Source organism: Lepus europaeus, chromosome 6 (assembly GCF_033115175.1).
Source record: "Lepus europaeus isolate LE1 chromosome 6, mLepTim1.pri, whole genome shotgun sequence".
Classification (NCBI taxonomy): domain Eukaryota; kingdom Metazoa; phylum Chordata; class Mammalia; order Lagomorpha; family Leporidae; genus Lepus; species Lepus europaeus.
This window is the reverse complement of record NC_084832.1, coordinates 92,131,160-92,203,248: the sequence shown is the minus strand read 5'-3', so window position 1 is coordinate 92,203,248 and position 72,089 is coordinate 92,131,160. Positions and strand designations below refer to the sequence as shown.

The window sequence follows — 72,089 nt, the reverse complement described above, 5'->3', positions numbered from 1 at the left end:
CAGGAAACAGTAGCCATTAAAAAGGAAGGAAACTTGGGGTGAGTGCCGTGGCTCACTTGGTTAATTCTCCACCTGTGGTGCTGGCATCCCATACAGGCGCCGGGTTCTAATCCCGGTTGCTCCTCTTCCAGTCCAGCTCTCTGCTGTGGCCCGGGAGGGCAGTGGAGGATGGCCCGAGTATTTGGGCCCCTGCACCTACATGGGAGACCAGGAGGGGGTGTCTGGCATCTAGCTCCTAGCTTCAGATCAGCGCAGCCGGCTGTAGCGGCCATTTGGGGAGTAAACCAATGAAAGGAAGACCTGTCTCTCTCTCTCACTGTCTAGAACTCTACCTGTCAAAAAAAAAAAAAAAAAAAAGGAAGGAAACTTAAAAATTTTTGCAAACTATTTCTCAAAATCTCACCAGTCTATTTTTTTTTAAATAGGAGTTGGCAAGTTGTTACTAAGATTTATGTGGAAACTCAGAAGATCTAGATATATCCAAAGCAGTGTTAGAAAAGAGAAATGACGAGGCGGCACTGTGGTGCAGCAGGTAAAGCCTCTGCCCAAGGGGCCGGCATCCCATATGGGTGCCCAGTTCAAGTCCCAGCTGCTCTTAGTCCGATTCAGCTCTCTTCTATGGCCTGGGAAAGCAACGAAGATGGCCCAAGAGCTTGGGCACCTGTACGGATGTGGAAGACCCAGAAGAAGCTCTTGGCTCCTGGCTTCAGATGGGCCCAGCCCTGGCCATTTGGGGAGTGAATCAACAGATGGAAGACTTTTTTTTTTTTTTTTTTTGTATCTCTCCCTCTCTGTTTGAAACTCTGCCTCTCAAATAAATAAAATTTTTTTCTATATAAAAGAAGTTATTTCTTAAAATTTTACCACATGTCTACCTTGTAATCCACCTTATTGGGTATTTACTCAAGAGAAAAAAACAAACATCTACAAAAAGCCTTGTATAAAAATGTTTGAACAAGCTTTATTTATAGTAGCTCCAAACTGGAGACAGGATAGGTGTCCATTAGGAGGACCAGGGATAAACCGTGGCCTATCCATACAGGGCACAGTTGTTAAACAGAGCAGCATGAATGAATCCCCCAACTCTATGTAAGGCATCTTACACAAAACAGCATGTATTTTATGATTCCAATTTATGAAGTTGCACAGTTGGGTAACAGGCAAAACAAATACATGATGGGAAAAAGATCAGACAACAAATTGGAAGTGAGGTCTAAAGACTTGATCTGTTTTAGGTTAACATTTTCGGCAAGAACACCTCCCAGGTGAATCTGTATCTGTGATGTGCTGTCACAACAAGCGCCCCTAAGGTCAGGTTGTTCTCATTGCTTCTTACGTTCATTTTTATCGGCTTTATTGGAGTCTAATTGCATTCCATGCACTTCACCTGCTTAAAATGTTCAGGGCTAGGTATCCGCAGGGTTGTGCAATCACCACCATCCTTGGTCCCACTGTTACTGAGGCTACCTTTGATCGCCTGGGTAAGGTGGTGACCATCAGATAAGGGAGGCATTTTAACTTCACAAAAGATCCATTGATCTCTAGGAGCCAAGCCTTGCACAGGGCCCTACAGCTAGCAAGGACACAGGATGGGGAGTTTAAGAGGTTGCACCTGACTACTGAGAACACAATCCCAGTGGTTTATGGGGATAGAAGTCAGGTCCCAGGGAGAAAGTGAATGTTGGGGGAGTGGAACTCTCACTGAGCAGAAACTTATAAAGTCCTAAAAAATGTCAGGGAAGCAAGTTCCAGGGTGGTGTCTGGGTGTCGAGGAGCAGAGTGAGTCCCTTGCAGTGCTGAACAGAGCTCTGGGCAGCCCTGAGCCCTTTCCTTTTTTTTTTTTTTTTTTAAAGATTTATTTTATTTATTTGAAAGACTTACAGAGAGAGGTAGAGAAAGAGAGAGGTCTTCTATCCACTGGTTCACTCCCCAGATGGCTGCAACAGCCAGAGCTGCACCGATCAGAAAGCCAGGAACCAGGAGCTTCTTCTGGGTCTCCCATGTAGGTGCAGGGGCCCAAGGGCTTGGGCCATCTTCTGCTGCTTTCCCAGGCCATAGCAGAGAGCTGAATGGGAAGAGGAGCAGCCGGGACTAGAACCAGTGCCCATATGGGATGCTGGCACTTCAGGCCAGGGCTTTAACCTGCTGTGCCACAGTGCCGGCCCCTAGAGCCCTTTCCTCTGTCCTCCATGCACCGTACCTGTATTCCTGCTCTCTTGTCTCCACCTGCTCACTTTCCCAGTTCCTCGGGCTGTAAGTCCCGTGTTTGCTCAAAACAGCTCGGTACATCAGCTCAGGAAGTGCAGCTCAGCTGAGATGGGAGGGGAGGAAACCAGTGTTAGCTGGGTATCAACTGGATGTCAGGTCCTGGCATGAGTACCTGAAGGACCCTTATGGGGGAGAGGGACGGGAAGCTGGGCCTGGGCAGATATCAGGGGCTTCTTAAGAGGTTAGATGTTCCCCAGGGTCCAGCGGGCACGTTCTCTGGGAAGGAAAAGTCTATCCCCTTTAGAGAACCTCTAGGCATGCCCAGAGCAGAGCTGCCACTCCCCTTCGGAGAGTCTCAGTACTCTCCTCAGCATTCTCTTCAGCTGGTTCCCTCAGCACTCTCCTCAGTATTCTCCTCAGCTGGTTCCCTCAGCACTCTCCTCAGCATTCTCCGGTATGCTAATTGTTCCTCCGAACCGGCCAATCCCATATGCTAATTTGTTGACTATATAACCTGTGTGAAACTGCCGCTCAGGGCTCCTCACCGCCTTAGGTGGGGGCCCGTTTGCGCAAACGTACAATAAATACCTCATGCTTTTTGCATCAACTGGTCTGGAGTCTGGATTTTTGGGCGTCCTCTCGAGCAAGTGGGCATCTCTACAACTGAGAGGTCCAACATACCCAGGTTATCTTGTTGACCACCCGGTGGGGGGGGGGGGTCAGTATTTTATAGAACAAACAAGTCTGTGGAGATTAAGTAATTTACTCAAAGTCACATCGCAGGGATTTTGTGTACACGAGAATTAAGTCTAAATACTTAATTTTTAGTTTTGAGGAAGATGTCAAGGTTCCCCTAGTTGTCCCACACCTTCAGTACCCGCGATTCTGGGACCTCCCAGAGGTCCTTAGTTCTCAAACCCGCCCTCTTCCTCCCAGTCATGGAGCCCTCTTTGGTCTGTTTGCTTATTGAGCCAGGTGGACCATCTCTGCCCACCTGGGTTCTGCACTGGGATAATGACCACTGAAGTGGAAAGGCCATCCATTTTGTAATCCATGGGAATGGCGCCCTCTGCTGGTGCAAGGTACACAAGTTAGGCCCCTGTATGTGATGACTCAACTGGGATTTATTTCTTCCTTTTGTATTTCCTCTTTTCGATTTTTAGCTTTACTTATTTTTAAAAAATGTTTATTTACTTTATCTGAAATGCAAAGATAGAGAGAGAGAATCAGAGATACAGAAAATGCCCCCATCTGCTCATGCACTTTTTTTTTTTTAAGATTTATTTATTTATTTGAAAGGCAGAGTTACAGAAAGGCAGAGTTGGAGAGAGCAAGAGAGAGAGAGGTCTTCCATGCACTAGTTCACTCCCTAAATGGCTGCAATGGCCAGAGCTGCACCAATCTGAAAGCAGGTGCCAGAAGCTTCTTCTGTGTCTCCCACATGGGTGCAGGGATCCAAGGACTTGGACCATCTTCTATTGCTTTCCCAGGCCATAGCAGAGAGCTGGATTGGAAGTGGAGCAGCTTGGATTCAAACTGGCACCCATATGGGATGCTGGCTCTGCAGGTCAGCTTTACCTGCTATGCCACAGTGCCGGCCACTGGTGTATTCTTCAAATGCCCACAAACAACTGGGGCTGTGCCAGGCCAAAGTCAGGAGCCAGAAACTCAAATCTGGATCTCCTATGTGGGTGGTAGGTGTCCAGCCATTTGAACCATCATCTGTTGCCTCCTAGGGTGCACATTAGCAGGAAGCTAGAATTCGCAGCAGAGTTGGAACTAAAACCCAGGCATTCCGATATGGGATGAAGGTATTTATTCATTTATTGAAGGCATTTACAATCACTGCAACAAATGCCTGCTTCTTTCCCCCTTTTAAAATGGAACCACAGGTGGGCGTTGTGGCATAGTAGGTGAAGCTTCTACTTGCGATGACCACATCCCGATTCTAGCCCTGGCTCCTCTGCTGCATATCCAGCTTCCTGCTAATGCATCTTGGGAAATAGTGAATGATGGCTCAAATGCTTGGGTCCCTTCCACCCATATGGGAGATGCAGATGGAATTTCAGGCCCCTGTCTCTAGTTTTTCTCTTGCTCTGCCTTGCAAGCCGATGAAAGTAAGCAAGTAAACATTTGTTTATTTATTAAATATTTATTTATTTTTAATTTATGATAGAGAGAGAAAATCTTCTGTCCGTTGGTTCACTTCCCAAATGACTACAGTACCCAGGGCTGGCCAGGCTGAAGCCAGGAGTCTGGAACTGCCTCTGAGTCTCCCATTTGAGTGGCAGGGAACCAACCACTTAGACTATCTTCTGCTGCTTTCCTAGGTGCATTAGCAAGGAGCAGGATTGGAAGTGGAGCAGCCAGGACTCAAAACAGCACTCATATGGGATGCCGGCATAATCCACTCCACAACAATGTTGGCCCCAGCAAATAAACATTTAAAAAGGTACAAAACCAGTAAACAAGAAAGGGATAGGATAATTGAGGGTCTTCAAAAACATTCATGGGAAATGCATATTCTGAAATATCCAATTCCATATTTCCACAAATTTATAAAGTACCCTTCTACATGAGATCAAGGTTGTGGCCAGAGTGACTAGATCTGGCTACCTGGTACATCCTTGCTCCTTACCTAAGCACACCTGAAATTCATTATTCTCAGACATCTGCCCCGATTGAGGAGCCTCCCAGGCCAGGGTTCCCCAGAAACACAGGCCTGCTGCCTTTTATGTTGTTCGTGGGCTCACACGCACCAGGAGGCCAGCATGCAAGACCCTTCTATTTTGTACAAATCTTAGGGAGTATTTATGCACTTGTCAGTGCGAGCAGGGGCCAAGCCAGTTCCAGCTTGATGTAGGTCGCCTTTCAGTTCTCAAGACAGATTGGATGCATGATGCACTCTCCCTCGAAGCCTCTGCTTTCCCTGTGCTGTGAAGGCCACATGGCCTGCCTTATATCTGTCTCACAGTTTCCTTGTAGGGCTCCCCGAGTGTTATTTTCCCTATTCCCATACAGTTCCTTGAGTTTATCTGGTCAACCCTCATGGAGTGGAGCTTACGAATTCAGGCTCTGTGGAAGTCACTGCCTGCTTCAGGACACTGTCACAGCGAGATAGTCACCCAGAGGCGCAGGGGCCCAGGGTGCTCAGGGTGACTGGGCTCTGCCCTACTCATGGGTTCTCCAGGGCAGTGTTTGTTGGCGGCTTCCAAGGCAGTGCTTTCTGCTTCCCTTGCAGAACTTTTCTCCTTGGGTTGCGGTTTGTATTGTCCCTGGATATCTCTGCCACCTACTCAGTGTTGTCTGGATTCTCTGAGATTGCCTGACTCAGTCTGGCCCCTCATCCCTGCATCCGCTAGTATCAGACACAAGTTTTGCTTGAGGCAAAGAGACCTGGTATAACATCGATTTCAAAGAAGAGAAGCAGTTTTCTCTTTACATAAAGCTTTGGTTAGTATAGGGGCTCAGCTTTGTGAAGCCATGTGTGGGCCAAGCTCTCCCTACCTGGTTAGTCCAGTGTTCCTGAGGATAGCATTTCAGCCAGTGGGAAGGGGAGAGGGAAGGGGAGGGAGAGCCCCATCCATCGCAGTGTGTAGCCTGGGAGGTGCGAGACATCGCTGCTACTTGTTTCCCCTGGACTGGGACTCTGGCAGGACTGGAGGCTGGGCAAACAGGCACGTCAGATCTTGGACTGTGAACCTCCAGATCTGTGAGTCCAAGTAAACCTCCTGGTATGGTAACATACAACTTGCCAACAAAGAGCCCGATCTCAGCATGTGCCAGCTGACAAACCCAGACGGGCTGCACAGGGACCAGCCTGCCTCCCACGTTTTGCAATTGTTCACTTCCAGCCTCTGCTGAGCCTCCTTGCCCCTGCCTGTTGTCTCACTCTGCCTTTAAGGCCCTAGTCCCCGCTGTACAGATAAGAGCAGAGTGTAGTCCCCACTGAGCCCGTCTCCCTGTCTTAGCAGAGTGTTGCTGGTGAAGCTCTGCCCGCGTCTCTTTAACTGGTGTCTGGCTTGTTTGTCTTTGACCCCTCTCACCATCACTCACTTGGTGAGGTTGGATTTCAAATTTCCCCAATCTGTCCAGAGGGGAGGAGACATTGAGGTTATGGGATATTTATAGTCTAGAGTCCCTTATTCCCTCCAGGGGGCGCTGATCCTGTGTCACAGACTCCATAATCACTGCTGCTGGAGAATTGAAAATGAATCATGATGTGATAGGAAGGGGAGAGGGAGCGGGAGGGGGGAGGGTTGTGGGTGGGAGGAAAGTTTTGGGAGGGGGAAGCCATTGTAACCCATAAGCTGTACTTTGGAAATTTATATTCATTAACTAAAAGTTTAATTAAGAAATACTGTTTTGGGGGCCAGTGCTGTGGCATAGTGAGTAATGCCACTGCCTGGGACACCAGCATCGATGCTGGTTCAAGTCCCAGCTGCTCCACTTCCAATCCAGCTCCCCGCTAATGGCCTGGGAAAAGCAGTAGATGGCCCAAATGCTTAGGCCCCTGCCACTCACGTGAGAGACCCGGAAGAAGCCCCTGGCTCCTAGCTTCCACCTGGCCAACCCTGGCCACTGCGGCCATCTGGGGAGTGAACCAGTAGAGGGAAGATACCTCTCTCTCTCTCTCTCTCTCTCTCTCTCCCCCTCTCTCCCTCTCTCTCTGTAACTCTTTCAAATAAATAAATAAATAAATCTTTTAAAAAAGAGAAATGTTATTTTCTTTTAAAAATTATTGATTTCAGAGGCAGAGACAGACATACAGACAGAGACAGAGATTTTCTATCTGCTGGTTTGGTTTACTCTGAAAATGCTTGCAATTACTGGGGCTGCGCCAGGGCTGGATCCGGGAGCCAGGAACTCAATCCAGGTCTCCCATATGGGTGTCAGGGACCAAGCTATCACCTGTTGTCTTCCAAAGTCTGCATTAGCAGGAAGCTGGAGTCAGAATCCAGAGCATGGGTGGGAAACCTTTTTTCTGCCAAGGACCATTTGGATATTTATAACATCATTCACGGGCCATACAAAATTATCAACTTAAAAATTAGCCTGTTATAGATTTATTAAGTTTCAGGTGCTGCTTGTGGTTGCCTTGGTAGGGCCAAAGGATCTCATGGGCTGGGCTTTTCCCATTCCTGATCTAGAGCCAGGTATTAAACCCAGATGCTCTGATATGGGACATGGCCTACAACTTAACCACTGGGCCAAATGCCAATTCCAGCCTCTGATTCTTTCTTCCTTGAGGAACTGGTCCTAGGGAATTCCCCATAAGGCAGTAGGCCTGAACTGAGGGGAGGACTTGGTGTAGGAGACATTGGTGTACATGAGCCCTGAGTCACTGGCTTATGTAACGTCCTTGGTCCTTGTGTCTCCTTGAGCTCAGATTCTTATACAAATCTCCCCCTGATGACAGATGCTGTGCTGCACACCCAACCTTACAAATAACATGAGGTAACGTAATGTTCATGATGGGATGCTCAGCCACCTTACACCTATGATTCCATGTGTAATCTCTACCAAGAGCTGGTAGCAATCTGGAAGGTGTTTCTCAAAAGAAGAATTGTTACCTGAGGAAGGAGGCATACCTGTATTAAAAATCTGCGAGGCCTGAGCTGTATTATCCTATTGGTTTCTGTCAGAGGCCCTAAACACACTATTATTTTACACAAATACTCAAAAAATTGGGCTGGTGTTGTGGTGTAGTGAGTTACGCCACTGCCTGTGACACCGGAATCCCATCTGGGTGCTGGTTCAAGTTCCAGCTACTCCACTTCTGATCCAGCTCCCTGCTAATGCCCTGGGAAAAGCAGTGGGAGATGCCCTAAATACTTTTGCCCCTGCACCCACGTGGGAGACTCATATGAAGCTCTTGACTCCTGGCTTTGGATTGGTCCAGCTCTGGCCTTTGAGGCCTTTTGGGAAGTGAATCAGCAGATGGAAAATCTCTCTCTTAGTCTCTTCTCTTTCTCTGTAACTCTGTCTTTCAAGTAAATAAGTCTTTAAAAAAGAACCTGCTGAGTAATAAAGTCAGTGAAAACCAACTCATATTGCAGCCTGGGCTTGCTACAGAACTTTCCTTTGCTCTGATCCTTACTCAGAACTGTCAGCCCATGGGTGACTTCTAGTTTCTTCCAAAATACAAAGAAGACCACCAAGCACTGAACCTCTTTGTTGTAGTAAGTTAGCAGGCATCATGTGACTGCTCTCTGAGGCATCTCAGTAAGTGATGAGTTGGCATCATTTGAATTTATCAGCTGACTTTTTTTTTTTATAAAAAAAGATCTATTTTATTGACTTGAGAGGCAGAGTTACAGATAGAGAGAGGGAGAGACAGAGAGAGAGAGGTCTTCCATCTGCTGGTTCACTCCCCAAATGGCCTCAATGGTTGGAGTTGGGCCAATCTGAAGCCAGGAGCCAGGAGCTTCCTCTGGGTCTCCCACGTGGGTAAAGGGGCCCAGGCTCTTGGACTATCTTCTGATACTTTCCCAGACCATCAGTAAAGAGCTGGATTGGAAGAGGAGCAGTGGGGACATGAATTGGCACTCATATGGGATGTCAGCACCGCAGGTGGAGGCCTAAGTTACTATGCCAAGTGCTGGCCCCACACCTGACTTCATAAAAGGGAAAAGTGCATAAATGCAGGCCTGTGTCATGATAAAAATGAGGGACATAATGACAGCTTCAAAAGGAATCATGTAGCTGTGCAGTTGCCATGCAATAAAGCAGAAAGCCTGCATTCCTGCTGAAGAGACATACATCATTTCCGTGTCTTGGGTAGGAGAGAATTTAGCAAGAGACTGACAGGGATCAATCAGCACAGTATGCAGATGTAGACACTTGTAGGAATGAGCATGTGAGGGCCTTCTCAGTAGCACAGTGTTCTCATGGGGGAGGAACTTGTTGACTACAACACACTTAAGGAAGCGTGGTGACCTAACCAGCTGGGACACAATGCCAGCCCCTCCAAGTTCTTGTCTTGGCCCGAGGGAAGCATTCAAAGTAGGCATGGATAGAAGTGCAGGAAGGAGAGCAAGGTTTACAATGAGGAAAGAACAGTGTCTGTGTCTACCAAAGTTCGGGTCATCGCTTTATAGGGTATGGGGTGGTGCCCTAATTGAATATACAAATGGGGTGGAGTTTGGGTGGGGCTTCAGTGCAAGTGGTGATCTCTAGGAAGGTGTCCTGGTGTTTTCATGTGGACCTCAGCATACATATGGTCATCATGGTGTTTGGTGCATGAGGGGGAATGAGGCTCAGGTGCATGATGGGGAAGTGGGGGTGCCAGGCCTGCAGCCATGTTGAATCAGACAGAAGGGGCTGGGGTTTGAGTGGTGGGGGAGTTCCACCAAAGAGTCCACTGGCAGTCTCTCAGCTCCTTGTCTCTCACTGGCTCCCTGCCTGGTCCCCATCATCACACAGATTTCTATGAAAAGATGGGTGGTAATTTTTTGGGATGCAGAACATGTTTTAATCAGAAGCTTCTGTGTAGTTCTTTCTTCCCAGCAGGAAGAATAAATGAATCTGGGAACCAAGTGATAGAAATAGCAGCGATTTCACTGCCATCATTCCCAATGATGCCCAGGGCATTTTTGGTTTCTCACTCTTCAGGGCCGGATGTTCTTTCCTCAAGGGGGTGGCTCTTATTTGCCATAGGACAAAGAAAATGTTCCATTGAATTACAGCGACAACCTTAGCATTTTGGATCTCTTGCACTCAGGGCCTACTAGGTTAATGGAAGAACTATTATTTTGACAGGTTTAGTTGACTATAATTAGCAGGAGGTAAGGATGGTTTACCTAATGAGGTCAGGGTAACATATTTATGGGACCCAGGGGATCCACTAGGCATCGCCTATTCTCCCTTACCCCACCACTGCTGAATGAACTCTTGATGGCAACCCAACCTGAAAAATTACAATTTCCAAAGGCTGATATTCCACAAGAATTTATCTATGTGCCACATCATCAGATAATCCATCAAGACCAGTAACTCTCAGATCTCTTACAGGGAGTATATTAATTAATGGCAAAGATACTGCTCTTCCAGATCCACCCCATTTTGGGATGAGGCCACATTTCCTGTGGATTGTTCAATTTCTTAATGACTGAGCAAGGCAGGAGTACTGAGCAGGACCATCACAAGATGCAAAACTGTTTTAATAGGCAGTCTTGGCTGAAGGACTCATTAGTATGGCTAAAACTTTCTTCCTTCCTCTCTCTTCTCTCTCTCTCTCTCTCTCTTTCTTTCTTTGAAAGGCAGAGTTACAGAGAAGCAGAGGCAGAGAGAAGGAGAGATATGTCTTCCATCCGCTGGTTCATTCCCCAAATGGCCACAACGACTGGAGCTGAGCCAATCTGAAGCCAGGAGCCAGGAGCCAGGAGCTTCCTCCAGGTCTTCCACGTGGGTGCAGAGGCCCAAGCACTTTGGTCATCTTCTGCTGCTTTCCCAGGCCATAGCAGAGAGTTGGATTGGAAGTGGAGCCGAGAGACTCGAATAGGTGCCCATAGGGATGCCTGTACTGCAGGCGGTGGCTTTACCTGCTATGCCACAGAGCCTGACTCTAAAGCTTTCTTAAGAAAGAGCATTGCATTGCATCCACTGATAGGTCTGGAATAATTGGCTGTTGTTCTTTTGCTCTGCACTAGGCTGCAAAAGAAAAATCCCTGTGGTTTGTCTTAGTGGCAGCTCAGATTTAATTAGGAATTATATTTATAGAAAAAAATATTACTGCAGTTTAAAAACCTTTTCTTTCACTCAATAAATCTCTTACCTATGTAATCACACATCGACAGTTACTTTTTGAACAAAGAGTACTAGCACACAAGACTTTCCCCAATCTCCCAAACTTTGCTTAACTATAAGAAAGAGTAACAGAGAGATAACACAGAGGGATAGCAATGGTAGGAAAAAAAAAGGCACTAAAGGCTAGCACTGTGGCACAGCAGGTTAAAGCCTTGGCCTGAAGCGCCAGCATCCCACATGGGCACCGGTTCAAGTCCTGGCTGCTCCTCTTCTGATCCAGCTCTCTGCTATGGCCTGGGATAGCAGTGTAAGATGGTCCAAGTCTTTGGGCCCCTGTACCCACATGGGAGACCTGGAAGAAGCTCCTGGTTCCTGGCTTTGGATCGGCTCAGCTCCGGCCGTTGCAGCCAATTGGGGAATGAACCTGTGGATGGAAGACCTCTCTCTGACTCTACCTCTCTCTGTAACTCCGTCTTTCAAATAAATAAAATAAATCTTTTTTTTTTTATTTTTTTCTTTCTTTTTTATTTAATGAATATAAATTTCCAAAGTACAGCTTATGGATTACAAAGGCTTCCTCCCCCACAACTTCCACCCCCCCCCCCCGCAACCCTCCCCTTTCCCACTCGCTCTCCCCTTCCATTCCCATCAAGATTCATTTTCAATTCTCTTTATATACAGAAAATCAGTTTAGTATATATAAAGAATAAATCTTTTTTAAAAAAGCCATTCAGATAGCAGGTATACCCGCCGATGTTACTGAATTGTATAGTTTTGGGACTTACACAGTTCTAGAGTCAAGGCCAGGTGAGCGATGGTTTTCTCAACTCAGCACACCATGAGTTATGAGGTCTTTACCTTATTAATTACCTAATTAAGTCATATCTTAAAGCTATATTTCTAGGTCCCATTCTCTTATGGAGCTACCACTAATCAATTATTACTTCCTAATAGATAACACATTAGGCAAGAAACAATGTTGACAGTGAGGTAGCTAGGTCAGGACATAGTAATGTAAGGATTGCCAAAGTTGATGGTGCAGATACCTTGAGTTAGGATGAATCAATAATTTGGCATCTCTGAGGCTAGAGAAACAACCTGTGAACACCTCCCTGCCAGGCCTACTGTGTGTTGTTGCTTTTATCAGCACCACTTCTTATGTGATTATTTTTGCCACTTTATGGCTTCCCATATTTTCTAATCTGCTTTATTTCTTGGTTGATTTAATGTCATCAAATTAAATAACTTTCACCCAAAAGTCTGTCTTTAAACTGGTTTACTTTTTAAAAAAATTTTTCACCTTAGGCACTTGTTTTGAATTCTGAAGATATTTCATATTTCAACCCTTCTCCCACCAGAGCTATCTGTTGGGGTCTGACTTTCTGACTCTAAGCCTTATTGGAGGTAGTTGTTCACCTGCTCTACTGCAGATCTGCCATCCTGTGACATTCTCTTTCCCTGAGGCAACTATTATATATTTTGGATTCTATATGTTTCATTCCTTTGGTTTAGTATCTCATTTATGAAACACATTCTGTAGAATATCATAAGATTATGGGGGCAGATTTTGTGAGTCCTTAAATGGCCAAGTTAATGAATAGCTGAATACTAGTTTGAAAATCTTTTCCACTACAAATTTCAAGTATTTCATTAATATCTTATTATTCAAGATATTTCATTATTTTTTTAAAAGAGTTATTTATTTGAAAGACAGAATGAAAGATCTTCCATGCGCTAGTTCACTCCCCAAATGGCTGCAATAGCCAGAGCTGAGGCAATCCAAAGCCAGGAGCCAGGAGCTTCTTCCGGGTCTCTTATATGGATGCAGGGGCCCAAGCACTTGGGTCATCTTCCACTGCTCTCCCAGGTGCATCAGCAGGGAGCTGGATCAGAAGTGGAGCAGCCAGAACTTGAACTGGGGCCCATATGGGATGCTGATGTGGCAGGAGGTGGCTTAATCCACTATGCCACGATACCAGCCTCATTGCTATTGTTGTTGTTTTATTTTTTTAATTTTCAGGATTTATTTTATTTGCTTGAAAGGCACAGTTATAGAAAGAGAAAGAGCTCCTCATCTGCTGGTTCACTCCCCAAATAGCTGTAACTTCCCAGCTGGCTGATCCAAAACCAGGAGCCAGGAGCCAGAAGCTTCTTCTAGGTCTTTCACACAAGGGCAGGGGCCCAACCACTTGGGCCATTCTCTGCTGCTTTCCCAGTTGCATTAGTATGGAGCTGGATTGGAAGTGGAGCATCTGGTGCCCATGTGAGATGCTGGCACTGGAGTCAACAGCTATACCTGCTATGCCACAGTGCTCATCCCTCTATCATTTTAACAAAAAAGAAATTTAGGTAATTTTCTTTCCTTTGATATTTAATTTTTTCTTGATATTTAATTTTAATAATGTAATATTTAGTTTTTTTATAATATGACAAATAATTTGAAGATGAGCATTTCAGCAATTTTATCATTTTGTCTTGATGATATTATCCACATTGATTACTTATTTAAGATTAACTGCTGTATTGTAGTCATTAGATAGAATTTGTCAGTTATTTTACTGTATCATATATGCAGATATATACATAGATTTAATATAAATAAGATAACCAACAATTTAGGGAACATTAGAAAATTTAAACTTAACGTTTCCTTTCATATCACTTTAAAGTCGTTTCTAAATAAAAATAGGTATGTTAAGTCCCAAGTTAATTGAAACACTTCCCTTGGGGCCGGTGCTGTGGTGTGGTGGGTAAAGCTGCCGTCTGCAGTGCCAGCATCCCATATGGACATCAGTTCAAGTCCCAGCTGATCCACTTCTGATCCAGCTCTTTGCTACGGCCTGGAAAAAGCAGTAGAAGATGGCCCAAGTCCTTGGGCCCCTGAACTTGCCTGGGAGACCCGGAAGCTGCTCCTGACTCCTGGCTTTGGATTGGCGCAGCTCTGGCCGTTGTGTCCATCTGGGGAGTGAATTAGCGGCTGGAAGACCTCTCTCTCTCTTTCTCTGCGTCTCCTCTCTGTGTGTAATTCTGACTTTGAAATAAATAAATAAACCTTTAAAAAAAGTTCCTAAAAAGGAGTAACACCTTTCTTCATATATTGTCTGTCTCCGAACCAGAGAGAGAACTGTATGAAATGTTGCACAAAAAGATAATATATTTGTTTAAAATAGGATACACAAATGTGGAAGAGAATAAAGCCATCAGTTTAACATCATTCAGAGAGTAATTCTTGATTAAATAAAACTGTTATTCTTGTTTTTTTTTTTTTTGCCTGGTTGAACATCAGCTTTATGTCTCTTACTGTAGTTTTCCAGTCTTCTGTCCCACCCTGAAGCTACTTCAGAGGCTACGTTCTGTGGCTTGGTAGCCAAGAGATACATTGTACAGTACATAATACCAGTGTTCTACAGTCTGCCTGCCCATTGGCTTAAATTTGCAGTTCAAAGATGTTGACTTTATTCCGTGAAGTTTTAAGTAGTTTGGGCTCTGGCTACCTCAGAAATCCCTTCTCTCCCTCTGCTGTATAATCACAACTCAAGAGAAGCTACATGCTCCTAATCAGAGTTCTTGAATTTCTTTTGAAAGAGTTACAGAAAGAGATCTTCCATGTGTTGGTTCACTGCCAAATGGCTGCAACAGCTGGAACTGGGTTGATCTGAAGCCAGGAGCCAGGAGCTTCTTCTGGGTCTCCCATGTGGGTGCAGGAGCCCAAGGAGTTGGGCCATCTTCTGCTTTCCCGGGCCATGGCAGAGAGCTGGGTTAGAAGTGGAGCAGCTGGGACTCAAACCAGCGCACATATGGGATGCTAGCACTGCAGGCTGTGGCTTTACCTGGTATGCCACGTGCCAGCCCCTGTAATATAATTTTAATCAAGTAATAGATTTCAAGGAAAAAAGGAAAGAAAAGTAACCTATTTTACCTAAATGCTATTGTGAGGAAGTTACAGGCTAATATGCAGTTAGATCAGGTCTCTGTTGGAATGAAAAAAGGGTAGAGTCCCTTTAAGAGTGGAAAGGTACTTGCAAGGCTATCAATCTCCACTCCTCTAATGAGTTTTGTATTTTTCTCTGATGTTGTTATCTCAGCCTCTGATTGGTCATTATCCTAACCCTCTGATGGTTGTTATCCTAGCCCTTTGATCGGCTGTTAGCTTTATTCTACTTCTCCCCTGATTAGCTAACTCTACATAGCCACTTTATGTATAAAAGTCCCATCACTGGCAAGCTTCCCCAGGGCAATTCCTCCTTTGCAGCCACCCTCCTAACTGCTGCAGCAGGAAGTTTCTCACTTAAATATATCTTGGTTTGCTCACTGTCCCTGTTCACCTGGGAATTTTTCTTCTACATGACTGCTTCCACTGTCCTGTAACACTGTGACTCACTGGGTAGCTGGGGGATCACAACATTAGAGTCACTGGAAATCTAATCCTACTTACTGTCTGATTTGGCATTAGGTATTTATGTTGTTATCAATGGATAGATATTTTATGGGTCTTTCACTTACAGACAAAAACACAGAAGTTTGAAATTGCTCCATACAATTTTTTTTATTAAAGATTTATTTATTTCAAATTGCACAGAGAGAGAAGGAGAGGCAAGGAGAGAGAGAGAGAGAGAGAGAGAGAGAGAGAGAGAGAGAGAGAGAGAGAGGCAAAGAGAGAGAGAGGTTTTCCATCTGCTGGTTCACTCCCCAGCTGGCCACAAAATCTGGAGCTCTGCTGATCCAAAGCTTCCACTCGGTCTCCCACATGGGTTCTGGGCCCAAGGACTTGGGCCATCTTCTACTGCTTTCTCAGGCCACAGCAGCGATCTGGATCGGAAGTGGAGCAGCCAAGACTTTAACTGATGCCCCTATGGGATGCCACCACTGCAGCCAGAGGCTTTACCCGCTATGCCACAGAGCCAACCCCAATTGCTCTATACAATGTTAATGTCACTAACCTTGAGCATGAAGATGTAAAATTGAAGGTAGTAATAGAAGCCAGCTAAAAGTAGATGGGGAGGTAACAAGTAGATAGAAGAAAGAATTAACACCCCCACTTTGAAAAGTAAGGAATCAAGACCTGCTGTTGAAATTTGCAGCAGCAAGAAGCAGAAGCTTAGCTATGCTTTTTGGTGTACAAAGACAGCTAATATTCTTTTTAATGTAACTATCACTACTTGGAAGGATGGAAAGAAATAAACCAACTAAATTCTCATAACTCAGACCAGAAGTCAAAGGATGTTATTCTACTGGCAATTCAACAAATAAGAATATTATTTAGAGGTGTGCAGAAAATCAAAACAACTAAACCCAAAGTTAGTTAAGAGAGTTTGCTTCAAGGGAATATTATGGGGACTGTTGGCCAAGGGGCAGAGGGTTAATGAAGAACTGTTATTTCCATTTAAAATCTTTGCACTATTGAATATTTAATCAGAAACACAAATAACTTTTATAAATTGTTTTTAAAAGGAGAAAATGAAAAGAATAGGCATTCAAAACAGCATGTTTAAATTATGAAAGAAAACCATGTTTAACATAAAGAACTTCGAGATTTTCAAATAACTTCTGGCTTTTTAAATTTATACTTCCCCATTTGGTTTAAAAAGAAAAGAAAAATCATAATTTTATGTTCTTAGAATTCTATAATGAGGCCGGCGCCGCGGCTCAATAAGCTAATCCTCCGCCTTGCGTCACCGGCACACCGGGTTCTAGTCCTGGCTGGGGTGCCAGATTCTGTCCCGGTTGCCCCTCTTCCAGGCCAGCTCTCTGCTGTGGCCAGGGAGTGCAGTGGAGGATGGCCCAAGTGCTTGGGCCCTGCACCCCATGGGAGACCAGGAGAAACACCTGGCTCCTTCCTTCGGATCAGCGCAGTGCGCTGGCTGCAGCGCGCTAGCCGCGGCGGCCATTGGAGGGTGAACCAATGGCAAAGGAAGACCTTTCTCTCTGTCTCTCTCTCTCACTGTCCACTCTGCCTTTCAAAAAAAAAAATTCTATAATGAAAGTTGACCCCCTCCTGATGACTACAATTCCAAATCTATATTATTCGACATGAAAAGCAATTTCCTAACAAATTCAACAATTCTAAGTAAGGGATCAATGCATTAAAATGTGTTTTAAGCCATCATTATCTAAGAGTGGCTGTGTTTTTCTTGGCAGAGAAGATTTTAATGAGAATTGGTATTTAAAGGGTGCAAGATGTCCTGCTATTTCCAATGACAGCAATTCCATTCTAGCTTAAAAGCTGTGATCATGGTAGTTATTAAGTTTCTCAGTCTTGACATGGGATAAAGAAGATAGTGATTTTAGGCACTTGTCCCTGAGGGTGAGGAAAAATGAGGAAGTATCAATAATTTATATTTTTGGTGTAGCTTTCACATGATCATACACCATTAAAAGTGAATTTAATAGGAGATGATGGGGTACCCAGCAACTTGGATCCGGGAAGGGGGTGCACGCCCGCCCTGGTAAAACAGGAGAGATGGGCATCCAGGGCTCGTGCCCAAGAGGCAAGGCTTGGTGAATTGTACCCCTTCATCCACTGGGGATCCCTGGGAACAGCAGGGTTTACAGCTCACCCAGCGAGGGGAGGAAAGGAAAAAAGGCAGAGCTTCTCTGTCTGTCCCCTTCTCCCTCCTGCAACAGCAACCTGCAGCCAGTGTTGGGAGGGCCGGCACCATTTTTGGACTTAGGCACTTAGTGGCCACCCCAGATTGTGTGCAGCACCCAGCATTTCTTGTGATTACCCTCCACCCAGTCAGTAGGGGCACACATAGCAGTGCAGCAGCAACCCTCTGAAGTGACCGCCATTGCATGCCAACTGCACTCACCCGCCATCAAGACTGAGGGGGAACCATCCCTTCGGAAGGAAAGTGCAGCCTGTGGACTCTCTTAAGCACCCAGCACAGTTGTGAAGTGAGCAGGTCTATCTGTGGCTGGGGGGTACAGTGCGATGCCTGCGACCCAGAGATCTTCCCAGAGAAAAAACCCTGGTACCTCACCGGTATCACATCTGGTTAGGAGGACAAGACATGACCCAGTGGGCTGAACACATCCCGTGGCCCCTGTGCTGTCAGGATGGGCTAGCTGGGTGGAGTGGCTCCACCTGCACTCCCTGGCCCTGAGTGCTGAGACTGAGAAAACACTGTAATCCTGTGAAAGGAGATAGGGTGTGGCTGGGTTCTGGGCAATCACAAAGTGCTGCAGTGTACTCTCAGAGCTCCTTGGTGGCCTAGAACAGCTCATAGGAGAGAGAACAGTGCTTACAGGAGGGGCTGGGTAGATCATTTGTGTGTCAGAGTGGATGAGTGTTGAACACATTGGGGCTAACACCTGGGCACTCCTCAGCCTGGAGGAGGAAATGTGGTTGCACCAAAAGAGCCAATTGTTCTTTTCCCTTCGGTTAATCAGAGGAAAACTACTACGCCGAACCTGGGTGCTACCCGATACCCATCCTGGAGCACAGACCAGAACTCCCTGGCCACACCTACCACACATTTCTTGGTATTCACTGAAAGAGTAGATATTCCACTATACCACACAGGCGTAGTTCAAAGATAAAAAAAACCACCAAAGGGGGGAGGAATTTTACAAATGCCTAAAAATAAATACAAAAACCCAATAAACAAGAATAAGGAAGACACCATGACTCCTGCAAAGGGGTGCAATAGTATTTCAGTATTAGAATGTGAAGATGAAGAGACTGAGGAAATGCCAGAAACGGAATTCAAAAAATTCATCATAGGATTACTCAAAAATAATCAGAAGCAAATCCACGAGCTAAAGAAAACCATATATGACATGAATGAAAATTTCTCACATGAAATTCAGATTTTAGAGAGAAATCAAATGAAATACTAGAAATGAGGAATTCAATAGATCACATAAAAAAACACAGTGGAAAGCTTCAACAAAGGAATTGCCGAGGCAGAATAAATAATATCCGATTAGAAGAGAAATCTCGGGAAATTTTACAGTCAGACCAAAAATAAGAGAAAGAAATTAGAAAACTTAAAAACAATGTTGGAGATATATGAGACACTATCAAATGACCCAACATATGGGTCTTAGGAATGCCTGAAAGAGCAGAAAAAGAGAAGGGAATAGAAGGTCTACTTAGTGAAATAATTACAGAAAACTTCCTAACTTGGAGAAAGAAAGGAAGGTCCAAGTACAGGAAGTGCATAGAACTCTCTCTCTCTCTCTCTCTCTCTCTCTCTCTCTCTTTTTTAATTTGACAGGTAGAGTTATAGACAGTCTGAGAGAGAGACAGAGAGAAAGGTCTTCCTTCCACTGGTTCACTCCCCAAATAGCCGCTACAGCCGGCTCTGCACCGATCCAAAGCCAGGAGCCAGGTGCCTCCTCCTCGTCTCCCATGCGGGTGCAGGAGCCCAAGCACTTGGGCCATCCTCCACTGCCCTCCCGGGCCACAGCAGAGAGCTGGACTAGAAGAGGAGCAACCGGGACTAGAACCCAGTGCCCATATGGGATGCTGGTGCCGCAGGTGGAGGATTAACCAAGTGAGCCACGGCACCAGCCCGCACATAGAACTCTTAACAGATATAACCACAAAAGATCTTCACCACGACACATTGTGATCAAACTTTCCACAGTAAAGCACAAAGAAAAGATCTTAAAATGTGCATGAGAGAAATACCAGATTACCTTCAGAGGATCTACAATTAGACTCACAACTGATTTCTCATCAGAAACCCTACAGGCTAGAAGACAATGGCAAAATATAGTCCAAATCTTAAGAGAAAAAAAATTGTCAACCCACAATACTGGACTCTGCAGAGCTCTCATTTATAAATGAAGGGGAAATAAAGACCTTCCATAACAGACAGAAATTGAAAGAATTTGTCACCATGCGTCCAGCCTTACAAAAGATGTTAAAGGATGTGCTACACATAGAAACACAGAAAGAAACCCAGCGTCACGAAAAAATGCGAAGATAGAAAGTCCCCTAGTAAAAGTACAAAAGAAACCCAAAGTAAACAATAGGAATATTCACAGGAAAATGGCGAGTCCAAGTAGTTACTTATCAATAGTTACCTTGAATGTAAATGGCCTCAACTCTCCAGTTAAAAGATTCAGAGTCACCTAATGGATTGGAAAACATAATCTATCTACCTGCTGCATACACAAGAAACACACCTCACCAACAAAAATATATGTAGACTGAAAGTGAAAGGATGGAAAAATATATTCCACATAAATGGAAAAAAATGGCAGGTGTAGCCATTCTAATATCAGACAAAATAGACTTTAACACAAAAACTGTTTAAAAAGACAAAGAAGGACACTATGTGATGATTAAGAGATCAATTCAACAGGAAGACATGACTATAATAAATGTATATGTACCCAATTAAAGGGTGCCTGGCTATGTAAAAGATCTGTTAACAGATCTAAAAGGAGACACAGACTCCAATACAATAGTAATAGGGGACTTGGACACCCCACTTTCATCAATGGATAGATCAACCTGACAGAAAATCAACAAACAACAGAACTAATCAACCCTATGGACTAAATGGACCTGTTATCTATAGAACTTTTTACCACACAGTGGCAGAATACATATTCTTCTCAGCAGTGCATGGAATTTTCTCCAGGATAGACCATATACTAGGCCATAAAGCAAGTCTCAGCAAATTAAAAAAAATCAGAATCATACCATGCACCTTCTCTGATCACAATGGATTGAAGCTTGAAACCAACAACTGAAGAATCTCAAGAACATAAACAGAAACATGGAGACTGAACAACATGTTCCTAAATGAACAGTGGGTAACAGAAGAAATCAAGAGAGAAATAAAAAAATTTCTGAGAATGAAGATGACAGTACCTCATATCAAAACTCATGGAATACAGCAAAAGCACTGTTAAAAGGGAAGTATATAGCAATTAGTGCCAACATCAAGAAGTTGGAAAGTCACCGGATAAATGAGCTATCAATGCATCTCAAGCACCAAGAAAAAAAAAATCAAACCAGACCCCAATTTAGTAGGAGGAAAGAAATAATTGAAATTAGAGAATAAACAAAATTGAAACAAAAAATACAAAAGATCAATGAAATGAAGAGTTGGCTTTTTGAGAAAATAAACAAAATTGACACACCATTGGCCCAACTAACCAAAAAAAGAGAAGACCCAAATCAATAAAATCAGAGATGAAAAAGGAAACATAACAACAGATACCACAAAAACAAAAAGAATCACCAGGAATTACTACAAAGAGCTGTATGCCTACAAATCGGGAAACATAGAAGAAATGGATAGATTCCTGGACACATACAATGTACCTAAACTGAGTCTTGAAGACATGGAACACCTAAACAGACCAATAACCAAAACAGAGATTGAATCAGTAATAAAGAACCTTCCGGCCGGCACCGCGGCTCACTATGCTAATCCTCCACCTTGCGGCGCCGGCACACCGGGTTCTAGTCCTGGTCGGGGTGCCAGATTCTGTTCCGGTTGTTCCTCTTCCTGTCCAGCTCTCTGCGGTGGCCTGGGAGTGCAGTGGAGGATGGCCCAAGTCCTTGGGCCCTGCACCCTCATGGGAGACCAGGAGAAGTACCTAGCTCCTGGCTTCGGATCAGCGTGGTGCGCCAACTGCAGCACGCCGGCCACAGTGGCCATTAGGGGGTGAACCAACGGAAAAAGGAAGACCTTTCTCTCTGTCTCTGTCTCTCTCTCTCATTGTCCACTCTGTAAAAAAAAAAAAAAAGAACCTTCCAACAAAGGAAAGCCCAGGTCTGGTAGAATTCAGCAGTGAATTTGAAGAACTAACTCCAATTCTTCTCAATCTATTCAAAACAATTGAAAGAGTGGGAATCCTCCCAAACTCCTTCTAGGATACCTGTATCACCTTAACTCCTAAGCCAGAAAAAGATATGACAGAGAAAGAGAACTATACACCAGTATCCTTGTTGGACACAGACACAAAAATCCTCAACAAAATGCTAGTGAATCAAATCCAACAACACACCAGAAAGATCATTCACCCAGACCAAGTGGGATTTATCCCTGGTATGTAGGGGTGGATCAACATCTGGATATCAATAAATGTGATTAACCACATTAACAAACAGAAGACCAAAAATCACATGATTATCTCAATAGATGCAGAAAAGCATTTGACAAAATTCAAAACCCTTTTATGATGACAACATTAAGCAAATTGGGTATAGAGAACATTCCTCAACATAATCAAAACAATTTTTTTAACAAACCCACAGCCAACATCCTACTGAATGGGAAAAAATTGAAGGCATTCCCATTAAGATCCAGAACCAGATAAGGATGCCCACACTCACCACTGCTATTTAATATATCCTGAAAGTTTTAACCAGAGCCATCAGGCAAGAAGAAATCAAAGGGATACAAACAGAGAAAGAAGAAGTCCAACTATCTTTATTTGCTGATGACATGTTCTATATATAGGGAACCCAAAAGACTCCACAGAGAGACTATTGGAACTCATAAAAGAGTTTGGTAAAGTAGGAAGATATAAAATCAACACACTGAAATCAACAGCCTTTGTATAACATCAACAATGCCATAGCTGAGAAAGAATTTCTAAGATCCATCCCATTCACAATAGCTACAAAATTTAAATACCTGGTAATAAATTTAACCAAGGACATCGAGAAGATCTGTTTGATGAAAATTACAAAACAGTAAAGAAAGAAATAGAAGAAGACATAAAAAAGTGGTAAAATCTTCCATGTTTATGGACTGGAAGACTCAATATTCAAAATGTCCATACTATCAAAAGCAATTTATAGATTCAATGAAGTACCAGTCAAAATACCAACAACATTCTTCTCAGATCCAGAAAAGAATGATGCTAAAATTCATGTGGAAAATTCACAAGAGACCCTGAATAGCTAAAGCAACCTTAACAAAAACAAAGCCAGAGGCATCACAATACCAGACCTCAAGACATACTACAGGCCAGTTATAATCAAAACAGCCTGGTACTGGCACAAAAACAGACGTGAGACCAATGCAGCATAATAGAAGCCCCAGAAACAAATCTACATATCTACACCCACCTTATCTTTGACAAAGGAGCAAAAATCAATTATTGGAGCCAAGACAGTGTCTTCAACAAATGGTGCTGGTAAAATTGGATCTCCACATGCAGAAGCATGAAACAAGACCCCGACCTCACAGCTTACACAAAAATGAACTCAAAATGGATCAGAGACTTATCTATAGTGTGAAACGATCAAATTACTAGAGAATACCAGGGAAACCTGGGGAACCGGCTCCTCTCTGCGAAGCCTCCTCGGGGCCCCACGACTCTCCCCCGCGTCCCGGCCCTGGCAGGGCAGTCACGCTGGCCGCTCAGGCCGCTCCGCCGGCGCTTCCAGAATCAGGCGCTCGGAAAGGCTGAGGGCGGCCGAGCCCGCGCCCGCCGGGGTGCAGGTGCTGGGTGGCGCTCTGGGGGTCTGCGAGCGCGCTCGCCCCGGGGCAGGGCTGCTGCTCCGCGGGTCCCGACGCCGCCGCACACCCGGCCCCTCGGCAGCGCCTCCCCTCGCGACTGGGGGCTCCCGCACCACCCGGCCGCGGCGAGCAGCGCGGGCCCGAGGGCCTCACGCCCTGCCGCTCTAGAGGCCGGGGCCGAACTCAGGGCCCCCGAGGCTCGGCCTCCGCGCTGGGCGCTCCGGGGCGGATCCAGTGAGGGGACTGTCGCGCTCAGGGGCGGACGGTCGGTCGCGCATCTCTGCCCTGGCTGGAGGGGTGAAGGGCGGCGCCAGGCCCAGGGGTTCCAGTCACGGCGCAGCCCACAGCCTCCGAGCGTCAGACCTGGGGAGTCGGGGCTTCCAAAGCTCCACAGAGCCGGGCCCCCGACGCGCCGAAACCCGCGCCCCTGAGAATCCAGGCGCGCGCACGGGCGGCGGCGAGGGGCGTGGCCAGGCGCGCGCTCCGCGTTGGCCGCACGGCGGCGAGGGGCGTGGCCAGTCGCGCGCTCCGCGTTGGCGACTCCTCGCGGCTGGACAGTTGGAAGCGGTGCTGCCTTGAAGAGGGTGAGCGCGGAGCTGCGTGAGGACGGGGGAGAAACTGAGGTGAGAACGGACGGTCTCCGGCAGGAGCGCTCGTGAGGACTGGGCGCCCGCGGCTCCCTGTGTGTGAAGGACGGGGCGCGCCATCGGCGGGAAGCGGTTTCGTCGTGATGGACAGGTAAGGACCCCACGCGAGGGGCGGGGCAGCCGCGAGGCCCACGGGGCGGGGCCTCCTGTTCTGTCGCTCGCGTTCCGGCGCGAGGGAAGAGTGTGGACGATGTCCGTTTGTTTAGCGCTGTGGAAACGCGCGACCGTTGAAAAGTAAAGGACGGCAGTCGGGGTGGGGCTGCAGGGAGGGCTTGGCCAGCGCACGCAGGGCGGCCGGCACTGCAGGTGACGCGGGGCCAGACCGGCCGAGGTGAGCCGAGTCCTGGGCGCTGAGGCGTGCGTGGGATCGGCGGGGGCCGTGCCGGTGTGCGCGCTCACCGGTTTCCAGTCGGGAGAGCAGCGGCTGGCCACTCGCTCTCTTGGTATTCCCAGCTCAGAGACGTGAGGAGACTCTTGGCTTGGGGCAGGAGCTGGAGCGGGAAGGCGGGGAGGACGGGGAAGCAGGCGCTGGGCGGGACGCGGCGCGGGAGTCCGCGGTGCTCTGCTTGCTGGGGACGTTCCTGGAGCTGTCTGCACAGCTCTGGGCTGCAGAAGGGGCCGCCTGCCAGGGGCGCCTGTGGGGCTTCCCCAGGTGGTCTGGGGTCTTCACCTCTCCGGGGGTGTCCTTTCAGGAAGCCTCCCTACATGAACCAGGGGTTTGAATGCCCTGGAGCAATTGATTACTTTGCATAATCGAGTACCCGCCCACCAGGCATCCCTCCACCTCTGGTCATTGGGAGTCCCCTAAAGGATTCCGGGAAAGCAGCGTGGCAGTGACCTTCACTCATAACCAGACTGATGGACGCCCCACAAGTCTTTGAGTTGGGGTAGTAACCATGGGTCTTGGGTTTATTACTAATAAATGGGTTTATATTTGTTAGTATGTGTGCCTAGGAGAGAGGGACCTACCAGATAGCTAGAAGTGGCTTCTTTTTATTATTTAGTTTTTTTTTTTTTTTAACAGGCAGAGTGGACAGTGAGAGAGAGAGACAGAAAGAAAGGTCTTCCTTTTCCGTTGGTTCACCCCCTCAATGGCCGCTGCGGCTGGCACGCTACGGCCGGCGCACCGCACTGATCCGAAGCCAGGAGCCAGGTGCTTCTCCTGGTCTCCCATGCGGGTGCAGGGCCCAAGCCATCCTCCACTGCCTTTCCGGGCCACAGCAGAGAGCTGGACTGGAAGAGGAGCAACCAGGACAGAATCTGGCGCCCTGACTAGAACCCAGGGTGCTGGCGCCGCGGCTCAATAGGCTGATCCTCCACCTGCGGCGCCGGTACTCCGGGTTCTAGTTCTGGTTGGGGCGCAGGATTCTGTCCCAGTTGCTCCTCTTCCAGTCCAGCTCTCTGCTGTAGCCCGGGAAGGCAGTGGAGGATGGCCCAGGTCCTTGGGCCCTGCACCCGCATGGGAGACTAGGAGGAAGCACCTGGCTCCTGGCTTTGGATCGGCACAGTTGCGCCAGCCGTAGCAGCCATTTGGGGGGTGAACCAACAGAAGGAAGACCTTTCTCTCTCTCTCTCTCTCACTCACTCTCCCACTGTCTAACTCTGCCTGTGTTAAAAAAAAAAAAAAAAAAAGAGTGATATTAGGGCGGGAAGCAGGGCCCACAGCTGTCTGAGGCCCATGAAATCCTGTGACCTGGTGCTGCCCAGGCAGCCACAGCTGGGGCTCAGAATTCCATCAAGTTGACAATCTGTGTGGCCTGCAGAGGATGCTATTAATGTCCAAATGGCCCTTGGCAGAAAAGGGGCTCCCAGGCCCTGGGAGGGGGAGCAGGTGTGTCCTAGGAGCGCAGTGATAAAGCCCAGTTTGGAGATCTTGACCCGGCTGAGAGGTAGGAGGCCCAAGGACTGGTGCAGGTTCCCGGGACCTGGTGCAGGTGTGTGTGCCTTCTCCACGGACAGCTTCAGAGCAGCGAGGAGCTGGCTCCTCTGGCTCAGAGTCCCCAGTCCCTCCAGGCTGGGACGTCCCTTCTTCCACTTTAGTAAACAGTAGGCTGTCTCCCAAGGCCTGGTGAAACAGATTGCTGGCACACCTCAGGGAGGTTGCTGCAGCGAGTTTCAGGGCTTCTTTTTCTCAGCTCAGGACAAAAATAAAAAACCAGGAAACAATTTGCAAAGAAGCAGAAACTTCTTTGGTTGGCAAGGGAAAAGAAAAGCATCTGGTCCAAGAGGATGCCAGGCAGAGTGCCCGAACAGGACATTGGATTTCAGGAATTGCCTGGGGTTTTTAAGGCATTACTAGTTTTTCTTGGGTCATCCTATGGGTTGGCCTATTGGACGGTAGGTTTACATACTGTATGTTGATTGGCTTGGGGCTCATGGAGGCAACCGAGGTCTCTTAGAGGCAGCCCGATCCTCCTTAGGGGCTCAGATCCCTCCTCTGCTAGCTCTGGGTGGAAGATTGCAACTAACTTGAAGGTGTGATTTGAAACTGCAAGGTCACACAAGCCCAAGAAGCTGTAGTGGGGGAGGTGCCAGCAGGTCAGGGAAGAAGCTTTTCAGCCACAGCTGGCAGCCTGCTTGTGAAGGACTTTCTACCTATGTCTGCAGAGCCACAGAACCCCAGCCCCCCTGGGCAGCCTCATTTAGGAACTGTTGAACAATATCTCAGATCCAAGAAGAGCCACTCTCCCCACTGAAGAAATGGTGGAGGACAGGGTCCATGCCCATTGCATGTATGTGCGGTGCCCATTTCTGAGTCATGTAGTGCTCACTTCCAGGCAGCCAGCCAGACCTTACATCCCTGGCCTGGTTTCCCTGCCCTCTCTGGGCTGTAGTAAACAGAGAAATGCGAGGAATGCAAGTGGTGCTCAGGTTGAGAAAGGGTGGCTCTGTGTGCTGAGATGCTGTGCACGCCCTGCCAGTTGGCACCGCACCTGCAGCACGTCTTTTCCTTCCAGAGCCCTGTGCTGTCCTGGCTGCTTTTTAGCACCCTGCTCCTTCTGCTCCTCCAATGTCCTCCATACCAAACTGACCTCAGTCCTGCTGCTCAGGTCCGCTGGGATGTGGCTGATAGGGGCCCTCATGCACTGGGTCTGCAGTTCTCACATGACTTTGGTGAGTTTGGGGAGGTCTACTGGGCACTGCACCACAGCACCAAGACCTGCCATCCCCAGCCAGCCTGCCTCCAGCCATAGCTCCTTTGCATGCCTGGTATGGAGCCTGTGTCTTGGAGCAAATGGTAGAGATCTGCTGTCCATTTGGGGTAGGTGGAGGCAGGCTGGGCAGTAGCCCCAGAAAGCCTGGGACTAGCGTGAGGAGTTCTATTTCTGCAGAACAGTGCTCTGGCCTGGTTCCCTTTTCACAGTCAATCTCCAGGCATAACTCCAGATCTGCCTCCTTACCTGGGTGTGGGGTGCAGAAGGTGTTGTATAAAAGTCACGTTTCCTTTGTGTGCTATGGTGCCCTGGTCTTTAGAAATCTGTGATCTCTGGGGTGAGTACTCTCGAAGGCCCACCATGGTTCAGGTCCCAGAAGAGGCACCTGGAGGCCTAGCCTTCAGGGCCCCAGGATGCCACAGGGCAAATAATTAATTAGTGATTTGGACCAGTTTGCGGTGGGCTAGGGGCTTTTTGCCACCTGTGTTTTTCTGGGTGTTGTGAAAGTGTTGGTGCTATAGGATCCCAGTCTCAGTCATCCCCTTCCCCAAAGTATAGACATTCACAGTGATGATCACTCAGCCTGTTCTCTCTCATTTCAGCCCATTACCATGCCAACACTGTGGGATTCCTTGGCTACCGTAAATTGCGTTCTTTGACTGTGGTATTTCTCAGTCTTCATTGCATCATGAACTTCGTCTGTTCCATTCGTTCATCAAGCAAATCATCTGTTACTTTAATACACAGCCCCCTGTCAGAATGCCTGTGTTTGAGGACCTCATGTGTCTAGGGTCAGTGGTGTGGCTGGACATCTCACAGTTCTGGTACTGTGCTCCTGTGGTCCAGAGTGGAATGTTAATGAAAGACAAGGCTGTGGGAGTAGATTGAGCAAGACCTGGCCCACCTCCCTCTCTCCAAGTGAACGCATTGTTTCTTTTGTCCTTTCTATTCTGTGGTGAAGCCTGCAGAGCTTTTTGTTTTTGTTGTTGTATTTTTCAGTTCTAAAGTTTCCATTTGGTTTTTCCTTGTATCTTCTTTTTATTGGCTGTGATTTTGTTTGTTTGTTGAGCTATCCATTTTATTTGTTTAAAGTATGTTTGCAAGTGCTCATTCAAGCATTTTTATCACAGGTTACAGCATCCCTATCATCTCATTTTTAGTGTCGATTTTTTTTCACTCCCTTTGATATATTCCTGGTTCTTGGCATAATGAATTATTTTCTATTCAAATCTATACATGTTTTATTCTTTTGATAACCTGCATCTGATTTGCATCTTACATTTAACTGTTTTGTTGTTGTTGTTATTGTTGTTTTCTGATACTGCTTCAGCTGTGGTGGGAGGAGGCACAGCTTCATTACATCCAGGGCCAGGTAGAAATCCAGGCTCCCCACTTAGCCTCTGTTGACACTCATGATTGGAGGGAGCTCCTCGTTGCCCTTGGGAGGAGACAGGAGTCCCATCTTCCTGTGTGGTCTCCCTGATTGTGCAGTAGTGAGTGGTGTTCCCTGTCCATCTTCAGTATGATGTCTCAGAGTCACATCTCTTCTTGGACAGCACGGAGCAGGGGTCTCTGGGCCTTGTGGTTGCTTCCCAAGGCTGGGAGTCTAGGAACATGCTCAGCCTTTACAGCTGTGGATGTGTATGAGATTGTTTAATAGATACTAGCCAAGGTTTCAGTTGCACTTAGTGGAAAGAATAGGGAAGAGTATATCTAGACCATTTACCCTCTCTGTGTGGGTTGAGAATTGTGTATACAAAGGTGCTTGATAGGAGTAATATTAAGTATAGTACTTTTGGCTGGCGCCGTGGCTTGACAGGCTAATCCTCTGCCTTGCAGTGCCTGCATGCCGGGTTCTAATCCCGGTTGGGGCGCCAGATTCTATCCTGGTTGCCCCTCTTCCAGGCCAGCTCTCTGCTATGGCCCAGGAAGGCAGTGGAGGATGGCCCAAGTCCCTGGGCCCTGCATCCACATGGGAGACCAGGAGAAGCCCCTGGCTCCTGGCTTCGGATCAGCGAGATGCGCCGGCCGCAGTGGCCATTGGAGGGTGAACCAATGGCAAAAAGGAAGACCTTTCTCTCTGTCTTTCTCTCTCACTATCCACTCTGCCTGTCAAAAAAAGAAAAAAAAAGTATAGCACTTTCAATTATCAAATGTCTCCTCCTGTACTCTACTGTGTCGCTGTTATGGGTTAGTACTGCTCAGTAACTTGGGTTACACTGTGCTTCCCTTCCAGCCCAGAAGTTCTGGAGTGCAGCATGTCCTTTGTTCTTCTCTGCAGCCAGGGTACCTAAATCACGGTAAGTCATTGGTTGGTTAATACTTTACGTGCTTAAGTTTTGAGCAAATATTACTCTAGAATTGGTTACGTTTCCTTGGAGAAGAACTTCAGCTGGAATTGAATTCATGACTTTTTTTTTTAAATGACTTGATTTGGGAAGATCACAGGATGGGATGTAAAAATTAAATTGTGGGGGTGATGCTTAAATTTACTCCTATAATATAAAGTTATTGTAAGCACAGTAGATCACAAGAAAATAAATAGCCATGTTAGTAGAGGACTCCTGAATACTGCTACAAAAGTTAAAGTGTGAAGAGTTTAGGGTATTTCATCCCTTCTGTCTCTGTGTCTGTATGTGCTGTGTGTATTTTACAAAGTGGGAGCGTGACTGTACCACCTTGTTTTGAAAATATTTTCCTGTGTCAACAAATAGTATCTGAAGTCATGGGTTTTTAAAAATGATTTATATGTATTTGTAAGTTAAGCAAGTCAAAAAGAGAGACAGAGACAGACCATATGCTGGTTCATTCCCCAAGTGCTTGCAACACCCTGGCTTAGGCCAGAGTGAATTCAGGAGCTTAGATCTCAGTCTGGGTCTCTCATGTGGATGGCAGGGATCTGACAACTTGAACCATCCCATGCTGTCTTCTGAATGTGTGTTAGCAGGAAGCTGGACTAGGAAGTGGAGCCAGGACTCAAACCTGGGCAGTCCACTATGGTATGTGTGTATCCCAAGCAGCGTGTTAACTGCTGTACCGAATGCCTACCCCAAGACGTGCCTACTCATGGTCACGCAAGCAGAATGGCCCAATATGGAGCTTCTCCAGCATAGGTAATAGAATGATACTTGAAACAGACATTTCCATAGGCCCTTGATACTGAGTATTTTACCAACATGTGTATAAATGAAAACTGTCAGGTGAAGGCATGTGCTTATAGCTCTTCCACAGTGCTAGAAGAAAACAATTTGCAAATGAAATGCAGACCTTCAGGGTGAACATAATTCATTCACTCAAGCAATATCTGTTTTGCTGAAATCCAACTTCAGCTGCAAATGTGAAGGAGGCATTTGCTCTTTGGGATTATCTCCATATGCCCCCTGCCCCCTTTTCTCCTGCCAGGTTGCTGTGCTTGCACTGCAGTCAGCTACGGGGTGTGTAGCGCATCATCTGGCTTTCCAGGGGCATGCCCACATGACTTGCATCCTGTCCCTGTGTTCTTTTCTGCTGGTCACTGGCGTATGAGGATTACAGCATGCAGTACTTGATGTCAGTATGGTTCTAAATGCAAATTTTGGCCATCGAGGTAGAGCCTTCACTTGTAAGATGACCCTTATTCAAGACCATGCTGATGGATTTTAAGATCACTCTGGAGATGAAGATTGAACATTGAAAACAGTTCTTTGTTGGATGTCAGATCCCTGAAGACATGTCTTTGGATCCCACCTTGAACAATCCTGTGTAGTGTACAAAGCGTGGCCTATGCATGAGTCTGAGGTTGGATTCCAGGGAGCCACCAGTGCTTTGTGGGTTGGTGAATGCTTCTTTATCTTTCTGAGCCTGAATTTCTGAATCTGTACAATGGAGCAAATGGTCTCTTGAATCTGTTGATTGAACAGGTATAGCTCTCAGGAGTGCCGATTGAAGGATTCTGTTTCTCTCCAAGCAGAGTGCCCACGTGTGCTTTGTTGAAGTCTCCCATCCCCAGGGGGCAGATCACTTGGTGATAGCTTGGCTGACTTCACAGCCTTCTGCTCACTGTGGGTCACTGACAGTTCACCATTTGAAAATTCCATGTATCTAACTGAAAGCTCTATCTGCTTCTCTTACTGGCCAGATGTGTGTCTCTTGGAATGTGAAATGGGAAGAGATAGATTTGTTATGTTTCTACTCTCATCCCTGTCCCTTGTGTTGGGGTGTGCAGGACAGGAGGAGGCACACTCTCTCAGATGTTTCTTGCCTGTGCTTTTTCAGGTTCTGTAGGGATGAGTAGGAGGACAAGGGACAGGGGAATGTCCCTTAATTGACAGCTGTTAAGTCATTCTTGATCACATTTACTGGTTGCCAGGCCAAAGCTACCTGAGTTTGAATTCTGTGGAGGTTGGACTCCCTCATGCACTGTCCCTACTTCTGGAGAAGAAATTAAATTATGATCTATCAGTTTCTTTCAAACCACTCCTCTTTGGATACCCCCAGCTGTTGTCTGTGTGCTCAAGGGGCAGCCCTCTTGGGTGGAGGTCTGAAGGGCAAGAATCTCCATGGGAATATGTGACCCCGAGGATTTACCTCCATGCCAATCTATGGAGTGACAACACTTGTTCTTCTTGCCCGTTTCCTTTCCTCTGTCAAGGTTACTGTAGACAGTGGATTGCTGAGCAGATAGTCACCAGGCACTACAATATGTAAAAGTTCCTGCTCCACACTTTTTTTATTCAGATCCGCTAATCTCTCTTAGATTCCACCGGGGGTAGGGGAAATACTATCCCAAAATTCAATACTTTCCTTTAGGTCAAGAGGCCTAGGGCTTCCCCTCAACCATGTCTGCTTATTTGTGGACTGTGACAGGGACAGGACAGTATAGAGGGGCACGTAGGGTGTTTAGTTGGAAGATCTTTGTATGTAGCTTCTTAATGCATGAGCTAACCTCGCCCTATTTGCTGACTTTTTTTTTTTTTTTAAACTTCTTCATCTGTAGATGTAAGATCTTATTTGCAGGGGCCAGTGCTGTGGCACAGCGGGTTAAAGCCCTGGCCTGAAGCACCGGCATCCCATATGGGTGCCAGTTCTAGTCCTGGCTGCTCCTCTTCCCATCCAGTTCTCTGCTATCGCCTGGGAAAGCAGTAGAAGATGGCTCAAGTCCTTGGGCCTTTATACCCATGTGGGAGTCCCAGAAGAGGCTCCTGGCTTCGGATCGGTGCACTCTCCAGTCATTGCGGCCATCTGGGGAGTGAAGCAGTGGATGTAAGACCTCTCTCTGTCTGTACCTCTCTCTGTAACTCTGTCTTTCAAATAAATAAAATAAATCTAAAAACAAAAAGAAAAAGAAATCATTCTTTAAAAAAAAAAAGGATCCTGTTTACAAATGATGGGATGCTTGGAAAGTCCCACTCAACATCCTCTTAAACCTTACAGGTTGATGTGGTATTTTTTTTTTTTTTTTGACAGGCAAAGTTAGACAGTGAGAGAGAGAGAGAGACAGAGATAAACTTCTTCCTTTTGTTGGTTCACACCCCAAATGGCCACTATGGCTGGCGCGCTGTGCCAATCTGAAGTCCAGAGCCAGGTGCTTCTTTCTGGTCTCCCATGCAGGTGCAGGGCCCAAGCACTTGGACCATCCTCTACTGCCTTTCCGGGCTACAGCAGAGAGCTGGACTGGAAGAGGAGAAACCAGGACAGAACCGGTGCCCCAACTGGGACTCGAACCTGGAGTGCTGGCACTGCAGGTTGAGGATTCGCCTAGTGAGCTGCAGGTCCGACCTAAGGCTAATGTATTAAAGGTGATAATTTCCAACTCATTTATTTGTAAGACTTTTGATGCATGAAACTAAATTGACTGTCATGTAAGATAGAATTTTGGCCTCCCCGATCTACACTGATGTTGAAAATTACAAATATTTTTTATTTATTTCTTTATTTATTTTTGACAGGCAGAGTGGATAGTGAGAGAGAGAGAGACAGAGAGAAAGGTCTTCCTTTTTGCCGTTTGTTCACCCTCCAATAGCCGCTGCAGCCAGTACATCTCGCTGATCCGAAGCCAGGAGCCAGGTGCTTCTCCTGGTCTGCCATGCGGATGCAGGGCCCAAGGACTTGGGCCATCCTCCACTGCCTTCCTGGGCCATAGCAGAGAGCTGGCCTGGAAGAGGGGCAACTGGGATAGAATCCGGCGCCCCAACCGGGACTAGAACCCGGTGTGCCGGCGCCGCAAGGTGGAGGATTAGCCTGTTAAGCCACGGCGCCAGCGGAAAATTACAAATATTTTATGAAAACATGACAAAGTTCGCTAGGGGACTGTAGGGCCTGAAGTCCTCTAGAAGTGTCTTCCTGCATCTGTCACCAGGCTCAGCGCTCTCCCATGTCGTGTCTGCATAGCTGGAGTCTCAGTATTTCTGAAGCTGCACTGGAGTTGAGCCTGACTGGGTGAGAAGGAGGAGTGTGCAGGATGGTGTTGGGGATGAGGACCATGTCCTTTTTTCCTTGTTCACGCTGTCTTTCCCTATTGGGCTGGAAGGGGCCAGGTTCTCTTTACATCCACTTCCTGAGTGGCCAGGGCTTCTATATCAGATCCTTTGCAGCTCAGGCTCATTGCAAGCAAGGAGATGGTGCTTGTGTGTATTGTATGAGGAGACATTGTCCTGTCAGAGAGGAGAGACAGGCTAGGAAGCATTTCCCATGTGACTCAGCGGTGGCAGGTGTAACTGTAGACTAGCTTCCTTCCACCAGACCGCATTTTCACAACTCCAGCAGCATCAGGCAGTTTGGCAAGGCTGTGCCAGGACGATGTGGGGCACTGTCAGGACTCTCAGTGCTGCTTCTTCCCTGCTGCTGACTAAAGGAATAGATCCTGGGGCCTCAGCTTTCTGTTAAATAAAATTCGTCTTCTGATTTCAGTTATTACCAGTTTAGCATGATTGCTAAAAGAATACTTGGATGTTTTACTTCTGAAAAGCCATGCAAAACTCAGTTTGCCATGCAATGATTTACAAATTCCTCACAGTAAGTGCTTTCAAATGATGTAGTGAGCTTTAAAAATGTCTAAAGCCAATCTGGTCTTGTCTAAGTAAATCAGCACCTCTGGGGGCTGTGGCTCAATGCTGTGTGTTGTTAAAGTGTTCACATGGCATTGCAATTCTCCTTATTAAAAACCTCTGCAAAGAAATACTGCAGAAATAATATGTGCTGTCCACGAAGTAGTCTATTTTTCAAAAGATTTACTTATTTATTTATTTATTTATTTGAAAGTCAGAGTTACAGAAAGCGAGAGAAGAGAGACAGAGGGAGATCTTACATCTGCTGGTTCACTCCTCAAATGGCTGCAATGCCTGAGACTGGGACAGGCCAAAGCCAGGAGTCAGGAACTTCATTTAGGTCTCCCACATGGTGACAGAGTCCCAATATTTGGACCACATTGTACTGCTTTCCCAGGCATATGAGAAGGGAACTGTATCAGAAATAGAGCAGCTGGGACTCAAACCCATGCCTTATGGGAGGCTGGTGCTTCACACTGTAGCTTGACCTGCTATGCCACAATGCCCTCCCTGGAGTGAATCATTTTTTAAACATACACATATGAATTGTAGACCATGAAGTACGTATATGATGTGTTGATCCATTTATATGTTGTGGAATGTTCATATCAAGCTAAGCATATCTGTATCCTTAAAGATTTCTCATTTATTTGGGGGTGGAAAATGTTTAGGTTTCAGAAACACATAGTGGGCTATCACTATCTACAGCCACCCTACTGTGCAGTAGGGTGGCAGAGCTTCTCTCTCCTCTCCTCTAACTTACTACCTGTTGAGCAACCTTTCCCCACTGCTGCTTCCCCTCTACTAACCTCAGCCTCCGGTAGCCAGCCTTCTTTCCTCAGATATGAACTGAAGTGTTGTAGAGTCCACATTTGAGTTACATCATGTATCAGGTATACTGATTTACATCATGTTACATCATGTGTGTATAGGTATACTGACTGCATTTCCCTTGGGTGTGTACCACATAGTAGGATTTCTGCCTCCCTGTACAGTGGTTCTATTTATAATCACTTGAGGAACTTCCATAATGTTTTCATAATGACTGTACTAACTTGACTCCTCAGCAACAGTTTGTACGTGTTCCTTTTTTTTGTTTGTTTGCCATATCCTCACCACAACTGGTTGTTGCTGTCTTTTTGATAGTAGCCAATGTAAGTGGACTGAAGTGGCAGCTCCCTGCCGTTTGATTTGCTTTGCCTTCATGACTAGTGATGCTGAATTTTTTTTCATATACCTGTTGGCTGTTTGTAAGTCTTCTTCTGAGAAGTCTCTATTTCCTTTTTGTTTTTGCTGTTGAGTTGTTTGCATCTTATATATGTTGGATAGTAACCCTTTATCAGATGTGTAGTTTGAAAATACTTTCTAGCCTTGTGTAGTTTTTCTCTTCAGGCTGTTGATTGTTGCATTTACTTTTTAGTTTGATGTGATCCCATTTTTCTGTTTTTGCTTTTGTTTCATTTGCTTTTGGGGTCATATCCAACAAATCCTTGTGCACTGCAGTATCCCATAGCATGTCACTTTGGTGTTCTTCTAATAGTTTCTTATTTTCAGGACTTACACTTCAGTCTCTAGTGCATTTTTCATTGATTTCTAACGTGATGGGAGACAAGGGAGTCCAGTATGGTTCTGCCTGTCAATAACTTGTCCTCCCAGATTTTATTAAAGTGATGGCTTCTGCCTGTGTATGCTGTTAGCACATTTGTTAAATCTATACCATGAAAAGCATTTACCGAATCAAATAGGTCCCAATCAAAATTTCAATGGCATTCTTCTCAGATCTAGAAAAAATATGCTAAAATTCATATGGAAACACAAGAGACCCCAGATAGCTAAAGTCATCTGAAACAACAGAACAAAACTGGAGGCGTCACAATACCAGGTTTGAAGACATACGACAGGGCAGTTATAATCAAACGGGCTGGTACTGGCACCAAATAGGCATGATTTTGCTTCTCCTGTCCTCTGAGAAATCCTGTGATCCTTCTTTTAACTCCTTTCTAGGTACTTCATCAATCTCTTTGTCTTCACACTCTAATATTGAAGTGTTGCTGTGTTCCTTTGAGGGAGTCATGTTGTCTTCCTTGCTATCATTTCTAGTATTTCAGCTTTTACTTTTAGGCATTTGTGGAAACACTTGTTAGTTTTCTCCACTGATACATTTTATCTTTGACCTATGCCTCTGTAGCTTAGTGGAGTGTCTGCCCCTGGTCAGTGTTCCAGGATGAGGCAAGAATCTCAGGTGACATGCACATTGGCATGATAGATCTCTTCTGTTGTCAGCAGGGGGAGAGTGTGATTCCATTCGCTAGTGTAATCACAACCTCACCTTTTCTCTTCCACGGTGGTCAGTGCCTGATTCAAGTCTACCCTGGGTACAACCCTCATGCATGCTGGCACATGAACTATAGACAGGATCTGTGCAGTCTTCAGTGGAAGCATGATCCCTCTGCATTGACCTTCCATGGGCAGTTAGGGAGCTCTGAGCTTCTGATGCCAGACTCAGTGATTTCCCAGAGACCCAGCAACCCTGCCCCACACCCTACTGTGAAGTCACAGATCTCCTACAGTCACAGTGACCAATGCTCTTATATTCATGGGTTTCAGAGAATCCCTTCTCAGTCCCATGATCCTGTACTGTCCACAGAGAGAGCACAGGCATTCCAGAATCAACTACCTACAGGTGCTCTGCCTTGGCAGTTTGAACCCCAGAGCCTGTGATAGGTAAGAGGATGTGAGCAGCTCAAGGTCCTATTTGGCTGCCCTCCTCAACCCTCTTGGCCACACTCAAATTTAGTGGGAAATGCAGATTTTCCCTTGTAGAATCCTCTGGTCGCGCCCTCGTGAGCCTTCACAGGTGTCAGTATGGTGCCTTCTTCTCACCAGATGCAGGGTGCCCTTATGGGGGGTTGGGGAGAAAGAAATGTGCTTTTCCATGTGGATTTGGTGGTTTCATGGGGCCAGTGCTGTGGCGTAGCGGGTAAAACTGCCACCTGCAGTGCTGGCATCCCATATGGGTACCAGTTTGAGTCCTGGCTGCTCCACTTCCCATCCATCTCTCTGCTATGGCTTGGGAAAGCAGTAGAAGATGGCCCTAGTCCTTGGGCCCCTGCACCCATGTGGGAGACATGGAAGAAGCTCCTGGCTCCTGATCTTCGCAGCTCTAGTCATTGTGGCCAGTTGAGGAGTGATCCAGTGGATGAAGACCTCTCCTTCTCCCTGCCTCTCCTTCTTTCTCTATGTAACTCTGAATTTCAAGTACATAAATAAATCTTTAAAAATGAAAAGAAAAAAAAATTGATGGTTTCAGGTCTTCAGTTTAGGTCCTTGATTCATGGTTTGATTTTTGTATAGGATATAAGGTTGGTATCTTGTTTCACACTTCTACATTGAGAAATCCATCTTCCCATCACCATGTGTTGAAGAGATTTTCCTTTATCCAGGGAATGATTTTAGCTCATTTTCCAGTGATTGCTTGGTTATAGATACATGGGTTAATTTCTGTTGTATTCCATTAGTCTATGTTTCTGTTTTTGGGCCAGTACCAGAATGTTTTGATTATAACATCCCAGTATTATGTTTGAAATCTGATATTGTGGTATCTCTTGTTTTGATTTATTGCTTAAGATTGCTTTAGCTATTGGGGTCACAAGTGTTTCCATCTTTTTTTTTTTTTGCTTTGTGAAGAATGTCTTTGAAATTTTGATTGGGATCTCATTGAATCAGTAAATTGCTTTGTGTAGTGTAGACATTTTGATGACATTAATTCTTCCAATCTATTAATCTGAAATATTTTTTTCCATTTTTGATGTCTGCTTCTGCTACTTTCATTAATTTTTTAAATAATTTTCCTTGTATAACTTCACGGTATAATTTTCATTTTTCCTATTCTTGGGAAAACTTATTCCCTTATATTTAATTTTTGGTAGCTAATGTGAAAAGGGGTGTATTGTTTTTATATGCTAAATTTTCCAAATTATTTTATCAGTTCTAATTGTCTTTTCATGGATTCTTTTGTTTCTTCTTCAGAAAGGATCATGCCATCTGCAAACACTGATAATTTGACTTCCTGCTTTCCAATTTATATCCATTTTATTTCTTGTCCTTGTCTAACATGTCTGGGTAAAATTTCCAGAACTATATTGAATAATACAGTCCACGTGGCTCCAAAATTAACCCATTCAATATGTTTCTTATTGTGGGTTTGTCATACATTTCCTTTATTGTGTTGTGATATGTTGCTTCTGTCTCCAATTTTTAGATTTTTTTTTTCAGGAAAGAAGGTTGTATTTCATCAAATGCTTTCTCAACTTCCATCATATCATTTTTAGGATGTGATGTATCATATTTATTGATTTGAGTATGTTGAATGATCCCTGCATCCTGGGATAAAGCCACTAGGTCAGGGTGGATGATCTTTTGATGTGTTGATGGATTTGATTTGCTAGTATTTTGTTCAGGATTGTTGCATCTATGTTCATCAGGGATATTGATCTCCAGTTCAACGTTTATTGACTAGAGAGAATATAAAACTGTTAAGCACAGTCAGAATAAGATAATAAAGTATGTTGCCAGGCAGCATTATGGGGTCATTTGAGGTTAATGTTTATTTAAAATACTACTAGTCCGCAAGTTCAAATGTTTTATGGAAGCCACATTCTACCACTAGTGTGCAGTCATGGAGTAGGCAGAGAAAACTGTATATTGTCTGGACTATAGCCAGCCATGGACTACCTCAAAGCAACACAGGAGCAAAGGCAATGGAGTGAAGTGTTTACAAGGGACCCATTATAATTATTGATCATGGAATTTGAATGGAGTGACAAACATGTGGATGTGAGTGGGCGAGGGAGTGCAAGGGCAGTAGAATCAATGATGTAAATGTCGCTGTGGAGAAAATTGTTGCAGTTGGGGTACTGGGGGTATGAGCTATCAACAGATGATCTTTAGAGAATAACACATTTGAAAGAGACTATGGGAAGGTTGCAGTTCTCTGTTTTTGTAATGACAAGTTAAAGATTTTGACCAATGGCTAAAAGACTACATCACTGGACAGGATATTTTGAAAATATCAGAAGCCAAGTATTGGAAAGACCTATGGAATATTGAAGTTGCTGGGACGTCTGACTGATAGAGCGGTGATGAACAAGGAGGAGGTATTGCTGCAACATCTAGAGTGGTAAGTAGTAGACGGTCTGTAATAGGTGAGTTAAAATCGAATATTTTGGGGGAGTAGAGGGGAATGGTCTGGAAGTAGTGTTCAGGAGTGAGGACTCCCCTCTGTCATTTATAGCCAAGAGATAAGGAGGATATGGAAGTTAACAGGTGTATCTGAGAGAGCTCCAGGTGAGGCAGTGTTATCAAGTGAGGGACAGAGGTCAGTTACTCTCTATATGTTGTGAGGTCATATTGTTATAAATGTCTGTATTAATGATCACTACACATTTTTTTATCCACAGTTCCCAATTGTCCCTCATGATGATTTTGCCTTTAAATCTATTTTTGTCTGATGATAGTTGTCCTCCTGGCTTTTTTTTTTCTTGGTTCATATTTACCTTATTCCATTCCTTTGTTTTTATTTGTCCTACCCTTTTTTGAAACTTGTCTCTTCCAGACTGTGTATTGCTAGGTCGTATATTTTAATTCAGTGTGAGAATTGTTTTTCTAGGAATGAATCACTTTCATGTTAGAGCTTTGTATTCCACTTTAGTTGGTATTTTTTTCTTTTTTATTTCTTCGAACAGATCATTTTTTTCCCTATGATTTTGAAAGACATGCACCTTCTTCTGGGTCTCCCATGTGGGTGTAGGGGCTCAAGGAGTTGGACCATCTTCTGCTTTGCCAGGCCATAGCAGAGAGCTGGATTGGAAGAGGAGCAGTCGGGTCTAGAACTGGAACCCATATGGGATGCCGGCACTTCAGGCCGGGCCTTTAACCAACTGTTAAACTGTTAAACTGGCCATTCACCAGCCCCATCATTCTTACTCTTATATTTCATAGCATTTCTTAACTGTTTCTGTTTAATAAATTAGTACTCCAAGAGTATTCTCTAAGAGGGTATTTATGATAATCTACTCAGACTCGGAGGTCTGGGAATATAGTTATTGTGTTCTAACAGTTAACATAGTCCTAACAGTCCTAACATAGAATTTTAGAGTTAACATTTCTTTTTTCAGTGTTTTGAAAAGGCTACAGAATTGTTTTCCTGCTTCTGATGGTTCTCTTGAAAACCCTGATAGCATTCTGAATCTCATTCTTTATGGGTGAGCTACTCTTTGAAAGCTTGTCAAGTTTTTTTTCCTTTGCTTAGTCAACATGATTAAGAATTCTTCTTCAATTCCATTGAAGTATCGCTGAGTATTCATATTTCCCTCTCAACCCTATTTATCACTCCACAGTCATTTCAAGATTTACCTTTCTTTTGGAAGATCTTACCTGTTTTTTCATAGTTCAGCTTCTTTCCCTTCAATACTTGTTTTAAAGATTTTATTTATTTATTTGAGAGGTAGAGTTATAGATAGAGAAAAGCAGAGACAGAGAAAGGTATTCCTATCTGCTGGTTCACTCCAGAAATAGCTGCAATGACCATAGCTGGGTCCATCTAGAGCAAGGAGCCAGGAGCCTCTTCCAGGTCTCGCACATGGGTTTAGGAGCGCAAGCACTTGGGCCATCTTCTGCTTTCCAAGGCCATAGCTAGAGCTGGATTGTCAGAGGAGCAGCCCAGACATGAACCAGCGCTCATATGGTATAAGCCGCAGGAGGAGGCTTAGCCTACTATACCACAACACCAGTGCCTCCAATGCGTTTTTTAAAATAATTTTTATAAAGATTAATTTATGTGAAAAGCAGAGAGAGAGAGGGAGAGGGAGAGAGAGAGAGAGAAAGAGGCCAGAATGAGGCCAGGAGTCATGAACTCCATCCTGATCTCCTATAAAGGGTGGCAGGGAACCAAGTACTTGGGCCATCATAACCTGCCTTCCAGGGTGCATTAGCAAGAAGCTAGATCCAAAGTAGAGTAACCAGGACTTGAACCATTGCTCTGATATGGGATGCCAGAGTCACAAGCAGTGGTTTAACCCACTACACCACAATCATGGTTCCGATTTTAAAAATGGAAAAGGAGGGACAGAGCGAGAGAAAGAGAGAAAGAAAGAAACAGATTAAGAAAGAAACAGAAGGAGAGAGAAAGAAAGAAAAAGGAAAGAAAGGAAGGAAGGAAAAGAAGGAAGGAAGGTAGGTAGGTAGATGAATCAATCTCCCATCCACTGGTTCATTTTCCAGGTCAAATCCAGGAAGTGGATGCGCAATGAAGGTCTCCCTTTTAGATGTTGAGCTTCCAAGTACTTTAATCATTACCTGCTGCCTTCCAAGGTGTGCATTAGCAGGAAGCTCTATTGGAATAAGAGTAGCTGGGACTTGAACAAGGGACCCTGATGTGGGATGCAGGCATCCCAAGCAGCAGCTTAATGGCTGTGACAATGGCTACTCCTCCTCTATTTTCTCTCTTGTTAGGATTCCTATTATAAGAAGGTTGTCATTATTATGTCTCCTGTATTTCTTTTGTATTTTTCATCTATTCTTTCTTCCAAATGCTTTTGAAAAGTACCTTGACCTAATATTGGTCTATGTCCATTTTCCTATGTATCTTATCTAATTTATAAGTAGGTTTTGAATATATAATAATCCTACTACTTTGTTTTTTACAATTGTACATGATTCATCACTTCATTCTATGACTTGAGTTTTGCTAGTCTTGTCATCTAGGAAGATATCTTAATTTATTCCCTTTCTGGTTGTCTAGTTATTTTATATATAAAATCTTTTCTCCCTTCTCTACCAAGTCATAACCACTTTCTGATTCTCTAGGGGTTTCTTCTGCTGTTTGTCTAAAGATTTCTTTACTTATTTGAAAGCAGAGTTAGAGAGAGAGAGAGTCAGAGGAAGAGACAGAAAGAGAGAGTGATCTTCCATCTGCTGCTCCACTCCCCAGATGGCTCAGATGGCTGGAGCTGGGCTGGTCCGAAGTCAGGAGCCAGGAGTTTCTTCTTGGCCTCGCACTTGGGTGCAAGGGGCCCAAGGATTTGGACCATCCTCTGCTGCTTTAGCAGGCACATTAGCAGGGTCCAGGATCTGAAGTGGAGCAGCTGGGACTAGAATTGGCACCCATTTGGGATGCTGGCATTGGCGGTGGCACTTTATTGGCTATGTCACAGCAAAGGCCCCTTGTTTTCCTTTTTACACCCACTCATCACTTCTGTTGCATCTTTGAGTTTGGATTTTTGGAAGTAAGACTGTGCCACTTTGCTTTCATTTCAGGGGCCCTGACATGACCCCCCCCCCCTTTTAGATTTATTCATTCCTTTGAAAGTCTCTAAGTTATGCACAGAGAGAAGGAGAGGCAGAGAGAGTCTTCCATCTGCTGGTTTGCTCCCCAATTGGCTGTAATGGCCTGAGTTGGGCTGATCCAAGGCCAGGAGCCAGGCACTTCTTCCCAGTCTCCCACATGAGTACAGGGGCCCAAGGACTTGGGCCACCTTCTGCTGCTTTCCCTGGCCATAGCAGAGAGCAGGACTGGAAGTAGAGCAGCCAAGACTCACACCCACGCCCATATGGATTGCCGGTACTGCAGGCAATGTATTTACCCACTATGCCACAGCACTGACCCCTGATACATCCCTTTTCTGACTCAGCCCTCACCAGGGTTTGCTTAAACTTTGCTTCCAGTGAACTAGAGCAGGAGATATTCTCTTTAAGTAATCATAGTAGTTGTCTGGAAATTAAGATGTTCAATCTAAGAAAATATAGCAGGACATAAATGCAAAAGACAGATCAAGCCATGCACATTCGTGAAAAACAAACTGGGCATTTTATTGAAACAGTGAAATTTGTTTTGAACAGGCTTGTATTGAATTTTTATAGTCACTTAGGAGTCTTCTTAATCCTGGGAGTGAAACAAGAAAATATTATTACAAATTGCTAAGAAACACATTTGTGGGATATAGGTAAAGCATAGGGAACCTAAGAGAGCCTTCAGAACTCACAAGGCAATCTTAGTAAAATCAGTTTGTAATCCATTTTCATGAAAGTCATATTAAGGGACAGAATGTCTTCCAGGACAAAAAACAAACAAACAAACAAACAAACAAAAACAAACGAAAGAGCACGGTTTGACAAAAGCTAATTACTTACCAGGTAGTATTTTTAAAAATACATTTGAAAGAGTAGAGGGAGGTTGGGAGAGAAGAGAGGGGGGAAGAGAGTGAGAGAGTGAGAGCGAGAGAGAGGAAGAGAGCGAGAGAGAGTGTGAGAGGAAGAGAGATCTTCCATCTGCTTGTTCACTCTCCAAATGCCAGCAATGATTATGCCAGAAGACTGGAACTCAATCATCCAGCTGAGTGACAAGGATTCAAATACTTCAGCCATCTGTTGCTGTCTCCTAAGGTGTTTATTAGCAGGAAGCTGGATCAGAACTGGAGGTGGGACTCAAATTCAGACACTTTAATATGAGATTTGAGTGTCTCAAGTGGCATCTTAGTCACTGTTCATGCCCAACCCATTCCACAGTATTCTTATCTCTAAAGTTAAAACATGGCTTCAGAATTAACAATGGTTGTTATTTCTGGGGGTAGAATTCATTTCCAGTGTTCTACAGCAAGGATGCACAGCTTTTGTAATTAAAATATTTAATGGCATTTTCATAGGGCAATAGTCATATCAATATGGCAATCACTGCAAGGAAAAATGGAACAATATTCTTATCATGTTGACAGTTGTCCTAATTTCTATCAGAAACAGCAGAACAGTACTATAAGTTTGCATGCATTTGTATGATTGACTATCATGTAACCAATAGAATGACAGTGTAGGTCTACATTAATATAGAAAAACTTCAAAGATATGCTGTTAAGTGAAACAAAAGCAAGTTTAAAAACATACGCAATGTGAGCTCATTTTTGCTTGGTACATCATGTCTATATGTGGAGAAAAATGCAAGGTATACTAACAAGCAAAAAATAAAACAGAGCACTGCTTAAGAGACAGAGCAAGCCTCAGACTGAGAGCCAGATGTGATAGGAATGTTGGAATTTTCAGACCAGTATTTAAAGGAATCATGAGAAGTATGCCGTGGAGTGCAAAATGTAAAAAGTAATCAAATGCCAAAACAGGTAGAAAATGTAAGCAGAGAGATGGAAATTCTAAGAAAAATTGAAAAAAAAAGTTGAAGATCAGAAACGCTAACAGAAATGAAGAATGATTTTGATAGGCTCATTTGTAAATTGTACACAACTAAGGACAAATGTCCTGAGCTTGAGAATGTGGTGATAGAATCTTCCCAAACTAGAAAGCAAAGAGGGAAAAAGGCTGAAAAACAGAATATACAAGAACTGTGGGAAAGTCACAAAAGGTATCACATATGAGTCATGGAAATTCCAGAAGAAAGAAAAACTAACAGAGGAACTTTGAAGCATTAATGACTGAGAATTTTCCCATATTGATATCAGGAACCAAGCCATATCCATGAAGCTCAGAGAGCACTGAGGTGTATAAATCCCAAAAGATTCCACTTGATCAGTGGACTAGGAGAAAGAGCCAAGAAGACACCCATCTATGGTCAATTGGTTTTAGCAAGATACAAGTATACATGATGACTGTATATGGGTGAAATGGTCATTTTTCCCATTCAATTTTTGCTTGTAGCAGTTGTTTATATTCCCACTAAGGTAGGGTTGTGAGTGATCAGTCACTCCAGGCCTCTGCTCACAGACAACAGTTGATGACTTAGGGAGAGAGAGCTCCCACAGTGAAAATGACAATGTAGCAAACAAGGTAGCAATGCCTAGTCAGCCACCCCCCACATACCAGTGGAATGAATTTAGAGGACCTTGAGACAATAACTCCTGCAAGGTAATCCCATCCGCACCCAGTGAGGATCCTCACATTTGTGGCAGTACTCAGGCACCCCAGGCTCTCAGGGCAGCCGCTAGACCTCATCCCACCTGCATGTTTGCCGTTAATATAGGGGTGGACACAAAATTCAGCCCCTGAATTCCAACACCTGTAAAAAGGCTTCTGCTAACCAAGGGCCAAGGATATGCTTGTGTCTTTCAGAGAATGCAGGTCAGCCCATTTGGGTACCAGCCAGAAATATCAAGCCTGCAACTGACAGCCAACCAGAACCAGCTGAACAAGACTGAGAGTCCGCCTTGTTAGCAGATGTACCTGCCCTATCATCCCACCCTGAGAAACTGCCCATAGCCACATCTGCTACTGCTTTATACCCCACTAGCTCTGGTCAGCCACTCAAATGGCCCACAGCCTGTGTGCAGTCATGCCATTCCTGATTACCATTGTTCCTCATTCCTACCCCTATCTGAGCAAGCACTCCTGTGGTCTCTCGTTTTGAGCGCTGGTTAGTCAACGACGGGTAAGATCCCCTGGGGGACAACCTAAGACAGGCACAGCCATGTACAGAGATCACATGGAAACGGGGTCAACAATGGTATGGCCAAGAATCATGCCTCCCGTTGCTCAAAAATAAACAAAAAGGGGGAAGTGTGGTGGAATGAGAAGGCCATGCCAAGATGGCCACTGGTAAGCGAGCATCAGTTACTCAGGAATAGCTTTGAAACCCACCTGGCAACGGAGCCTGCCTGGCAACAGGCTGTGATTGGATGGCTTTGGATACTGCCTGGCAAGAGGCTGTGATTGGTTAGGGCATAAACCACCCCTTGACCAGATTGGCTGCCTTGGCTATATAAGCTGTTGTACCAACTGAAATAAACGAATCTGTGGGCTACTCGCCTCTGGCCTGCTTTCACCCGACTCCCGGGGTCTGTGTGATGACTCCGTGCCTCTTGCCCCCAACCACACTCCTCTTCTCAGAGCAAATCAACCTCAACATTGGGTCTCTCTGCTTTTTTACTTGCTCAACTTCTTATTTGGTGTAGCATTAAGCCCTTTTACTGTAATGCAAATTTAAAATGTTATCTCAAAAACAAGAGAAGAGGAAGGAGGGGGGATAGGGAGGAAGGGAATATTATTGTGTTCTTAGAATTGTTTCTACATATCACATTGAATCTGTTAAAAACTAATTAAAAATAAAAATTTTAACAATTTTTAAGAAAATACATGGTTGGGAAAAGACAGTCCATTCAACAAATTTTGCTGAGAAAACTGCTATCAATAAGCAGAAGAATGAAATTGGATCCATGTTGAACTTTGTCTCTCATCCAAGAATTCACTAAAAATGGATGAAAGACTTATTTTTTTTATTTAATGAATACAAATTTCGAAAGTACAGCTTATGAATTACAAAGGCTTCCCCCCCACAACTTTCCCCCCACCCGCAACCCTCCCCTTTCCCACTCGCTCTCCCCTTCCATTCACATCAAAATTCATTTTCAATTCTCTTTATATACAGAAAATCAGTTTAGTATATATAAAGATTTCAACAGTTTGCCCTCACATAGCAACACAAAGTGAAAAAATACTGTTGGAGTACTAGTTATAGCATTAAATAACAGTGCACATCACATTAATGACAGAGATCCTGCATGATATTTTTAAAAAAAGATTGATTACTTTTCTATGTAATTTCCAATTTAACACCAAGGGTTTTTTTTTTTTCATTTTCAATTATCTTTATATACAGAAGATCGCTTCAGTATATAAAGTAAAGATTTCATCAGTTTGCACCCACACATAACCACAAAGTGTAAAAATACTGTTTCAGTACTAGCTATATCATAACTTCACCTTGGATAACGTCCCACATGGGACGTAAGTGCACAGTGACTCCTGATGTTGATTTAACAATTTAACACTCTTGTTTATGGCGTCAGTAATCTCCCTAGGCTCTAGCCATGAGTTGCCAAGGCTATGGAAGCCTTTATCATTCGCCGACTTCGATCCTATTCCGACAGGGCCATAGTCAAAGTGGAAGTTCTCTTCTCCCTTCAGAGAAAGGTACCTCCTACCTTGATGGCCCCGTTCTTTCCATTGGGATCACACTCGCTGAAATCCTTCATTTAGGTCTTATTCTTCTTCATCATCTTTTTTTTTTTCCTAGAGTGTCTTGGCTTTCCATGCCTAAAATACTCTCATAGGCTCTCCAGCCAGATCCAAATGCCTTAAGGGCTGATTCTGAGGCCAGAGTGCTATTTAGGACATCGTCATTCTATGAGTCTGCTGTGTCTCCCCCTTCCCATGTTGGATCCTTCTCTCCCTTTTTTTGGTTTTATCAGTTAGTATTAGCAGACATTAATCTTATTTGTGTGATCCCTTTGACTCTTAGACCTATCAGTGTGATCAGTTGTGAACTGATATTGATCACCTGGACTGGTGAGATGGCATTGGTACATGCCACCTTGATGGGATTGTATTGGAGTCCCCTAGCACTTTTATAACTCCATCATTTGGGGCAAGTCCAATTGAGCATGTCCCCTATTATACATCTCCTCCCTCTCTTTTTCTCATTTTTATATTTAACTGGGATCACTTTTCAGTTAAGATTTAGACACCTAAGAATAATTGTGTGTTAATTACAGAGTTCACAAAAAAATACTAAAAAGGATAAAGTATTACATTGTACATCAACAGTCAGCACCATAGCTGATCAAGTCACTATTTCTCATAGTGTCCATTACACTTCCACAGGTTTCCCTTTGGTGCTCAGTTAGTTGTCACCGATCAGGGAAAACAAATGATATTTGTCTCTTTGGGACTGGCTTAATTCACTCAGCATGATGCTTCCCAGATTGCTCCATCTTGTTGCAAATGACTGGGTTTCATTGTTTTTGACTGCTGTATAGTATTCCATAGAATACATGTCCCATAGTTTCTTTATCCAGTCTACTGTTGATGGGCATTTGTGTTGGTTCCAGGTCTTAGCTATTGTGAATTGAGCTGCAATAAACATTAATGTGCAGATGGATTTTTTGTTTGCCAATTTAATTTCCTTTGGGTAAATTAAAAATGGATGAAAGACTTATAAGACCTGAAATACTGATACCACTACAAGAACACATAGAAACGTCAATGGCATTAGATGAAGTGGTGATCTCTGAGATATGACTCCACAAGTCTGGTCATTGAAAGTAAAAATATGTAAATGGGTTTACATCAAATTAAAACGTTTCAGCATGCCGGGCCAGCACTGTGGTACAATGGGTTAGAGCCATGGCCTACAACACCTGCAAGCCATATGGGTGCCAGTTCCAATCCTGGCTGCTGCACTTCTGATATAGCTCCCCACTAGTGTGCCTGTGAAAGCAGTGGAAAATGACATAAGTCCTTGGACCCATGCACTGACACAGAAGACCCAAAGAAGCTCCTAAGTCCTGGCTTCAGCCTGGCCAAGCTGGGTCATTGTGGCCATTTTGGGAGTGAACCAGCAGAGGGAAGATTCATATTCTCTTTCTCTCTCTCTCTTCCTCCTTCACCCTCCCTCCTTCACACCTTCTCTCTCTTTCTCTGACTGTGCCTTTCAAATAAATAAAAAATAAATCTCAAGTTTCTGTATGCCAAGGTGAGGAAATTACCCAAAGAGTCTAAAAAATATTTTCAAATCATACATCAAATAAGGGACTACAACCCAAAGTATGTAATAAATTTAAACTACTCAGTAACAAGAAAATAAATAATCCAAATACACAAAAGTACCCAACTTGACATTTGCAAATGGCCAACAGATACATGAAATAGGATCTCTGTCTTTAATGTGCTGTGCACTGTTATTTAATGCTATAACTAGTACTCCAACAGTATTTTTTCACTTTGTGTTGCTATGTGGGGGCAAACTGTTGAAATCTTTACTTAATATATACTAAACTGATCTTCTGTATATAAAGAGAATTGAAAATGAATCTTGATGTGAATGGAAGGGGAGAGGGTGCAGGAAAGGGGAGGGTTGCGGGTGGGAGGGAAGTTATGTGGGGGGAAGCCATTGTAATCCATAAGCTGTACATTGGAAATTTATATTCATTAAATAAAAGTTTAAAAAAAACTCAACAGTTTTAATCAGGGAATGCAAACTGAAACCATAATGAGATTATTACCGCTCACCTGTTAGAATGGCTCCTATGAAAAAGATGATAACAAGCACCAGGTATGGTTTGGACAAAAGGAAACCCTTGCACACTGTTGGCAGGAATAAGTTAGTCTAGTCATTTTGAAATCTAGTATGGTGGTTCCTCAAAAAATGAAAAGTAGAATTACCCTAGGATTGAGCAATCCCACTTTTGGGTACATATCAACCAGAACTGAAATCAAAGCATTGGAGAGATGTCTGTACTTCCCTGCAACATTTTCACAGTACTCAAGATCTGAAAACAACTTAATGTCCAGCAGCAGATGAACAGGTAAAGAATAGGTCATATACATGCATAATGGCATACTATTTAGCTTTTAAAATATCTAGAAGACACTCTGCCAAGTAAAACAAGCCAAGAACATAGAGACAGATAGTATATGATCTCACTTAAACATGGAACCCAGAGAGTTGAATTCATAACAGTAGAGCAGATTGATGACTACCAGACTGAAGCAAGGGAGTTCTCAGGAAGAAGGGACATGTTTGTCAAAGGATGCAAAGTTTTCTTTAGACAGGAGGAGTAATTCCTAGGATTCTCTTACACAACATAATTGTCAGAGTTACTGTAGCATATGTCACAAAATTGCCTGTAACTTTTTCATTCATTTGAAAGGTAGAGTGATCAGGAGAGACTGAGAGATCTTCTACCCAGTGATTGACTTCCCAAATGCTTGCAATAGCTGAAGCTGGGCCAGGACAAAGCCAGAAGCCCAGAACTCCATCTGGGCCTCTGAAAGGTGTGAACTGGGACTCATGCACATGGTCCATCATGCAATTCCTTCCCTGGCACATCAGTGGGAAATTGGATCTGACGTGGTATAGCCAGAACACAAACCAGCCTTCTGATAGGATGTGGGCAATCCCAAGCTTAAGGTGCTGTGCCACATTGCCTACTGTGAAAGAGTAGATTTTAAGTTTCTATACCACAAAGAAATGATGTGTCTGTGGATGCATGCGATACTTAGCCTGATTTGATCATTCCCCAATACATGCATATATTGAGCAATCATATTGTACTGCATAAGTATATACAGCTACTATTTTCAAGAGAAATGTGAAATAATTAAATGTATTATTAATGTTTTGCATTGTCAGCTAGATACTGTCAACTACATGGTAGACACAGTGCTGGCTAAAAATAAAGCTTTAAGAAGGAGAAGGAGAGAAAACAACAATATCACTATATAGTGATGTTTTAGTGACAAATTTACTTTTTCTTTTTTTTGACAGGTAGTTATAGACACAGAGAGAGAGACAAAGAGAAAGGTCTTCCTTCTGTTGGTTCATCTCCCAAATGGCCACTACGGCCGGCACTCTGCCGATCCGAAGCCAGGAGCCAGGTGCTTCTTTCTGGTCTCCCAGGCGGGTGCAGGGCCCAAGCACTTGGGCCATCCTCCACTGCCCTCCTGGGCCACAGCAGAGAGCTGGACTGGAAGAGGAGCAACCGGGACTAGAACCCAGCATCCATATGGGATGCCGGCACTGCAGGTGGTAGATTAACCAAGTGAGCCACAGCGCTGGCCCTGACAAATTTGCTTTTAACATTTATTTACTTTCATCTGTTTGAAAGGTAGAGAGAGAGACAGACAGACAGACAGACTGATTTAGTACTCCAGTGCCCACAACAGCCTAAGGCTGGGCCAGGCTTAAATCAGGAGCTGGGAACTCAATGTTGTTCTCCCACATGGGTGGCAAGGACCCAGATACTTGAGCCATCACCACCTGCTGCCTCCCAGGATGTGCATTAGCAGGAGTCTGAGTTGGAACTCCAGATGCAGCTCAAACCCAGTGACCACCATTTGGGATGGGGGAGTCCCAAGCAGCTTCTTAATTACTGTGCCAAAGGCCTGTAGTTTGTCTTCTTTTTCCGTGCTTATATTTTATGTATTTCCTGTAAGTCATTTGTTAAGACATACCTAGTGTATATTCTGAAAAATTTCATTTTAGCAAAACCAAATAATTTCAGTTATTTATGGAAAAAAAAACAAGGACATGAAGTGGCAGACGGGTCAGTATGAGAAGAAGACAGGTTCAGGGAGTTGTCTTGGGTTGTCCACAACCAGCATGCAGGGCCAGGGTGCATGTCAGGTACATCCTTGCAGCAGAGACAAATCGAAATCATGATCTTAAGTCCCAGTCATATTGATATCCCATGATTAGTATCTGCCCTGATTCTGTACTCACCAGCCAACTTTCTAGTTTGTAATTTGTACCTGAAGTAGCTTTTTAAAGTAGAAGACAAATGTTCTAACAAGTCAATGAAAACATCTGAAAATTAAGATTATCATATACTTAGTTTCAATAATGCGAAGCCCCAGCTAAGACCTATATAGGGAAGTAAAGGATTTTGATGTAGCCTCCTATGTGCCAGCTGTGAGTTTTCAACAAAGATTTTAATGATAAAATTCCAAGAGCCAAAGAGTCACAGAGACACAGGCTGAGTGAGAAGAGAAATGGCAGACAGTCATTCTCAGTGGCCCTGATCTCACCCTATTTGGTAAGATTTTCCTGATTCGATTCAGTATTGAAACTCTGCAGTTGACAGTAGTCTGTTTCACGTGTCTGTGATGTGGCACAGGTACATATCTGAAATTCTGCTTCCCCTTAACTTCTGCATCTAAAATGCCTGACCCTGGGAGTTGGCTTTGCAGTACGGTGGGTTAAGCTGACTCTTGAGATGCCTGGTTGGTTGGTTGGTTGGTTTTATATTTTTCAGAAATGAAATCCTCATGTCTGACACACCAAACTGTTACTTTTGGCAACTGCCTGGTGCCACAGGAGAAAGGTTAGGGAAACGAAAGCCAGATGATGAAAAACCTACTTTCCAGGGTGCTCCCAGTCCTTACCGTGTTTTAATGGATGCAAGAGATTTCCTGAAGGTAGACTGGATATCTAACTCGAGCAGCCTAGGAATGTCTGGATATCCACCCAGCTGGTCCCAGGGTATATTTGTTGGTGTCTTCTCTGTTATTGGGTAGCTTGAATCGCATATATCAGTTTTCCAGATGGCATCCATCTGGTCATCTTGGTGTCTGCAGAGTCAGAGAAGCATTAAGTGAAAGTGCATGGCTGGGCTGTGCCAATAGCCAATCAAAATGTCTGAGTCTTACTCTCCCCTCAGCGCTTCACCACTGCCTCATCCTGTTTTGCCCTCCCCTTGCACTGACGAGCATCAGCTATGCCCACTATGACAGACAGGTGGATGAAAAACTAGAACTTTCTGAAATGGTTAACAAGGCTGAATTTCCATGACTTCACCTAGAAATCAATATGACAATTCCTTGTTAACATTATGAAGTACAGCAGACGTGGGTGTTTTCTGCTTCCTTCCCAGAGCTCCTCCAGGAGTTAATGCTTCTAAGCTTTTTTATTATACATTCTTAATGTAATTTATTTCTTAATGAGGAAGAATGCATTCCCCCTTTGTGTTTTTAGAAAAGAACTCAAGGCCAATAAATCAACCTTTTGGTAAATTAGTTCAGAGAATTAATACTCCCTGAGACTCTCCCCTGCACCGTATCATAGTGGTGGGGAAGAGGAGGATCTTGGATGGAAAAACTACTTTAGGTTTTGCACATCATCTGAACACGTCAGTCTTTCCACCACATACCTAATATTCTTGACAGGTTGCATATCCTCTTCTGCTGGTGGCTGTTGGAGTGTCTGTTGTCGGAATGTCTGTTGTTGGAATGTCTGTTGAACAAATTCTCTAGAGGAAGGTATCTCCTTTTTATGGATGCGCAAAGGAATTGGTTGACTAAGATTCAATTTATATGTCTCTTGGAGCTATAAAAAGTTAAATCAGAAAGAGGATGTCATAAAAAGAAAGGACCAGGCTCTTTAGGGAGGTTTTCTGAACTGGCCCTACTCTGAACTCCAGCTCCTACTTTACCCTGCACTTGCAAGTCTGCCTCCTCCTCCAACTCCCCTCCTACATGTGCAATTTCAGAGATGGAATCTATGACAAATCAAAACCTGGGTCCCAGTTAAGCTCCAGTCTTGGTCCTAATTGTGAAACTTTGTTTTGTTGCTTATTTATCTACACCTGTTTATCTTTATTTCTAAAATAGGAATAACAGGAATGTGGACATTGTATAAGGCAGCATATGTGGAATATAAATTATGACGCACTATGCAAATCTAAGATAGCTAGCATTACTGAATACTCACTGAATGGTGGACATTGAGCCTGGCACTTCCCCATGTCAGCTCATTTGGAATTTACAACTACCTTAGGGTTGGGAATTTTTATTTGTGTCTTACATATGGAGGAGCTAAGGAAAACTTTAGTTTGGGGGCATGTATTATGGTGCAGCTTATTTTTTTTAAAGATTTATTTATTTATTTGAACGTCGGAGTTACACAGAGAGAGAAGGAGAGGCAGAGTTAGAGAGAGAGAGGTCTTCCATCCGCTGGTTCACTCCCCAGTTGGCCACAACAGCCAGAGCTGTGTTGTTCCGAAGCCAGGAACCAGGAGATTTTTCCAGGTCTCCCATGTAGATACAGGGGACCAAGGACTTGGGCCATCTCTACTGCTTTCCCAGGCCATAGTAGAGAGCAGGATCGGAAGTGGAGCACCAGGATTTGAACTTGCACCCATGTAGAATGCCATCACAATAGACAGCAGCTTTACTCACTATGCCACAGCGCCCGCCCCTGTGATGCAGCTTATTAACCTGCTCAGGAATCCTGCATCACATATCAGAGTGCTTGAGGTTGAGTCCATCTCTGCCTTCCAATCCAGCTTCCTGCTGATGCTCCTAGAAGGCTGCAGAAAATGGCCCAAATTCTCAAGACCTTGCCACCCATGTGGGAGACCAGAGTCAATTTCTTGGCTCCTGGTTTTTGGCCATGTTGAGTGCATGAAATCTTAAGGTGGCCAGGTATCTTAGCTGGCATGTGGTGAAAGTGATTTGAATCCAGATAACCAGGTCACAGAGCCAGTCCTCTTAATGATCACTCTAATTCAGTGTAAGGTATTCATTCCTAACTGCCCTCTTATCCATTTTGCTTTTTAGTATCTCTTCTTAATGCCTTCATACCAGTATATCAGATACCAACATTCCTGGACTCAGACCCTTACTCATCATCTGAAATGTGCTAGACCTGTGATTCCTGTTAGATGGCTCACGTCACATCTTGCTGGGCTCCATGCACAATTGGCCATATTTCCCAAATCAAAAAGTCAGGGATGTTCTTTTTTTTAAGATTTTATTTATTTATTTGAGAGGTAGAGAGAAAGGTCTTCCGTCCATTGGTTCACTCCCCAAATGGCTGCAATGGCTGGAGCAGTAAGGAGCCAGGAGCTTCTTTGGGTCTCCCATGTGGGTGCAGGGGCCCAAGGACTTGGGCCATCTTCTACTGCTTTCTTAGGCCACAGCAGAGAGCTGGATTGGAAGAGGAGCAGCCAGGACTAGAACTGGTGCCCAAATGGGATGCCGGTGCAGCAGGTGGAGGATTAACCCAGTGTGCCACAGTGCCAAAGAGTTATAATATTTAGAGAGAAAATGGTCCTAGAACTCCAGCTTGTGTTGTTTATTCTTAGAACTTCAGTTAGTGCTAGGAGCTTTCAAACACATAATCCCAGGGGGAAAATTCCCATCTCAGTTTTTGGAAGGCTGCTGTCATTCCCAAAACATATTGGCAGTTTCCTTAGAAGGGGCTCTAGGCCATAGTGAGTGCATGGCTGCTTGAACAGGGTTGTCAGGCCTAGTACTACGGAAGCAGGTTGTCTCCCTTCTTGTAAAATCATGAGAGTAAACCCAGTTGCTTGAGAGTTTTGATGAGAAAGGTAACCAACCACCCAGGATTAGGGAGCAGTGACTTCAAGAGGGTTCACCTCTGGAGTCAGGGAGAGGTGGGATGACCAGGAAGGAGCTGAACATTTCTGAAGCTTGCACCTATTCTCCTCTAGAGATCTACCACGTAGTCCTGTTGTCCATCTAGCAGTGTCACTGGTCATAGTGTCATGGTGAGTTGAATCGTCTCAAAAGCTTATGCACTCGGAACCTCTGAAAATGTCCTTACATGGAAGAGGGGTCTTTACATATGTAATTTAGTTGGAGATCTCAAGGTAAGATCACCATGGATTAACCAAGTTGTCACTAGGTCCTAAATCTGATGGCATGTGGCCTCCAAAGAGACCAAAGTGAATCCAGAACACACATGCTGAGGTGGTCATTTGGAAGATGGCGGCAAAGATGGAGTTTAGTGGCTGCAAGCTTAGGAATATCAAGGATTTCCAGTGACGCTGCAGTCTAGGACAGAAGCATGGGATGGCGTTCTGCCTCAGAGGACCCAGAAGAAAGCAGGCCTGCAGCACCTTGATTTCACATATTTCTGATCTCTGGAACCATGGCAGGTTTCCTTGGGGGACTTTGTATTCTGCCAGGGTACATTTGGATATTTATGCCATTATTCATGGCCATAGAAAATTGTCAACTTAAAAATTAGCCTCTTATAAATTCCTTAAATTGCAAGTCTTGCCTGTGGTTGCCTTGCCAGGACCAAACAAATGATTTCATGGACCTTGTCTGGCCCATGGGCAGAACATTCCCCACCCTGTACCATCAAGTTTCTGGTAATTTGTTAGGATGTCCCTGGAAAAGTGGCATTTGTGGTCTGTGCAGGTTGGTGTTAAACTTGCAAAACGTGGTGCTGGGGCTGGCGCTGTTGCTCAGTGGGTTAAAGCCCTGGCCTGAAGTGCCAGCATCCTATATAGGTACCAGTTCTGATCTCATCTGCTCCTCTTCTGATCCAGCTCTTTGCAGTGACCTGGGAGAGCAGTAGATGATGGCCCAAGTCCCTGGTACCCTGCACCCACGTGGGAGACCTGGAAGAAGCTCCTGGCTCCTTTCTTTGGATTGGTGCAGCTCTGGCCATTGTGGCCATCTGGGAGTGAAACTGTGAATGGAAGACATCTCTCTGTGTCTCTACCTCTCTCTGTAACACTGTCTTTCAAATAAATAAAATAAACCTTAAAAAAAGTAGTGATTTCATATTTCTGTCATAACACACTGCAGACAGGGAACAGAAAACAGATTACCTGGCCAAATAAAGGTATCATTTTCCTCAGGCACTGATTCCGTTTCTCTTCCAGAAGCTTCTGCTTCTCAGTCCAGATGTGCATCGCTCTTTTCTGATAGCCATCAATTTTGTTCAGCATGACATAGAGTTTCTGCATCTCATAACCTTTCCCAGTGTCTCGGGTGGCTTTCACTCGACAGATTATGTAGTTTCTTGAAAAAAAAAAAAAAGACAAAAGACAGGGATTAGATTGAATAGTTGAAGAGCTTAAGTTTTCTCATTCCTCAAATCATTGCTTATTTCCCTCATTTCCCTCATTTCTCACGTCATCTCTTGCATGTAGAGAGCAATGGGATGGGATGGGTACAAGGGCTTTTGTTTTTACTTTTCAACTTTCAATAATCTATATGGCCACTAAATTTTCATTAACTATTTAGAGTATTTTAGCATTCAAAAGCATTGCTTGTCATTTCAATGTTAAGATATTTAAATACAAGTATTTTTAAAAAATTGTCTCAATGGGCACAATTCTCCATTTTTAAAAAACTGATATGTAAGACATGTAGCAAGTACTTAATACAATTATTAAAAGACAATGTCCATTCCTCCAAAACACTTACATTTTTAATAGTAAACTTTTATTTAATAAACATAAATTTTGAAAGTATAACTTTTGGATTATAGCAGTTCTTCCCCCCATAACCACCCTCTGACTTGCAAACCATCCCATCTGCTACTCCCTATCCCATCCCATTCTTCACCAAGATTCATTTTTAATTATCTTTATATTGAGAATATCAACTTAATATATACTAAGTAAAGATTTCAACAGTTTGCACCCACACAGACATACAAAGTATAAAGTACTGTGTGAAGACTAGTTTTACCCTTAATTCTCATAGTACCACACATTAAGGACAGGGGTCCTACATGGGAGCAAGTGCACAGTGACTCCCGTTGTTGATTTAACAGTTGACACCCTAATTTATGACATCAGTAATCACTGAAGGCTCTTGTCATGAGCTGCCAAGGCTGTGGAAACCTCTTGAATTCACAAACTCTGACCTTATTTAGACAAGGCCATAATCAAAGTGGGAGTTCACTCCTCCCTTCAGAGAAAGGTACCCCCTTCTTTGAGGGCCCCTTCGTTCCACGGGGATCTCACTCACAGAGATCTTTCATTTAGTTCATTTTTCGCTACAGTGTCTTGGCTTTCCATGCCTGAGATACTCTGATGGGCTTTTTAGTCAGATCCAAATGCCTTAAGGGCTGATTCTGAGGCCAGTGCCAACGCACTTAAAAATGAGATAGGGATTGACAAAGTAGCAGTGTAAAAGATACAATGAATAAATGCTAAACAAAAAGAAAACAATGCTCTGTGAGCAAAAAGAAAGCATAATTAATATAAGAGTAATAAAGCTTTAAAATCTTTTAAACTTTATTTTAATTGAAAGGCAGAAAGCACTTCCATCCACTAGTTGACTCTGCAAATGCCAGTAGCAACCAGAGCTGTGGCATGCCAAAAACGAAAAACCAATTTAATAAAATTTGACATCCATTCTGCATTTCAAAGATGGTGGAACAGGAACAAATGGATATTCTTTGTTTTTGAATTTTTGTTTATTTGAAAGGCATAGAGATGCAAAGAGCGAGAGAGAATGAATGAATGAATGAATGAATATATTACAACCATTGCTTCAGTCCCGTAATTGCCAAAACATGTGGGGCTGGGCTAGGCTGAAGCCAGGAGACTGGAGTGCAATCTGTATCTCCCACATGGGTAGAAGGAACCCAAGGACTTGTGGCCATCACCTGCTGCCTCCTAGGGTACACATTAGTGCTGAAAGCAGAAGCAGAGTGGGAACTCAAACCCTGGCACTTGAATATGGGATTCATCTTAGCTGCTACACAACACTCTGCCCTGTGACACTTTTCTATTATGATAAAGTGTACTTTGAATTGAAGTTATCATATTTGTTGTTTCTTTGTTTTAAGACTTATTTTTTTTTTTAATTTGACAGAGTTAGACAGTAAGAGAGAGAGAAAGGTCTTCCTTCTGTTGGTTCACGCCCTAAATGGCTGCTACGGCTGGAACTATGCTGATCCAAAGCCAGGAGCCAGGTGCTTCCTCCTGGTCTCCCATGCAGGTGCAGGAACCCAAGCTCTTTGGCCAGCCTCCACTGCCTTCCTGGGCCACAGTAGAGAGCTGGACTGGAAGAGGTTCAACTGGAACTAGAACTCGGTACCCATATGGTTTGCTGGCACTGCAGGCAGTGGCTTTACCCGCTATGTCACAGCACCGGCCCCAAAGTTATCATTTTTCTTAATGACAAATACTGGATAGAAATCCACTGTCACCACAGTTTTTAAAATCAACTTAAAGTTATGTCATAATAATTATAATGAAATAACAACTCTTGTATTTGCAATCCGAATTACATATGAATCGAGAAAATATAAACAACAAAAAAAGAAACTGACCAAGTTTAAAGATGTTTTGTATTTTCTCTGCCATTGTTGTGAGTGTGCCTGACTCTCTGCCTTGCCAAGTCTTCTCATAAGACTTTCACAGAAAGAGATTCCTGGGCAAAAGGCAAAAATTTACCCCATTCTTCAGTGGATTCAGTTGAAATCTAGTAATGAAATCAGGTGGCACTCCCAGAGGAGACAATGGAAAAGAATCAGGCTGCAGCTATAAGGAGCTGCAACAGGGAAGGCACACCTACTGATCCTGCATCAGGGGCACTGCCATCTTAACCCTATCAAGGTGAAGAGGTCACCGTTGTCTGGAAAGCAGGACATGCTTAGTTAGGGGTGTGACTTTCTCTTTTTTCCCAAGTCCTGTGTTACTGGTTGGTTCAGTTATACATCTGTGCTACTTAAGAAAACAAAAAGTACTTCACAACTTCTCAAAAAGGAGAATGTAAATGTAAAGGGTATTTTTAAACCCCTTGAATGTGGAATTTTCCTAGAAAAAAAAAACATGGGGAGCAAGTTTTGTGACAGAGTGGGTTGAATGACCACGTGATGCTCACATCCCATATCAGAGTGCAGGTTGAGTTTCAGCTACTGGCCTTCTGACTCAGGTCCCTGCTAATGAACCAGGTATAGCAGTAGAAAATGACTCAAGTACTTTGGCCCTTTATCACCCATGTGGGAGACCTGGGTGAAAGTCCTGGCTCCTGGCTAGAGCCTGGCCCAGACCTGTCAGATATAGCCATACGGTAAGTGAATCATCAGAAGGAAGATCTCTTTCTCCATTGCTGTGACATTCAAATGAATGGGGCAACTGAGTAGCCATGTGAAAAACACCCCAGCAAAGTCCATCTACTACTGTAGAAAATTAAGGATCAGACTTAACTGTAAGACAAGCAATCAAGCTAATAACCAACCTTAAAGGCACCCAAAGAAATCCAGGAAAACAGTTAGTAATCTCAGAATGCAGAAGGCCTATCCTAATAAATCAAACCAGCAAATAAAAATAAGAATTTTCTACAAACCCAAAATTTCCAAAAGTGGAGTAAAAACACAAGTGGGTGGAATTAGGCTAGGGGCTACTTTTGCAAATATTGGAATAGGGCACATGAATCCATTTCATGAAAACTTGGTAACTATTGAAAAATGGGCAAAGTATTTGAATAGGATCTTCGCAGGAAATGAAATGCCAATGGATCTGATGTCTATGAAAGATACTTAGCCTCACCCACAACAAGCAATACAAACTAAATGAGATTCCACATTTGATCTCTTGTATTGGCAATGAACAAAAAGTGTAATACCCCATGCTAGTCTTTTTAAACATCTGTTCATTGGGGTGGACATTTGACCCAGTGGTTCGGGTGACACTTGGGAAGCTCGCCATCATGAGTTGGAGTTCTTGGGTTCCATGCCTGCTTCCTGCTCCCAGTGCAGCTTCCTGCTGATGCACACCCTAGGAGGCAGAGGTGATGGCTCAAGTAGTTGGGTTCCTACCACCCACATGGGAAATATACATTGAGTTCCTGGCTCCTGGATCCAGCTTGGCCCAGTCCAACTGTTGAAGGTATTTGGGGGAGTAAATCACTGGGTGGGTGGGAGATTCTCTCTCTCAGTCTCTCTGCCTTTCAAGTAGGTAAAATGAACAATTTGTTAAAAAATTAACTTCTCTTTTTAAAAATGCTTATTTCAAAGCAGAAAAAGGGAGACAGAGCAGGAACTCCCATTTGCTGGTTACCCCCTCAAATACCTGCCACACTGAGGGAGTGGTCGGTGTGCTAAACTGTGAGCTGGGAACTCAACCATGGCTCCCATGTGGTTGACAGGAACCCAATCACTTGGCCATCACCTCTGCCTCCCAGGATCTGCATTAGTAGGAATCTGGAATCAGGATCAGGAGGCAGATCCAGGGATTCAACACAATTACTCTGATATAGGACATAAGGATGCTAACAGGTTGTCTTACTTGATAGGCCATACATCAGTGTCCATCTCATTTTTAAAGATCATACATCAACTGGAGTAGTTGATTTGGTCTAGCCAGTTAAAGTCACCCATTAAGCTAGTGGCTAGGATGCCCATTTCCATACCAAAGTGTCAGGGTTTGATACCTACTCTGCTTCCTGATTTCAGGTTCCTGTTAATGCAGACCCTGGGAGGCAGCAGTGATGATGCAAGTTGGGTCTCTGCCAATTTGAGGAGACTAGGATTTTATTCTTAGCTCTGAGCTTTGGCCCTGATCCACTTCTGCCCCATGTGGGCATTTGGGGAGTAAACCAGGAGATGGAAGTATTCTGTCTCACAAGTGAATTTTAAAAATGAATGTAATTAAACATTATTTTTAAAAAAGAAATAAAAATCCTACATCTTCTGGTGAATTGAAGATGAAAGGAACTCAGAGTGACCAGCAGGCATCTTTGACCTTTAGAAGTTGATCTTTTGGAGATCAACCATGATTCACAAAACATGCCTTAGCATCTTTGCTTGAGATATGAAAGAATGAAATGGATCTTGTTATTTGCCATTTCTTATTCACTTAAAAATGTCTCCTTTTGCTGTCTTAAACAGGCTTCCATCCTACATATCTTCAATAAAAGGTTTTTTCACAATATGCAATCTGACAAACACGAATATACTTCTAGGGCAAGGAGGGAGGATATTTGATAACAGGACTCTTAAGGAAAAAGCTGGGCATAGATCAGCTAGATCATTGGAGAATTATCTACCTGAAGCGCTGGATCATCCTGTAGGCAGTGTACTTGTGGAACAGGTATCCTAGCCGAACCTGGTCCGTGTGAAGGGTCTCGATGATGAGATTCCTAGCTGTTGTGTGGAGCTGGGAAGGGAGTCCATTACTTGTTAAGGCCTGATTTAATAGCATCAGGTTCTTCCTCTGAGCCTCCACATCAACAAAATACATCCTCGCTTCAAGCTCTTTGGGAGAGGAAGGGGGCACCATCATTTTGTCTTTGTTGATGTCTGAAACTGGCTTCATGAAGTATGGTTTATCTAGAGAGGGGTATTGAGATTTCGAGGCCCTCTGAGAAAGAGGTTTCTGTGATGTCCTGGAAGGCTGAGGAGTGGCAGAAGGCAGTGATGTTCTAGGCTTCTGCCGAGTGTGCAGCATTTCCTCATTAGTGTAAGGGACCTGTGCCGGTGGGGACAGTTGAGGAGCGATAGAAGGCAGGGCCATTCTCGACCTCTGTCGAGTGTGCAGGACGCCCTCATTAGTGAAAGGGACCCGTGATGCTGGTGTCAGTTGAGGAGCAAGAGAAGGCAGTGATGTTTTAGGCTTCTGCAGAGGATGCAGGGTCCCCTCATCGGTGTAAGTGATGCCTGATGTTGGTATGCAGTCGCTGGTGAGATGGGATTGAAGCTCCATGGGTGAAGAATCCTGGGGTGTTTGGGTTTCTGCAGAAGGCTTGTTGGCACTGAAGGGTGTGAGATCTCTCTTCCAACCCGGAGGACTGGGTTGGACCAATTGCTGAGAAGCAATCCTCACCAGTCCTTTCTTCCTCTCAGAAGAGGGCACTCCTTTCTGGGGCATTCCAGCAGTTGAGGGGGTCCGTGATGTGGAGGGATGCGCAGAGCTGGGAGCGATCTGTGATCGAGAAGTTTCTCCAGGAAGGGTCGGTGGTGCCAGATGTTCTGCAAGGTCAGAAGGGGCCTGGAGAGAGGGGGGCTGCCCAGTGGAGACAGGAGGCTGGTGTGCCGGAGGCTGTGCAGAGGAGGGTCCAGACTCCAAGAGCTCTCCAGGGAAGGAAGACAGCCCGGGAGCCAAGGACTGGCCAGGAGAGCGAGCACCATGGAGACCTGGGCTCTTTGTAGAGGTGGATGTTGTTCCAGATTTAATAGGCCACCTGGGAGTGAGCGGGGCCTTCATTGCTGGAGGTGGCCGGGCAGTTTGAGGAAAGTCCTGCTTAGGCCTCACAGCCTCCAGCTCAGAGGGCTGCCCAGGAGTAGGAGGGTCCTTGTCAGGGGTAAGGTGGGCTCCCTGAGTCTGGGTGTGGTGAGGGGCCAGAGTGGTCCTCAGGGCCTGGGCCTGAGTGATCCCTATGTCCTGGGCTTGCAGGGGGGTCAGAGAGGTCCCCAGGGCCTGGGCCTGCTGATGGGAAAGAGTAGTCCCCACTGCCTGTGCCTGCTGGGTGGTGAGAGTGGACCCCATGCCCTGGGCCTGCTGGGGGGTCAGAGTGGTCCCCATGGCCTGGGCCTGCAGATGGTTAAGAGTGGTCCCCAGGGCCTGGCTCTGCTGCAGGGTCAGAGAGGTCCCCAGTGCCTGGGCTTTCTGATGGGTCAGAGTGGTCCCCATGCCCTGGGCCTGCTGATGGGTCAGAGTGGTCCCCACCGCCTGTGCCTGCTGGGGGGTGAGAGTGGTCCCCATGCCCTCGGCCTGCTTGGGGGTCAGAGTGGTCCCCATGGCCTGGGCCTGCTGATGGGAAAGAGTAGTCCCCACGGCCTGTGCCTGCTGGGGGGTGAGAGTGGACCCCATGCCCTGGGCCTGCTGGGGGGTCAGAGTGGTCCCCACGGCCTGGGCCTGCAGATGGTTAAGAGTGGTCCCCAGGGCCTGGCTCTGCTGCAGGGTCAGAGAGGTCCCCAGTGCCTGGGCTTTCTGAGGGGTAAGAGTGGTTCCCACGGCCTGGGCCTGCTGATGGGTCAGAGTGGTCCCCAGGGCCTGGGCCTGCTGGGGGGTCAGAGTGGTCCCCATGCCCTGGTCCTGCTGATGGGTCAGAGAGGTCCCCACGGCCTGTGCCTGCTGGGGGGTGAGAGTGGTCCCCATGCCCTCGGCCTGCAGATGGGTCAGGGTGGTCCCCACAGCCTGGGCCTGCTGATGGGTCAGGGTGGTCCCCACAGCCTGGGCCTTCAGATGGTGAAGAGTGGTCCCCATGGCCTGGGCCTGCTGAGGAGTTAGTGTTTTCCCCAGGGCCTGGGCCAGCTGAGGAGTCATAGTCCCCACATCTTGGGCCAACTGAGGGGTTAGAGGCCTGATTGCCTTGGCTTTTTGGGGGATCAGAGTGGTCCCCAGAGCCTGGGCCTGCTGAGGGGTAAGAGTGGCCCTCAGGGCCTCTGCCTGCTGGGTGGTCAGAGTGGTCCCCAGGGCCTCTGCCTGCTGGGTGGTCAGAGTGGTCCCCAGGGCCTGGGCCTGCTGGGGAGTCAGAGTGGTCATCAGGGCCTCGGCCTGCTGGGGGGTCAGAGTGGTCATCAGGGCCTGGGTTTTCAGAGGAGTGAGGGCTTTGTATTTTGGGTGGGGCTGTGGGTAAATGGGAGGCACTCCAGGTGGTGAGGATTCGGTGAAGGGAGGAGTGGCATTTGTGTTCAGCTCCAGCTGTCTCTCTGTCTTCAGGCCCTGGCTCAGCTTCTGTTTCTTCTCCTCTTGCTGTTTCATTGGCCCTGGTGTTTTCAAGTCAGCAGTACCCTTCAAAGTCCCAGGACCCATTTGCTGATGGTCTTCAGGTGGACGGTATTGTTGTCCCGGCAAGTCTGGGGTCAGTACAGCTGGGGTTTTAAGTAAAAGTGAAGAGCCCCACTTTATCTCAGAGGATTTGATCTTTTTTGTTGGAGACTTTAAAGTATCTTCCAATTCCTTGGCTAAAATATTGTCCATACTGTCTGCTATGTCCCCAGCCTTGATATTGGTCCTGGATGTGGGCACTGATGTATATTCTTGCCGGCCTGCAAGACCTGTGGTTTGAATCAGCTGTTCATAATTCTCTTCTTTCTCTTGCAGTTTTCGTTGCAGCAGCTCGTTTTGTTCGCTAAGGTCACAGATCATCCTTCTGGAGAGCTCTTTTTCTGTTTCATATTTTTCAAAAAACATGCTGTCACTTACAATGTTAGAAACATTGACTTGTTCACACACAGCACTCAGGGCTTTGTAAAGATTTAATATAGTTGCTGAGATATATTTGATTGCAGTGTTTTCCATTTTGTTAAACATTGAAGAACCTATAAGTTCTTGTAACATACGTTGAATTTCCAAAACCTTGGTGTTGGTGGTAAATTGATCAGAGATCATTTGATCTGGTCTTAGTGCAAGGGCTGTTGCAGGCCGCTTTATAAATCTGTCTTTCCATGTTTTCCACAGAGCACCTCTAGATACTGGAAGGGAAAAAATGTAAAACAAAACAATGAGATCGTATTGCTTCTTTTGCGCTGTGCTCTATGTTTAAGCCTAATGAATTTAGACCAAATGGACAGGTAACTGTCCGTTGAAGATTAGTCAGAAAACTTTAGCTATGACGCTGGCCTTGTGCCACACCAGATTAATCCACAACTTATGACCCTGTCATCCCATGTTGGAGCGCTCACTGGAGTCCCAGATGCCCTGTTAATGTGCCTAGGAGGACAGTGGGGGATGGCCTGAGTTCCCAGCCTCTGTCACCCACATGGGGATAAACTAGATGGAGTTCCAAGCTTCTGACTTCACCCTGGCCCAGCCAACTGGGAAGTAAACCAGTAGATGGAAGATCTCATTCTCTGTGTCTCCTTCTGTCTCTGTCACTCTACTTTTCAAATAAGTAAATCTTTGAAAAAAGAAAAACAGAGAAAACTGTAGCTCTAAAAGTTTTGGTTTTAGAATCATGTTTGCTTATAATCACCCAGAATTGCTTCCAGAGGTAAGGAGATGATCTCAGTTGTGACATCATTAACTCACTTTGACTTGAACTTTGGGATTCAATAGGATGCAAATCCAACTTTTCCCTGAGTTTGGGTATGCTTGATGTGTTCAGTTTTCTCTTTTGGTTTCCTGTCTCCATTTTCTACCTTTTCTTACTGTGAGAAACTTTGATTCTTTCAAAAGGGCCATAAATCAATAGACAAAAGATATACTGAATGGCTGAAGGAGAAACTCAGCAACTTTCCTCCCACAACCAATGACTGATGTGTCTGGGTCCCTACTGCCTATGTGGAACACCTGGATTGTCAGACATGTATGAAAAGAAAAAGTCCCTATCCTGGTGGCTAGTTTACTCTAGACTGGAATGGAAATGATGGAATGTTTCAAGTAAGTTGAAGAGGGTGTGTGGAAGTCACAAAAGATTATGAAAGAAAAAAAATATTGGACACGCTAACTACTGCTCCGAGAGGTATCTGTGCCATGCTCCAGGAAGAATGTTGTCTGTGAGTCAATCAGACTGGACAGGTACAAACCCAAGTTCATACTTTTCCTGGACAAAGCCAAACATCTCCAGGACCAGGCCAAGCAGGGCTGCAATTTCTGGCCTGACATCTGGTCGTGGAAATCCTGACTATTTCCTCTCCTTGGCCCAATAAATTCCGTAATCTTGCTGCTTTTCTTTGGACCGTATGTTTTTAATGCCCTTGTTCGTTTTGTCTCTAACAGACTAAAAGCTGTCGAACTCCAATGGCCATCAGACAAGGCTTCCAGCCCATTCCGCTGGACGACCTGAGCAGCCTTCTGGACCAAGCAGGACAGTCTTTCCAAGGCTGTTGCACACCATGAGACAGATAGGAAGAGGAAATACCCAAATCCCCCTCGATGCCCACATGCCAGCTTTGAAGAAGTTACAGAAAATGGAACTCCATCCATAATCCCAAAGAATTTTGGGTATTGCCTCTTGACGGGGGAATGTTAGGTAGGAAATCAGATATGAGCTTATGTGTGTGTGACATAAAGGCCTAAAGAGAAGACATCTATGTCCACCATATGCATCTGCATCTCAAAGTCATCCTTACAGTGTTTCAGGGGCAGCCTGGTATTCGCATTCTGCCCTGCCCCTTCCTACCTGATAACCTGCCAGGTGGAGGTCCCCACCCCTTCTGCCTGACAAATCTTCCACAATCTCCCAGATGCAGCCCAGTATCTGCATTTCAAACACCCTGCTCCAGATCCCAATTCTCTAGGGAGTCCTGCTCACCCTTGCTCTAAACCCAGGATGGTACCAGCTAGCCTCCCTCCTGTCTGATACCTTCAAGGGAAAACTCAGATAGGAGCTTCTTAATATTTATGTCCATAAAATCATAAAATCTTTTGTTTCAGGAAGAAATGTGTGAAGACAAAGACCCATCTCCTTAAAAACCCCCGGCCTTAACCAGACTGCGTGCTCAGCCCTCTGCCTCTCTGCTGAGCTGCCCGCCTGACCTGTTCAGGTGTAATCTCTCTACTCAACCATGTAACCTTGCTCCTTCCCCCTGTCCAAGCGACTGGACGCTCTCTCAGGTCCTGTCTGGAGAGGTGCCCATCCATCCTTATGGATGTCCCTTCCCTAATAAACCTTGCTATTTTACCTCCCACAAAAAAAAAAAAAAAGAAAAAGTCCCACAAGATACAACTTCAGGTGACACACCTTGGAGTCAAAGACACAAAGAGAGCATAAGTACAGTGATAGAAAAAAGATACACTGTGAATATGTGGGAGCTGAAGATTATATACTATCTGACAAAACAGATATCAGCACAACAACAATGGTTCTGGAGACAGCGAGGGTCAATATATCAGCAAGCTGTAATGATTATAAACATACAGCACACAGCCAAGCCCCCAAATACACAAAGACTGATGGAATTAAAGGGAGAAGTAGATAACGTCATAGTGTGGGGGAATACAATTTCTCACTGTCAATAGTGGGTGGAACATGGGCCTGTGTTGGGGCCCTCTGATTAGATTTCAGAGGTCTTGAAAGGTACTGAGAATCATTTAACATGTTGAGTTTTATGGTCTATAAATGATACTTCCACTAACCTGCATTTTGAGAAAAAAAAGAAAACTCCATTTGCAAAGTCACAAAACACAATTACCTGTTTTTTTCTTCTGTGTCTTCTTATCATTAAGGAAAGTAGTGCTGATGCTACATAGTATATGGACATTGTTCTCGATGGCTCTCAGTGTTTCTGGAAACATCTCCATTTGTACTATCCAATGGTAGTGTTCTTCAACGTCAAATGCAGTTATGTCAGACAAAATAACATCTTGAAGAGAAGAAAAGCATTATTTTGTGGATACAAATAGATAAGCATAACCATATAGCTTTATAACATCTGGTAACTACTAAATAAATTGTATTCAGGAGTACAGTCATGGTTATCATGCATTTACTGCTATTCTGAGGCTTTTCTCAATGAAGCAGGTAAAGACTTGGAGGAAGAAGCTGAGTAGTAAGTCTTATGAATCAAGTTTTTGAAAGGTATCTGTTTGGTTTTGTTCTTCAACTCCAAGGAAGTGTCTAAAATAGGAATAGATGCTTTCATATTGGGCATCTAAATGTAAATCAACCTGTTTGGGCAGTTTTCTAGTGTTTCCTAACCCCCATTACATTGGAATTTCTTGTAAGGAGATGAAATATTTTAAACAAATTGTGGCGTGGATTGCAGGATTCTCCTTATTCTACATATCAGAGTGCCAGTTTGGGCCTCAGCTGATCTGCTTCCAATCTCTCTTCCTGTGAATGCAGCAGAATATGGACAAAGTACTTGGGCCCATGCCACCAGTATGTGAGATAGGATGGGTTCCAGGCTCTTAGCTATGGCCTGGAACATCCTGGGCCATTGTGGCCATTTGGAGAATGAATCAGCGAATGAAACATCTGTCTGTCTGTGTATCCATCTATCTATCCATCTATTTATCTATCCCTGTTTATCTCTCTCCTTCTTTCCCTGATGCTGTGCTTATTATTGTGTGCTTGTTCATTCTTTAATTCACCAGTGTCTATTGAGATGTGTACTGTTGCAGATTCTGTTGACACAACATTGATTACAACAAGTTCCCCAACTTCCTACTGCTTACATTCTAGCAAAAGGAGACAGACAGGAAATAAAAATTAAAATTGTGTGGTATTGGCAGATACAAATGGTGTAGACAAAGGTAAAGGTGCTTGGTAATGCAGAGTGTGAGATAACAGGGAATGGGGATGGCAGAAAACACATTGTTTTTAAAGTGAAATTTAGGCAAGGAATGAGTGAAAAATGTTCCAGGCATGCAAATAGGAAGCATAAAGGCATTGGGCTGGGGTATTACTGGCATGCCTGAAGAAAAACAAGGACATCAGCATAATGTTCACTAAGTGAGCAAATCTATATTTTCTTCTTACTGGAAAATGAGACAGACATATTCTGAAAAACCTCCTTAGTGTTTTCTTGTTTAATCTGACTAATCCTCCACAGTAGAGTTGCTGACTTTGTGATTTTTCTCTGAAACACTTCTAGAAACTTACTCCATTCCTCTAACCAGGCCAGAATGTAGGCAAGGGTCTTTTCTCTGTTTTCCACGTTCTTAGAGTAAGTACCCATTCTCTCCAGAAACAGGGATCTCTGTTTCCTCAAGTGTTCTGTAAGAGAGATGCGGTGTCCGGAGGGCAAGTCAAAGTCGAGATTGTAGCGAGCCATTATTCGGTGCACGTTGCTCATTATTTCACTCATCTGTGTTTTAATGTTCTGAAGAAAACAAAGAGATAATATGTAAACAAAAGCTTTGAAGGAGGGGCTTATAGAACTGCATTGAAGGAAATTTAAGTCTCAGAAATGGAGAGCTGTACCATCTCATACATTGAAAGACAGCATTGTAAAGATCACATGGCTCCCCAGATTAATTAAGACGCTCAGTAGAGATCCAGGCAAAATTCAAACATATGTTTTACCATTGATTTTAAACATCTCAATCCAGTTCCAGAAATTGTACAGATAGAAGAGCAAATGGCTCTTCTAACATTTCCAAGAGTCTCCCAGGTAGAAACATTTGATAGTGATGTTGGAGGTAGGAGTAAGATTACATTGGTCAACATTCTGATGATATGGGGGCATCAGAGTTTTATTAAGCCCTTTTTCTACCCTTGTGGTAATCGGGCTGTGTAGTACTGCAAATCAACCAGTGAATCAGAATGGAGACCACCAACAGGCCCACACACTTACACAGAAAGCGGCTTTATGAAAGAGCCAGTTTTACACATCAGTGGGAATAGAATGAACTTATCACCAAGTGGTGTTGTTACAAGCACTTATCCATCCAGGAAAAGCATAGTAAATTGAACTTCTGCCCCATACTTTCACAAAAAGCAGTTTAGGGTAGCCTAATGACAAATGTGGGAATGAAAATTATAAAATTTTTATAAGATTCCAAAAAATGTGTTCATAAGTTTAGGTAGAAAATGATCGCCCCACAAGCCAGCTTGTATCTAGCTCTTAAAAAGAACAAAAATAAGTGGTTTAATGTGATGTAAAGTGATTACCAAGCCTTCAAGTTAAGTTTAAAAAAAGTAAATGCAAAAGACCATATCCTTCATGTATGAACAATGAAGATATGATTCATTATGCCTGAGTATCGTCTATTAAGCTCCTTTGCCTATTTTTTAACTGGACTTGTTGGTTTTTTGTTGTTGTGTTTTTTGAATTGCTGATATATTCTGGATTCTAATCCTTTTTCAGATAAGTAGCTTATAAATATTTTTCCCACTCTGCTGGCTGTCTCTTCGCTCTACTGTTTGATTCCTTTGCTGGGAAAAATCTCCTGAGTTTGATAGGATCCCCTTTGTCTAGATTTGCTTTTGTTGCCTGTGCTTTGAGTGTCGTACCCAAGAAGTCATCACCTACACCAGTGTCTTGAAGTGTTTCCCCTACGTTTTCTTCCAAGTCTCAGGTCTTCAATTTAGGTCTCTGAACTATCTTGAGTTGTTTGGGTTTTTTTGATATTTGATGAGGGGTAGGGAATCTAATTTCATTGATCTCTATATTTATATCTATAAAGATATAGCTATATCAGTTTTGCCAGCACCATTTATTTATAGAGGAGATACCCTATCTTTAAATAAATCTTTTTTAAACAGTAGGGAAACTGGTAAAATTCAAATGCTACTGGTAGCCTTAGTACAGAAACCTGCCCTTATTCATGGGTGATATATGCCAAGACCCCCAGTGGATGCCTGAAATGGTGGCTATACCTAACTCTATGCTTAGCTGATAACCAAGATTACTGCTAAGTGACTAGTAGTAGGTAGCATATCCAGCATGAATGCACTGGTTAAATGGATGATTCACATCTGGGAGAGATGTAACAGTAGTATATGAGATTTCATCAACTTACCCAGAACAGCATGCGATTTAAAACATGCCAGCTACTTACTTCTGAAGTTTTCTATTTGATATTTTCAGTGCCATTGGCCATGAGTAACCCAAACCATGTTGTGTGAAACTAGACAAGGTGGGTAGGTGAGGGCAGTTGAAATGATGTAGTAATTCCAGTCGTAAATAAAGTTCATGCACACATGCATCAAATGATATGAACAAAACATTTGTAGCAATAATATTTGTAGTGACCACAAATAGCAGAGAGGATGAAATTATAAAATGGAATGATAGTAATGAAACTGAAGGCACTGACAGTGATGTTATCAAGATGATGAAGTAGAATATAACCAGTTTTGATCCTCTACAAATAGCAACTATAGACAACTATGTACATACCAGAATGGGCAAGGACGTATCAGAGGTCCATTTAAAAATCTGTAGCAGGGGCTGGCATTGTGATGTAGCATGTAAGGCAGCCACTTGCAAGGCCAGCAGCCCTAATGGGCCACGGCTTGAGTCCCAGTTGCTCCACTTCCAATCTAACACCCTGCTAATGTGCCTGGGAAATGGCTCAAGTTCTTGGGACCCTGCCACCTACATGGGAGACCTAGAAGCTCCTGGCTCTTGGCTCCTGGCTTCAGACCAGCCCAGCTCTTGCCATTGGAGCCGCTTTGGGAATGAATTGCAGATGGAAGATAGTGTCTGTCTCTGTCTCTGCCTCTCTCTTTGTAAACATTGGCAGGAGTCAGCTAGAACAAGTAAAGGTAGATTTTACTGTTTTTTTAAAGACTTATGTATTTGATTGTCGGAGTTACACACACACACACACATACACACCTAGAATGTGAAAATCCCAAGAGAGAGAGCAGGGTCTTCCATCCTCTTGTTCACTCCCCAATTGACTGCAACAGCCAGAGCTGTGCTGATCCAGAGCCAGGAGCTTCATCCTGGTCTCCCACACAGGTGCAGGGACCCAAACACTTGGGCCATTTTCTACTGCTTTCCCAGGCTATATCAGAGAGCTGGATTGGAAGTGGAGCAGCTGGTACTTGAACTGACACCCGTATGGGATGCTGGCACTGCAAGCAGTGACTTTACCCGCTATGCCACAGTGCCAGCTCTAGGTAGATATAACTGTTATTAGTCACATTGTAGGAACCTTTATGTCCCACTGGCCTGCTCCACAAAGAACACTGGCATCTTTGGGCACTGAGGTAACCAATAACCATTCTCACTAGAGAACCACAGAGAGCAGGAGATGC

General features: G+C 44.6%; 1 long non-coding RNA gene and 1 other non-coding gene across 2 annotated transcripts; both read left to right on the top strand.

Moving 5' to 3' along the window:
• Positions 1 to 10,803: 10,803 nt before the first annotated feature.
• On the top strand, positions 10,804 to 10,925 carry LOC133762657 (small nucleolar RNA SNORA31). The gene has a single exon (XR_009866326.1). It is a non-coding gene; the product is annotated as a small nucleolar RNA SNORA31 (small nucleolar RNA).
• Positions 10,926 to 23,948: 13,023 nt separating this feature from the next.
• LOC133761771 (uncharacterized) lies at positions 23,949 to 67,087 on the top strand. The gene is made up of 4 exons (XR_009866222.1): positions 23,949 to 24,131; positions 29,432 to 29,495; positions 39,277 to 39,399; positions 66,155 to 67,087. It is a non-coding gene; the product is annotated as an uncharacterized LOC133761771 (long non-coding RNA).
• Positions 67,088 to 72,089: the final 5,002 nt, after the last annotated feature.